We start from the raw sequence: 60814 nt of genomic DNA, 5'->3' as shown, positions 1-60814 counted from the left end.
AATACGTAATTACATATAAAGGTTACTATGAGTCTGGGGGCACTAGTGGTTTAATTTAGCGTTAAAGCGTGAAAGAGGAAAAAACACTGTACGTCGGTTATAACGTTCCGACAGTAAACCGCTAAAGCAGAAAAGGTCCGCAACAGTTAAGTACTGTATTTACAAATGTTATTCAAGAGGGAAAAAAAAACTAAGTAAGTCGATTTGAGACAACCATGCAACACACAAATGAGGCAGAAAATAGGTTTTACATGTCAAATCGAAAACATTATTTAACCTCCCCGCGGCAACTCGGGCTTTGATTAGCTTGCAGTTAGTTTCTATGGCAGTTGAGGGCAGCATTTTGTGATAAAAGTTTTGACCTTATGACCGTTTACTCTTTTAATGAGTTATCTTAAGTATTTAATACTGCGCTTGTATTGTTAAGAGCAACACTGGAGCAACGTTTTCTTACGGCGTATTATGGCGCAAACGCATTAGCAAATTGACGTGTCGAATGAACATGAAGACAATATAACCATAAAACGTTAATTCTTCGGTTAGCAAAAAATGCCAGCATTTCCACCTGCAGTACAACGCTCTCACGCTCGCTTCGTCATTTACTCTTCTTTATTTTACGCTGCTTGTTGCAAAAATGTTAACTTACCGGTATATGGTACACGGACGAATAGAACATGTTAACTGTTCGTTAATGCAAATAAAGTTGTGTTCAATCAATCTTCAGAAATCCCATTATCCTCGGGTTAAGTGGTTACATCACGATGTTCATTGCGCATGCGCACAGCAAACTGATGCCTGATGTAGACAGTTTTTGGATACCGAAAGGTACCAAAATACCTTTTGAAGAAAAAAAAACAACAACAACTTCACACTTAAAGAAGTACATTTATATTTAATAGTTCAATTAAATTAGCAAACCAGCGTGAAATTATTAATCATTAAACAGCATCCAATATATTACTCTTGCATACTCAGGGCAGAAAAAGGATTCAAAGCAAACAAACTAGTAATAACACAAATAGGAACAAAAAAACGGAGTGCATTACAATCATGCAAATATTCTAGTAAGTATAAACATAACAACATAAATATCTCATATATATTGACCATATGGCCAATGTGCTGTTTCAGTGTGTATAGGTTGCACTGCAGCTGATGAAGTTTTCGTGTAAATTAGTAGAACCTCTCCCGAACTCTCAGTATATTTCATCCTTGGAGTTGAATTAAAAACGGTATGTGTCCAGTTGTCCACCTTTGTTCCGACTCTCATTAAGTCTGATACATCTGTTTCCATCTAGGACCAATCCACTTGTCTCTTGGCCTCAGAGACAACATGGTGGGGGAAAGGAGGTGCGGCATGGAGCCTTCACCTAGTAAACACATAGCAAAGGGTGGCATGTTCAGACAGTGCTCCAATCCAATATCATTATAAAAGTGAAGATTTATTCATGCTTTTTTCTATTAGTCTATTTCATCGAGTCAATGAGACACAATCACATTCTAAAAAATAACTAGTTAAAATGCTAACACAGAAAGGCGTGTATTACAACACCTGATTTTTTTTTAAATCAATAAACATGGAGTTGATACAGTTGTAGGTTATACTTATCTGCCCGCCAGCTCTCTTTTCAGACAGGATCTAAAGGAAATGGCTCGCTCCATTGTTTTATAACCCTGAGAGCGGATCATGATATCAGGTCGTGAAAAAAGAGAAGGAAAATGCGGGGAGATTAATGAGTTGGGGAAGGATGGAAAGCATCAGACATTGTTAGCATTGTAGCAAGGATAAGAGTAGCATGTTGGATGGACAACAGAGAAATCAAGAATGCAAGCAAGCAAGAGTGGGAGAATAGAGAAAGAAAGACAAAGAAAGGAAGTGGTTAGCAATAAATCATTGTGATACCAAACTACTAGGACACAAATTATACAGTATAGCTGGAACTAATGTTAGTTAGGTTCATAGAGTTGAACAATGTTGATAGTCTACTGTGGTGACTTATCACATAACACCACGAGAGAGCAGTGTTTTATTTCTGGAAGCGCCTTAGTGCAGTGACACGAGGTGGTTTCCATTTGTCTGAGTTTTTCACCACTTCACGTAATTAGGTGATGTTGATAGCCTTTTTTCCCCCAAGCTGTCATAGATAGCAAAGCAAAGATCAAACATCCTGAAAAATCCCCAAAGCTTCCACTATATACAGTAACGTAGGAGCAGCAGTTCTTTTGACTGTACTGAATCACTAGAATCCGTTCATTCAAATGATTCATTCAAAAGATTTGTTGACCGAATCGTTCGGCACTTCGTCGTTCCCTTTCCTGATTCCGCCCTGAGGTTCACATTCACTCTCACACACGTTCACTTACTGGGGAACGGTGCGGTCACGGAAAGGAAAAAGATGAACACACAAATATTAAAATTATTTTTTACTCAACAGTATAACACTGTAGAAAAAATAAAAATAACACAGCGACCTGGTGTAGCAGATAGGAAAAACAGTATTGATATATTTTTTTTAAATTGTATTTATTTATTTCACCAAAATCCTTGGTTTGTTTTCGTTTTATATTGTTGTGGTGTAATTATTGAACGTTTGTGACGATCCAACATCAACATTGGTTGCTTCAGTACACATATAACCAGGGGTGCACATAAGTGCTGCGAAGGTGGACATGCACACTGAAAATATTAAATGCACACCCGATGCGTAGATGCGTACCACTACGGGGGATTACAGCGGTAGCCAGGGCTCAAGCGGTAGCCAGGGCTCAAGAAGTGTTGTCGTTTACAAATAACTTCAAATGAACCAATCTTTTGAATGAACGTACCAAATGGGATCACTTCATGAACTGATTTGTTGCTTTCTCAGTTGAGTTGACCTCAGCTGCGCGCATGTGGTGCACAATAAAGTTCCTAGCACAAGGCGCCACTCGCGGGTGGCAGCGGTGGCTGAGGGTGCACCCCGTGCCACGTGGCCGGCTACCACGGGACTTGGACGTCTGTCTGTGGCTGAACGGCAGCTACGACGATCCATCAAAATGCCTTTACGGGTCAAGAAAAAAAGTGCTCACCAAGCAACAATCTCTGGTGCTCATTTGAGAACCGCACCAAAACAGTTATGTGCACCCCGGCATATACAGTATGTAGTATAGTACGACACACTAGATTTAAAATGTCAGGTGGAGGAAGTATATGTTTAAAATGTGTTCAATCATGACAAAACAGGCTTAGATTCATGGCTGTGTCTTGAGAGGCCTATTTATGATAAATCAGGCAGGAGTACCCACGTTTGGAGAGATGCAAATTTGCTTCCACTGCACTGCTGATGTGCCATTGAGCAAAGCATCAAACAAGTAACTGTGCAGGGCAAGTAAATCATGAGCCCCCTCTCATTGACATCTTTTTATTGCTGCATGCCAATAGAATACTGTAGAGACTTCCTCACCCTGGCACCTCGGTGCAGCCTGTCCTTCATGATGCCAATGAACTCCTTGTAAGAGAGCTGGTCATCATGATCCACGTCAAAGATCTTGAAGATAGTGTTGACCAAGTGACGTGTCAGCTTCAGACCCGTGGCCACATAAACTGCCCTTGCAAACTCATCTGACAAGGGACAAAGACAAATATTGTGTGAGTTTCTCTGCACAGAGAGAAGGGTACCACATGTGCCTTTAACTCTACACTGTTAGACATTCCAATAAATTCTAGTTATTTACCACATACCATACAGCAAAATATGTATGTTTCTGGTCATTGTTTTCTTTGGCGTGGTTTTGCATGTCTTTGTATAAATTCGTGGTGTTGCCACTGTACCACTTGCTAATGTGTCATTTTCACCCTGAAAATATAACATGGCGCGTCTCTCCTGCTCAGTGCTGTGGATGGCACGCGCCGTGTGTGCGTGTGCGCGTTGTGTTAGTGGGTGGGCGGAGACAGCAGCTTGCTTGCGCGCACTGCTCGGTCACGTGACGGCACGAAACCCGAGAGGGGGGAAGAGGAGCGAAGAGCGCACACTCGAGCGCTCGCCACTCGCCGCTCGGCGCTGACTGCTGCTAAGTCATGTGACCGCACAACGTCGAAACACGAGCGCGGAGATGAGGAGCGAAGCTACTCGCTGAGACAGAAACGGCGAGTCTGGCATCGCCTGTTTGATCAAACCAAAGCAGTGCATGCAAGAGCGAAACTGAAATTACTGTGTCGATATTTTCAGGCTAGTATTGATCCGATCCAATACTGACTTGGTATCTATATTATCCATATTTTGGATCGATCCGCCCAACATTAGTGATTACTCAATTTGATGTACTTTTTCAAAATACCTCCCATTTACCTTGTGTGACTCAACAGGAAAACAATTAATAGAAACACTGATTTTAAAAAATACACGATCAGGATTTTTGGGGCCGATCACCGATCAGCGAGTTTAATAAACCGATCCGATCACAAGATGGAGGAATGTGTCTATTTAAATGACCTGTTCATTTACTGTATATACCTGTGCACTTAGTTGCTCTAAAAATTATATATACAATAAATAATGTATCTTTGTTCATCTATTTATGTCAGTGAGGCATAGTGACAGACAGAACAAATGATAAATGGTCTTCTCTTAGATGGCAGGAAGTAAATACAGTAATGTAACCACTTTTTGTGACAGTTTTGTTTGTTGGTGTGCCATGAGATTTTTCAATTGTAAAATATGTTCTTTGGCTCCATAAAGGTTGGAAATCACTGCTCTCGTCAGATCGTGTATTCTAATCAGTCAGGTCAAACCAACATTACATGACAGAAATAATGGGTGCTAACTTGCTGTAATTAAAACACTTTATTTTTTATTAAATTACTTCACCCACACGGAAATTTTAGAGCATGTTTCAACAGAACGGTGGCATGTTTACGTATAACCGTTAGTGCTAGCAAAAGCTTGCTAGGCTACATAACGTTTTTCTTGCCTGCTTGCGAGCCGTATCGTATTAAAAGTACGGGAACATACCTCAAGCAAGCCTTAAACGAACGTCCTCTCCTGTCCTGAGCACCGGTGACCACCAATACACATTTCCCCCCATTTTGTTCTTATAATACAAAGTCGGCGCGCGCCACTCTTGTTGTCGTCGCCACGGTAATGAGTGTATCCGGTTGCATTTGAGTTGACAAGATAAAGCCCAATGATCGTAAAAAAACGGGATGCAGTAGTATCGGAATACAAGATTTTATTGCAGTAGTCTGACATAGTGCAATCGTGAAAGATCAAATTTGTCTTGTAGTCTGATCCGGGCATTAGGTGTTGCCTGTCTCCGACGTGTTGTTTGTGCCAAACATTTTAAATGTTTTTTAAAAAAACATTTAAAATTTAAAATAACTTTATTGGCCGTCATATATTTCCTATACTACGTCAAAAGATGCGCGACAAGGCTAAGAATATACTAGCTTTTGGATTCAAATATACTGTGCACGATGGCGACGCGGAGTAAATGTCTTTTGCGAAGCCGATCAATGACGTCATTGGTCGGATCGGCGAATTATGACATTAAAGCCGATCAGACGATCAGCATAAAATGCTAAATATTGGCCGATATGATCAGCCCGATAAAATCAATGTAAAGTCTACTGATTATAGTGTGTGATGTCAACCAAAATCCCATGATGCAGTAGGAACTATATTTAATTAGTCACAGTAGCTTACAGTATTTTACTGCATGGTATGTGGTAAATAACTGTAGAATTTACAGCAATGTTTAAGTGTACTGTAATATATGTTCCCAGCATGCATAGTGAAATTCATGGCTCCACAGTGTTTAAACATTTCGGTGTAAATAACAAGACACGTGTATATAACAGGAGACACGTGCAAGAAAATACGATACTACAAAAAAGAGAATGATCATTAAAATCTGTGTAGAAATACTGAACAATAACAATGTGGCACCGTTGCAGAAAAGCATTGTTGTATATGCTTCTATTATATACATGTGCGTTTGGTAGTCACAGTATTTTTCCACGGGAGGAAGCTTATTGTAGAGGTCAAGAAACAGGAGCCAACTGCTGCTTTCACAGACTGTCACCTGATTCAGGTAAGCAAAACAAGTAGTATGTTCCTAACTAGTATTGAGCAAATACTGCTCAAAAGTTGGAATGATTGACAGCGGGTGAAGGATTATGATGTATCAAGTGGTGGATGACTCCAGAATCAAATTCAGACTACTCAGCTCCCACTTTTTTTTTCTTACTGGCAACACTGCTGCCAAGTACAAATTGAAGTTTAAAACCCTTAAAAACCTATAAAATGTCTAACAGTGTAGCTTTTACAGCTCTGTCCCAACCTTGTCCGATGGAGCGAGATGCAAAATTGTACATCTGCATGGCAATGGCAAAGTCCTCAAGGTTGTTGAGAAACTGGAAGAAGGAGCGGAACTCATCGAAGGTGATTCCCTGTAACACCAAAATAAACAAACATGCATTTAATACTCTTTGAGGCACATCAACTCAGTGATTTCTATTACAAACAAAGCAAAACAAAAGCTTAAGCAGCTGCTCATACCAATACTGTAATGTAAAAATCTATTTACCAAGTGACTGGCTGTTTAAAGTTTTCACTCTGTGAATGGGAAACTATTGGGAAATTAATGATCATATGAACAAACTGATAGGGTAGGATTCTGTTTGAAACAAACATTTGATGAATTCCATTACTGTAAACATGAATAAATAACAATCAATAATTCAGTCATTGTCTGACATAAATAAAGAGACACATTCAGGTATACTAATAGATGAATACATTTGAAAAAAGCCTGACAGCATGTGTGCCTGCATGAATGTGTGTGTGTGGTCGAGGAAGTCAGTGGAGCGTTGAAGTGTGGCGAGCGACAACAGCCGCAGGCCGATAAAGTGGTGGGAAATTTCAGGTGCTATTCATGGCTAGGAGGCAGCAGCACTCACAGGGGAAGTAAATCAAACTGATGTGTGAGGAAACTGAAGAAGTGCTGCTGCTTGCAAAAGGTCAAATTGTATCCCAATACATTATCCCCAAATTTTTATTGTAAAAATCTGAAGTGAAGACTTGAAATTGAAAAGCGTTTTGGAAAATGGATGGATAAATCTGCAGTTATTAGTACTATACAATTGATTATTTTTACACAAAGTGACCAAGGTCCAGTTGACCTGTTTACTGGTGACCTAAACTTTCTGTAATTGTTCCACAAACAGTGATAATTAAAATCTTTCATAGCTTTTTAGCAATTTAAACATCACAAACATCAGCTTTACAGATGTCATGTCTGCTCCATATTGGGTATATGCTGTGGTATACTGTAGATGTCTCCTTCACCAAATTGTGTAAGGCACAAAATAAAAGAGAAGGTATTTATTTCAGGTGCAGCAGTTTTTTTGTTGTTGTTTAAAAGCACAGCACACCAGGAATTTATTGGGGTACAGCTTCTGTTAGAGCAGACATCACTGCTGGGGAAATACAGCATGCAATATACCTTTTCATCAGGTATGCTGTGTCTGACATTTTCCAGGTAGGCACCAATATTCTCCACATTGGTGAAGCGCAAGAGGATCTTGGCAAAGTCCTCTTCACTGATGGTGGCCATCCCTTTAGAGTAAGTCAGAAATTCAATCTCCAGTACCTCAGTCTGGAGGTTGTCCATGAACCTGAAAATATATTTTAAAAAAAAGGATAGGACAGATTTTATTTGAAATGCTGTAAAAAAAAAAAAAAAAAAAGAATACTATAATAATAAAAACGTCACTTGATAATTGGTGGTGTGAATAAGTGCATTCTGTCATTACAGGCTTTGTGCAAGCTACAGAATAATACCTATAAAAGTCATCAAAAGTGAGCTCAGCCTTCCCTTTCCTCCCGAAGAAATGGACCAGCAGGGTGGTGTCAATAGTTAAAGTCTCATCTGCACGCTAAAAGTCAAAAGAAAGGGAGACAAAAGGGGAAACAGAGAAGATCTGTGAGAGATCCCTCAACAAAACTAACACTTGTTTTAGAAAACATTGTCTGTTTCTCAATACCAAAGAAGAGAGTCACTACAATGTACACAAAACCAAAGTTACACTATCTTGCCAAAAGTATTCGCTCACCTGACTCGCATATGATCTGAAGAGACATCCCCTTCTTAATCAATAGCATTTACAATAATATAATATTGGTCCACCTTTTACAGCTATAACAGCTTTAACTCTTCTGAAAAGGCTTTCCACAAGGTTCAGGAGTGTGTGTAGGGAATTTATGACCATTCTTCCAGAAGCGCATTTGTGAGGTCACACAGTGATGTTGGACGAGAAGGCCTGCCTCTCATTCTGCACTCTAATTCACCCCAAAGGTGTTCTCGTGGGTTGGTATCAGGATTCTGTGCAGTCCAGTCAAGTTCATCCACACCAAACTCTCTCATCCATGTCTTTATGGACCTTGTTTTGTGCATTGCTCATCAAACACCTGTTTGGAACATCCCACAGGTGAACAGGCTAATTGGGAACAGGTGGGTGCCATGATTGGGTATAAAAGGAGCTTCCCTAAATTGCTCAGTCATTCACAAGCAAAGATGGGGTGAGGTTCACCTCTTTGTCAACAAGTGCGTGAGAAAATAGTCGAACAGTTTCAGGACAATGTTCCTCAAGGTACAATTGCAAGGAATTTAGGGATTTTCATCATCTACGAGTTTCCGCCGCAGGGTGTTCGGGCTCTCCTTTAGAGATAGGGTGAGAAGCTTGGTCATCCAGGAGGATCTCACAGTAGAGCCGCTGCTCCTCCACATCGAATCAGAATCAGAATCATCTTTATTTGCCAAGTATGTCCAAAAAACACACAAGGAATTTGTCTCCGGTAGTTGGAGCCGCTCTAGTACGACAACAGACAGTCAATTGTCAGGGAACACTTTTGAGACATAAAGACATTGACAAAAAACAGTCACTGAGCAATAAAGGGTTGCTTTATCGAGAGGAGCCAAATGAGGTGGCTTGGGCATCTGATTCGGATGCCTCCCGGACGCCTCCCCGGTGAGGTGTTCCGGGCATGTCCCACCGGGAGGAGACCCCGGGGACGACCCAGGACACACTGGAGAGACTACGTCTCTCGGCTGGCCTGGGAAGGCCTCGGGATCCCCTCGGAAGAGCTGGAGGAAGTGGCTGGCGAGAGGGAAGTCTGGGCGTCCCTGCTAAAGCTACTGCCCCCACGACCCGACCTCGGATAAGCGGTACAAAATGGATGGATAGATGGATGGATGAAATGCGCTATATAAATAAATTTGCTTTGCTTTGCTTAAGTTCATATATGTACAGTATGTGAGTCAAGGCAGGTGAGCGAATACGTTTGGCAAAATAGTGTATCTTGGTGCTCAGTGTACCCTAAGATAGCTAACGGACTGACACCTTTTGAGGATTTTGACTGTTCTTGACAAGATATAGAATTTGAACAGAACTTGGTTCCATATTTCTCACAGGTTTACAAAAACACAAATCGACAACAATGTGTATTGACAAACAGCAAATGTGGAGGACGAGAACACACAGTCAAGCCAGTTCTTGTGTGCAGATCATATCAACCAAGAAGCATAAACAAACAAAAGTCAGCAGCCATCATGACATCAATGCACCAGTCCTGGTCGCATTCAAGTTTTAAGTCAAGTTATCCTATCCATCAATGAATTAACATTTTCTACGATCCTTGGTGAAAACTTTTTTTTAGGCAGTTTGTGCATTATTTGAGGACAATAAACATCGGATGGAAAACAAGTGATGATCAAATATGTACACTTGAAGATGTCCTCTGAGCATTCAAACAATTATTTCTTGACAAAAGAGCTCAATATGACAATTATAATAATTGTATTCATTTAGCCCAGACCCGTGACCTTTGTTGTTACAGCAGGAAACAGAAAACGGAACATTGCAAACAAATAGGACTTACATTAAAGCACATAACTGATAGTTAAAACTGTGATGCTCTTTGTCACCAAACATTCTGGAGGTAGAATCAGAATATAGGAAGGAGGATGAAAAAGAAGGAGAGACAGAAGAAAGACTGAGGTTGACACAGATTAAGTGGCTGGTAAAAAGATGCAATTAAGCTACCACATCACATGCAATGTGCTGCAAATGCCAAACAAACTGAAAGTCAAACCATTACCAGCAGCCTCTGACAAACGTTACCAAGAGCACACGAGCATGTGAGATGATTCCCCCTTTTTTCTTTCATGTTATCCTCTTGTATTTGTTTCCATCCAGCTGGGCAAGTAGATCTATATTCAGTTATTGATTTTATTAGAGCCATTTAATAGATTTGTGCTATTTGTTCTCTTTGTCCATTTTGTACTCTCTCTCACAGTTTTAAACCCTTTCAAAACTCTATAAGGAAGAGAAAAAGATGATTGGAATTTGTGTAGGGTTATTTTGGCATTGACTAAATGTGGGGATATTTCAGGATTGGCATGACTCTTAGATACATGAAAAGAAAATCCTCCCCGGAAATGGGAGATTGGGCTTTGGATCAGTTCCAATAAAAAGGCCATCCCTCATCAAGGCAGAAGTAAATAACAATTCTCAATCACAGCCATGCCTATCACTGCCAAACCTTGCTTTTGATGGCCATGCGACTTTATGCAGAGATCCCACTGGGTCATCACAATCATTTGCACCAAAACGTTTAATGGGGTTGTACCTCAAGATTAAAATCCTAAAACCCAAATCAGGACAAAGAGAAAAAGTCAAGAAGGGCCAATATGTTTTCCTCTATGGGGACACATTAATTATAATACAAACAGTTATGATTACATATTGCATGACTTAGATTGTTTCAGACGCAGGAATATTTAACACATCTGCCTCACAGTTCTAAGGATCGAGGTTCAAATCCCGCCCTCGCCTGTTTGGAGTTTGTAAGTTCTCCCCGTGCCTGTGTGGGTTTTCTCCGGGCACTCCGATTTCCTCCCACATCCCAGAAACATGCGTGGTAGGTTGATTATTGCCCGTAGGTGTGAATGTGAATGCAAATCGTTGTTTGTTTATATGTTGTAGCCCATCTCCCGGATGTGTCTGAATGTTGTGGTTTTTGAAGCTGTGACTCCCGCCTCATTCCACTCTTTCTGGATCGTTGCTAGATTCTTGAATCTTCTCTGTTTGATAACACTGGGGAACAATTTGAAAAAAAAAATCTGTTGAATTAGATTTTTATGCTGATTAAAACTAAAATTGGCAAGCTGATTCCAAAATTGCAGTGAGTTTTTTTTCTAGCACGTCAAGTTTTTTTCTCCGCAGCTTACCCTCCAGATAAGCAAAATTCCACTGATTAGCTGTAGTAAGACTTGCTGATTAAGATTGGACTCATCTACAGCTACGTGGCAATTTATTTGTGCAGTCACAATTGAGACAGTATGGTGAGAGTTGTGTGCACCTCCCAATAGGTCAGTACTATCAATATCTGCAAACAGAAAGCTAGCATAGTAGGAATTAAGAGGATATGTGCTGGCTTTTCTCTTAACCTTGTAACCTTGGGCATACCGTTGTAAGTTCTATTTCGTTTTATGCTGTTTTTTTAGTTTTCGAAGCTTGTAACTATTACATCTTAGTGTTTTATTTACATAGGTATATATTTCCTTTGTTACACTTTCTTCTCACTTTGCTCAAAAACTTGATGTGATAGAGAAAAACTGAGATCAGTTTTGGATTCTGCACCCAAAAATTCAAGTCTACAGTCTTACCCATATTGAGACAATTGAACAAAACTGAAGCAATTTAATGACACCTAGGAAAACCTGTGCAGGTGCTTCGAGTTTAGTAGATGATTAGTATGTGACACTCAGTTTAAAACGTTTATGGCCTGCACAATTTGGGCTGATTTCTTCACAGTATTCAAATTTTTCTTCTATTTTCACTCCCTATAATGGCCAAGTGTCCTAATACGTTTGTCTATGTAATGTAGTTTGGAACATAATGACTCAAACTGCATTGGAGGAAATTAGCGTTTAGTTTTAAAAAACACCCCATCAGTTTTAGTCTTTAGTCCTTGTGACAGTGAGTCCGGGCTTTAAGCCTTTTTCTTCATGTTAATTACTGACACAGGCACAATTGCAGACAAAAGCCATTCATTTTCTGTGCCACTTATCCCCACTAGGGTCGTGGGTGAGCTGGAAACTATTCCAGCTGGCTTTAGGCTAGAAGCAGGGTACACAAAGCCTTGAACTGGTCACCAGCCAAGTGCAGAGCTAATATAGACAAACAACCATTCACACTCACATTCGATCACACCTACGGACAATTTATATCTTCCTTATTTAACCGGAGAAAGCTCTTTTGGGAACGTGGGAGGAAGCTGGAGTACCCACAGAAAACCCACAAAAGCACTGGGAAAACATGCAAAACTCAACACAGCAAGATTTGAACAGCCTAACTCAGAACTATGAGTCAGACGTGCAAACCACTCTTGTACAGTGCCGCTCATATCGTATAGAATAAGTAAACATTTTGACAGAGTTGGTGGAGGGCTAAAAAAGCTAAAAAAATAAATTAAAAAAACAGGGATGCAGGGTAATTTCCCTTTCCAGTAATCCAAACAATGGAAAATGTTCAAAAATTTCACATTATAGTGAATTGTTTTCTTTGACGTCCATCCATCCTTCCATTTTCTGTACCGCTTCTCCTCACTATATATATCCTCCCCCCAGCAATCTTCAGGCAAGAGGCGGAGTACACCCTGAACTGGTCGTCAGCCAATCGCAGGGCACATATAAACAAACAACTATTCGCACTCACATTCACACCTACGGGCAATTTAGAGTCCCGTTCACAAAACACACTGAAAGGAGTTGATGAACAGTAGTGCAAAATGTTCATTGGAGGGTATCGTCTAAATTATTGCTTTAAGTACTGACCCCTTAACTAAACCTGCAACAATAATGTTAAGAGCTATAGACGTAATGCCAAAGTGATCATAACCGTGTGATCATTTCTGGAAGTGTGGCGGCACCATTGTGAGGTCATAACTACCGTGACAACAAAATATTATAGTGCCCACAGGGCACAAGTGTGTGGATGTGTGTGCGTGTGTGTGCATTTGTGTGTTAAAACAGACTTTGATCATTGAGTCAAAAGTCAAAACAGTAATTACTGATGTAAACTCTAATCAGTCTTCTTCGTCCTCCAAATCCATGACTAATCCCAATGAGGAGCAGCTCAGTCAATCTTTAGTCAGTTGCTTCGACTGTCAGTCAGTAAAAACTTCCAGGGACACCGGCTACCCCACCTTTTCCTTCCTATGACCTAATCTTCTCTACCTTGTCTCCCCTATTCTATCGTTCCTTTTCCCCCCTCCGCAGTCATTTATTTTGCTCTCATGCTGCAAGTTCTCAGTTTACCCTTATTTCCTTTCTCCTCCTAGTACCCATCATTGCCTCCTCCTCTAGCTGTCAGTCAGAGCCACTTTTGCCAGACAAAAGGAAGGCGCTTGACTAATCTGTTGAGTAAACACATTCTTTTTTTAATAGAACCTGCTTCTTTCTTTTGTCCTAAAAGTGCTTCCTGAGCCTCACCCACTTTGTAGCGCAACATTTGTCCTCTGCTGACCTCTGGCCGCCAATCTAGCCTCCCCTCACCTAGTTGATTTTTATCTCTTCCTCTTTTCCTCTATTTATCTGATAAAATACTTGTTATCTCAAGTGTATTCTATCATTTCATTGTATTCCTGTTTCCTCAATTGAGTTTACCTTTTGCGTAAGTTTGCATAATTTATTTATGTTCTACTGCCAAACAATTTGAATTTGGCAAATGGTTTCATTTTAGTTTATTCAGTTTTGGTTTTTTTTGTCCCTTTGTCTGATCCTGTGTGTGCTCTGTCCATCTGACATCCCGGCAGATGAAAGGCTCCTGAGAGTAAATACACAGTCAGACCCATTACACTCCACTGTCATTACATTCACCTCAGCTTCCGCTGCCACAGCAGCACAAAGCCTGTCATTAGACAGCTAGCCGCTTGCTATGTGTTAGCTGTTTTTAATCATTAGGAATACCTCCAAGGTGTTTTTCTGGCAATGTTGTGCAACCTTCCTCCTCTTCCTGAACTCGAAGTAAGATAATGTTCAGACCACTTTAATAGCACCAATTGCACATATTACTGCTGTACAAAACATTTGACGTAGTTTTACGACTGACCGTGTGCTCAGTGATTTTCATATCTATAAATGTTAGTGATTAGAATTTAACAGAATTATGATAAGTCACCAATTCAGTGTCATCTGTGTCTGTAGCCCTTTATAGGGCATGGAGACATATTTGGTTGACGTAAACATGATTGCCAGTTGTGATTTCTTCCAGCCAAATAGCTAAAAAAGGTAGGAATAATTATGCAAACTATAGTACATTCTAATTAAATAATGTACGATGAAAGATAAATGCATCACATTTTTAATTATGACAATACAGTACTTAACAGTTCTAAAAAGAATAGTCTCCTAATGTGCAAACATTTATGAGGTTAGCATTTTGAATTCCCAAGTATTTCATTGAGTGCTCTATATACTGTAGGGTTAAACATGGTGTAAATGGTGAATGGTTTGACACAAACATATAGATGTAAAAAAAAGAGAGAGAGAGAAGAGAGTGGTTTTAACACTAGCTTATACTGTATTATCGACAAACCCCAATTCCAGTGAAGTTAGGACATTGTAGAAAACACACATAAAAACAAAATACAATGAGTTGCAAATCCTTTTCAACCTATATTCAATTGAATACACTACAGAGAAAATATATTGGGTGCTCTAACTGCTAAACTTTATTGCTTTAGTTTTTATTTTTATTTTTTTTAAATATTGTCTAATTTTGAATTTGATGCCTGCAACACATTCCCATTAATACCTGCATGGAACATTCCACAGGTGAACACAGGTTAATTCGAAACAGGTGAGTGTCATTATTGGGTATTAAAGGAGCATCTCCGAAAGGCTCAGTTGTTCAACAGCAAGGTTGGGGCGAGATTTACTACTTTGTGAACAACTGCGTGAGCAAATAGTTTTAGAACAATGTTTCTCAACAAAAATTTGCAAAGAATTTAGAGATTTCATCATATATGCTCCATAATGTCATCAAAGGATTCAAGGCCGAAAACCAACATTGAATGCCCGTGACCTTCAATCCCTCAGGCGGCACTGCATTAAAACCCGGTATCAGTGTGTAAAGGCTATTGCCATGTGGGCTCAGGAATAAAACCATTGTCAGTTAACACAGTCTGGTTTGATGAGCCCACATTTAAAAAAATTTTTGGAAATCATGTATGTGTCCTCCTGGCCAAAGTGGAAAAGGACCATCCAGATTGATATCAGCACAAAGTTCAAAAGGCAGCATGTGTGTTGGCATGGTATGTGTGTCTTAGTGCCCACGGCATGGGTAACTTGCACATCTGACAATGCACCATTAATGCTGAAAAGTACGTACAGGTTTTGGAGCAACATGCCATACAAGCAACATCTTTTTCATGGACGCCCCTGCTTATTTCAGCAAGACAATGCCAAGCCACATTCTGCACGTGTTACAACAGGGTCCATAAAATTCTAAGTTAATGATTATTTGCTAAAAACAATAACGTTTATCAAACAAGAATGGGAAAGAATTCCACCTACAAAGCTTCAACAATTAGTGTCCTCAGTTCCCAAACGTTTGTTGAATGTTGTTAAAAGAAAAGGTGATGTAACACAGTGGTAAACATGACCCTGTCCCAGCTTTTTTGGAACGTGTTGCAGCCATAAAATTCCAAGTTAAGGATTATTTGCTAAAAACAATAAAGTTGATCAGTTTGAACATTAAATATATTGTCTTTGTAGTGTATTCAATTAAATGTAGGTTGAACATGATTTGCAAATCATTGTATTCTGTTTTTATTTATATTTAACACAACGTTCCAACTTCATTGGAATTGGGGTTGTACATCAAGCAAGAATGGGAAAGAATTCCACCTACAAAGCTTCAACAATTATTGTCCTCAGTTCCCAAACGCTCCTAAGATTTTTTGGAACAAATTCAAAATGGGTGAATACTTGCAGTAAAAAACAAAGTATCAGTTTGGACATTAAATATCTTGTCTTTGTAGTGTATTCAATTGAATATAGGTAAACGATTGTATTCTGCTTTTATTTAAGTTTTGCAAACCATTCCAACTTCATTGGAATTGGGGTTTGTAATATTGTTGGACAATCATGCCACTCCAGCACAGTACAGATTTACAAATGAGAAGAATGAACAGACACATCAAGAATAAATGTGTTGTATCCATATGAACTGTTTAAAGTATGATACAAATAAATAACAGTAATTTAGGTGAATAAAAGGAATACAAGTAAAAATGTATTTACTGTAATGAGTGCATGACCTTTAAAGAAAACGTATGACGGGTAATGTAATGAATATGGTAAGGAGATAAAAAAAAAAAAAAAAGATACGACTGGGAAAGATACGGTGGTACATCTTAACTGATGTTAAGTAGACAAATGAATAAAAACATTTGAGACACATCTGTCTTGAGTTAAAGCAACATAAAAAGGGCTTGCAGTTTGATAATGCAACTTGACAAATACTTAATCTGTATGCTTTTTTTTGTTTTAGAGAAATTCATTGTGGAAATAGCCTCAGTTTTAGGTCTTATTCTGGTAAGCATCATGAGAACAGACATTGACATACAGTGATGATTAGAGAATTAAACACAGATAAATGATAAATACTGGAGGAATGACAGAATAGAGGACAGTTCGGTCTGTGTACCTCCGCCAGGTCAGAAAAGAGGATTTGGCTGGCGCCTCGCCTGAGAACGTCCCAGTAACTCCGTGCCACAAACTCCTGATTGTCTTTTTTTAGCACCTGTAGGGGTGGTCAAGCAGGGCCAGGGTCAGTTCACTTCCAACACCACCACTACAGGAAGTAGCTTATCCATTTTGCCCATTAACTCTGTTTAGTAGTATATAATATCAAGTCACGATGTGCCGTGGGACCACTTGATCCTTAACAAACTACCCAACACACTAATATTTATCAAGCGGTTTACAGTCTCGAGGAAGTGGACTATTAAAAACCCTTATGCTAATTAGATACTGTGTATATAAAAATCTGACAATAAACATTTATTTTAAAGATTAAGAACATACATTCCCACATTAGAGGGACACAGGAATGAAACTCATCAGTGGCAAGCACAACAGAAACTAGGTCAGATCAGAATATCAACAGAATTTGTGTTTTCGCCATAAATTCAGATACTAGGGACTTGTGAGTTTATGCTAATATATACAAGAAAGATTATATCACCATGTATCACCATTTTTTGTGTTTATACTACCACATACAGAAGCAAATTGTGTGTATGTGTGTGTGTGTGTGGGGGGGGGGGGGGGGGGGGGATTATCTCTTCAAAATGGAAATGTTCTGCCTTAAAGCATGACTTCTGTCCTTGACCATGATGAAATGCTGGTTGTACTAAAGCGTGCTGCCTCTAAAAAGTGCAGCTCATGAGTTCTGACCATCTAACTCTAATTTTCTTCAGGGAGAACACTATTGACACCTTTTTAACATGGCTGTGCCCGGCTGTTAAGAGGCATTGTGACAAACCTTCTTTCCACCACAGCACTTCACACAGCTCTGACTACCTAGGATGAGCAATCCTCAATCAGCAATGTTTGGTCAGAGACAAAATGTTGCATTTCATTCCTGGTTCAATTTGGAAAGTGTTGGATGTGTATTAATTACAGTATATCTTAACAGTGCCCCACCTCATGTATTTCTCCTCTTCATGAAATACCACACATGTATTACGCCTCCTTAGTTAGCCCTTTCTATTCATGCAGAAATTAATCACAGAGTCGATGGTGAAAAAAAAAAAAAAATAAAAAAAAAACATCCAGCCTTGGCTACATTCTGTCTGACACTTCCTTCCTTCATACCTTCACAAATACATACAATACTGCTACATGTAAACTCTATAACTAACATTAAAATATCACGAATAGAGCAGTATTCATTGTTAGTTCATACTCTAACATTGCATAATCCACATGTTAAGACGTCTAATATGGTTGACATTGCAAATGAGAATCTGTTCTCAACTGCCTTGCCTGGATAAATAAAGGTTGAATAAATATGAGGCCACCAACAAGTACTGTTTTAGTGTGACTTATTTAATTTGGGAACACTTATTTTTCCATTTACCCTTTAATCACGTTCTTAAACTGTCTAAGGCTAGCAAAAAGAATACTACGGGGGTATGTTTTTGGATACATACGCTGTTCATGGGGGCAACCTGATATCCATACAGCTGCATACTCTACCACACAGAAAAGAGACATGAGGGAGAGAGAGAACACCAAAGCATGCAGTCAAAGAGAAAGGAGGAGAGAAGATAAAAGACATGTTAGTACATGCAAGGAGAGAGGTGGTGGATACACTCTGCATAGGGACATGTCATTTCCAATGCATCTATGATTATATCTTAGCGCAACACACATTTTGTAAAACATCAACATATTTTAAAATGTGTGTCGAAAGATAATGGATCTGTATATAAAATGCAAAGTATATAATATACAAAAAGTGTCACAAAAAATCTTATATGTAATATACATTTTTCTCAATCAGACATTTAAAATGTGTGCATTAACAATATAAAAAAAAATCCGTATTGACTAAACAGTCTGATAAGATCTGTAGAATCTCAGAGATTTTCCATGGGCCAGAAGTTCACTAACATTTTCTGCTTAACATGGGTGAAGACATTGTCCAAACTACTCTATAACAATTACTCATGTCAGCATATGCATAATTAAAAAATGGCTATGAATACAATAAAATGTCGTTCCTAAACCTTAATCACAGAAGCATGGAATAAGACAAATTATACTAGAGTATATCCATTTGATCCAGTACACAGTAGGGATGTCACTGTCATGGTACAACAGAGAAAAGAAACTTTTAAGGCAGCATGCACTCACTCATGGTTACATGACGGGTTATTATCCTAATACCTCCAAAGATAACAATTAATTTGTTATTTCATGATTACGGTAATCATTTTAAATGCATCCACATGCACAGTTTGGCACAGCGGTTCAATAAGCTCAAATGCACAACACCACAGCAACTGTTGCACCACAATACCTTTGTGGATGTATTAAAATTATTTGATACATTGTTTACTATTTGGATTACAATTATTAGTCTCAATAATACAATGGCTCAGTGGCATCAGGTTGAAGTCTACATGGACAATCCATAACTGTCACAGAGTTGGTTATATTCAGGACAATTGGGAAAATGTGTTGTTTTTACATTTATGCTATTATAAGTATCCTGGATCCCACATTTCTGATGACCAACTCACTTACCAACTGTGCTGATTTCTCAGCATCCCCTTTCCTCCCTTTCTTCTCATTTTTCTTCCGGAAAATCTCCTGAAGCTAGAAAGAGTTCAAGAATAAAGATCTCTATGACATGATTAAAGTCATGTTTTTTTAATTCACTGTAATCAACTATAAACCTTACAGTACTGGCACTCATGTCCCCTTAATTTATGCAAGTCAAGTGAATAACCTAAAATTCATTTATTTTCCGCTTATTACAGTAGATTAAAACACAACCTACGAAATAGCCATGAGAAAGGGAACATCACTAATATCAGAAAGAAAACTGACAATAGAATGTAAATGTCATGGATGAACGGTTTTCCCTTCCTATTAGCTACTTACCACCAAGAACTCCCTCTTGTCCACCATCTGGTTGCCGTCTGCATCAAACATATTGAAAGCAATCTTAAAGCCAGCATGGGGCTCTGCAGCAGAAGAGAACACACATGGTGAGAGATATTAACAGTGTGGTAAAGGCAATTTTAACTCCCCAAATAATACAGTCATGAGGGGATACGGTCAGATAAAGTACAAATATGCAGTAAATGAGCATGACCTTCAATTCAATTCATTTCTTCAATTCAAATTTAAATGTGTCTTTGCCTATGGCATAGCGGTTGAACAGCTTCCCAAAATGAATTGTTTTTGGACCTCAGAAATTCCCCTGGATTAACCATTTTAATGGCCACTAGTTTTGCTGCGATTCAACCAGCGTCGCAACGTCACAGATGTAACAGCCAATAGGAAATGTCATGTCATAGCACCTTTGGAAATCTATTTAATGAGAAAAATGGTGACGTGTTAAATACTTTTTTCAGTTGCTGTATATGTCTCTATTTTAGAATTTTATAGCTGCAACACGTTCCAAAAAAGCTGGGACAGGTGGCAAAAAAGAGGAATGCTCATGAAACACCTGTTTGAAGAAGAAAGTGTATTGCATGGAGTTTTATTTAAAATTCGATATGGGCGCCAGCATTAGCCACCAGTTTCTCAAGCCGCCTGGGAACCGCATTAACTGATTTCACAAGAAACTCTTGTGGGATGGAAGATATAACTTCTCGTATTCGCCCTTCAAGTTCTTCCAAAGTCATTGGTTTGGTAGAATAGACTTGCTCCTTCAATCATGGAACATACACAAAAAAATGTAGAAAAATATTACAACATATGAATAAATTAAAAGTATTTTAAAATAGGGAGTTACTTTTCAATCACCCTGTATATATATATATATATATATATATATATATATATATATATATAAATACACACATACACACATATATATATATATATATATATATATATATATATATATATATGTAACCCTGTCATAATGGAATGGAAGTGTCGGCTACACCCTTTTTCACAACCTCCTGGTGGCGGTGGCATATTGGAATTAAAGTGTACAGCTTTTTCTTAACCTCTAGATGGCGGCATACATTTATAAGATGTGGAAGTTTTGTTTCATTTCCCCCTCTACCTATGTATAATGCGCACTATTGACTTTTGACAATTTTCTGAGGAAAAAAATGTGCGTTGTACACGAAAAACTTTGGTCTCTCAAATAAGAATAGTGCAGAGACAGCAAGATAGAGAATATAGGGACTCACTTGTCAGGATGCAGAGCAGGAACAGGTATTCCGTATATGAGATGATACCTAGCAACAAGAGCATGAGGGAGTTAGCTAGAGCATGGCCTCTTACACACACAGACGCAATGACACACGATTCTACAGTAGTACCTTTCGATGTATCTCCTTGAAGTAAACCAATAGTCCATTTGGCCACACACTATTTCCTTCTACATACACCCTTGGTGTCAAGTTAGGATCTGAGTGTGTATGTATGTGTGTGTGTGTGTGTTTGTGTGAGTGGGAGGGTGTGTGTGTGTGTGTGTGTTTTAAATCCTTTCTTGCTTCTGACCCATTAACACTCTTCTTCGATTTCTGTCTGATTATCCAGATAGTTCAGGGTGACTTGCTTGAGTGTTACGGGACAATGCTTTCTCGTGGATGTGGATGTATACGTGTGTGCGTGTCTGTTTGGATGTGTGTTGGTGAACGTGATACCAGGTAGAACCAGTTACAGGCTTGTGTTTCCTAATGCGCAACTACTTTGTGTAAAGGAATTAATTTAGACCAGAAGACCCTCCGGCCCCTTGTAGCTTGAACAACACAATAATCAAATCATGCACTCAAACTACTAAGGGCCCTCTACGAGATAGATATAAAATAGTGCCGCTGGTAATTCTTAATGCCTTTCTGCAATATCATTATTTTATTAATATCTGTTCCTAACCTTACTACATTTTTAAACAACATCAAACTGTATTTTTTATATAGTATGATTATAATAAAACTACAAAGGAATCTTATTATCAAACATGAAACACACACAGCATTCCATTTAGTTTTGTCATTCTCAGAAACCTGTAGCCATTCCAAGGAATTTAGCTGTTCCAACGCAGCATGGGAATACGTGTCTTGACAAACACAGTTTGTATTGCATACATATCAGGACATTAACTGACATATTGCAACATTAAAAGGCGTAATGCCCACAGGTATACATCCCCTTTTAGACAGGGGGGTTGCTATAATATGCTATCTCTTTGGTATTGTATACTTATATGAGGAAAGGAGAGGAGGAAGGAAAGGAGAGAAGAGGTGGTTTATTTTTAGTTTGGTCAGCAGGTTGTTTGGCTGTCAGGAGGGACAGCATGCCTCCAACCCCGGATTAGAGACACCTACTGTGACTAACACGAACACACACATTGGCAGGTAAGCCCTGAAACTAAGTAAAATATAGTGTTTGAGCTGTGAGCCTCACAGATTGATAAATGTAATCTTCACCAAGTGAAGTAAATAATGTGGAAAATAAAACACTAACACCAAAATCACAATTCAGTCTGTTATGATCGTTCGACAATTATTTAACCATTTCACTTACTCAGATAACAGTTACAAATAATAGTTTAAGTGCGCAAGGTGGCTTTTCGATTTGTAGCATGTGTGCAGTGTGTGTGCAGTTATGCATATACAGTATACATTCATGTGTGTGTGTGTGCATACCTCGTTCTCTCAGGTTACGGAATAGTTTGGAGGATCCTCTCCATACAGGGGGAGTATCTGATAAGATTTTCTCCAGCTCCTGAAAAAATATGAATTAAGGTCACTTGTAAAGATTCCCATAGATATTGGTAAATAGGTTTCATTCACAATGTCTACATGCAGCTACTGTCCTATCCAAAAACATAAAAAGATCATTTTGAGAGAGAAAAAAAAATGGGTCTCTTTATGCACAAAACACATGCTGAAAATGTACTGAACAGTGGCCCAAAAACGGAGGTACAGACCATACCGTTGGTTACCTATAACATCCCAACCATACTTAGTGTATATACAGCATTTTATGTTTTTCTACATATTAGGGATGTGCATATAATACAGGAAGACAAATTGAACATGTATTAGGACTTTTTCAAGACCATTTCGATCATCCATCCATCCATCCATTTTCTGAGCCACTTCTCCTCACTAGGGTCGCGGGCATGCTGGAGCCTATCCCAGCTATCATCGGGCAGGATGTGGGGTACACCCTGAACTGGTTGGCAGCCAATCGCAGGACACATAAAAACAACCATTCGCACTCACATTCACACCTTTTTAAGTTGAATTTAAATTAAGGATTTAATTTCTGAAAATCAAATTTGTAAGAGAGAGTCCACTGTGCTAGAGGACATTCTTAATGTCACACTGTTAAAGACATTCTTGTAAGTTCTACAGTTGTTTAGCACATACCATACAGAAAATATTTCAACGTGATTATACATTAATTAACTAGTTTCCACTGCATCATGAGATTTTGGTTGATGTCACACAAAGTTACTGTATTTTGCGGCAGAAGCCGTGTGGCTCCCAGCACCTTGAAATGTTGAACTGTTGCTGTAATAAAGACATTAATCCTTAATGTTCATGAATGATCATGATTAACGTAACATGAATAATGTGTGTTAAGTTACCCGTAGCTCGCTGAATGTGTGTCTTATTTAACTTTCGTGTTACATTTACGGTACGTGGCACTTTGTTATCATGAAACCCTGATTGTGGGTTGTGTGCGATAGTGACATCCCGGTAAGTTTAGCTGTATGCTAACAGACGCTAAGCAAACAGTTACCTGGTGACTTGTCAGTTGCATAAGATACAGTACAAGTGTGAGCTTCTTTACAATTGCTCAATGTGGACCAATTCTTCCCAAGTCAAAAGAGCTCCTGTTTTCCATGTGTGACTCATCAGCACCACAATGCAAAAAAAACATTGATTTTTAAAAAAAAGCATATAATCACTGTAGTGACTCTGACCCAGTTGCCAGAACCCCCCCAATCTTGATAAACTGCATTCTTCCCAGCGGCCCTGCTGTGAGACTGCCTCAAGAAGATGCCTAGTGGACCCTAAACTAATTAACATCTACCCTCAAAGTCTGAACTGCCAAGCATCAAAGGCCCCCAGATGTTTCCACCGGACCACCTGTCTTTGAATAGGAACAATTGCTGGGACAAGGGGACACCCACTGGCGTAGAGAGGAACTGCAAAGTCGAACCGGGGGACTCTCATTTGATGTTTCACCAAGGGATAAATGTCTGATATTTCACGAACTCTGCAGAAATATTCCAAATGTATGCCTTGATGTCTTTGTCAATGTGTCAACTTTACAAGCGCAATTGCGAGATTTTGAGAATTGTTTGTCTTGATTTGACTCAAAGCAGCATGAAATGTGATTTGAACCATAAGCAGTTGATCTGCCAAAACCAAAGTTTAACCAGTCAGTCCGATACGCTTGACCTCTGAGTAAAGAGAGTACAAAGTTGAGGTTGATTTTTAAACCCATTTTATGGGTCAAAAATGAGACAAGATTCAAGCTGATGGGTGTGATCTTCCCGAGGCTTCTCCGTCCCTCTTGCACATGCCCCCCCTCCAGGGTATTTAACTCTTAACTCCCGCCTTCTGGATGCTCTGGTGTTTTTGGCACGTGTGTTTTTCTCTCTTTTGTCTTCCTCTCTTCGTGTTCTGGCTGGCATCTAGCCAGCCACGGCCTGGCCTCAACCACCCCTCACCCCTCCCCTTTCTTTTGTTCGGGCACACGGCTCAGTAACCGCGAAGGCCGGGATGAGAACAGACTCGGCTTCCCAGCCTATCCATGAGCCAACGCTAGGCGATCAGAGCAGCTGCTACTAAGGTACCAGGTATGCTTCCAGCCAAGCATGATCGCTCTAAAACAGCTAGCGAGCCCCTGAAAAGGCAGGAAGAGAAACGGTCATATTCTCCCAACGAGGCGTGACGAACAACAATTTTTCTTCTTCCGCCTCGTTTGTTTTTGTTCCATTTTTGTGTATCTTTTTCTTCTGCAACCAACCCTGTCTCCGTGCTTCTGAGACGCGCCCAGAGAGACTACTCCCAGAGACCATCTGATGTACTTCGTGAGGAGACACTGCAAGTGTTTGCCAGACTGTACAATATTAGTGCCTAATAATATCAGGGAAATTACTAGCTCCAGATAAAATCTCAACTTTGTCCTCCCACTGTTTCCCGTCCGGAATGAATGCGTTAAACGCTCGTGTTTTCAACTTTAATCCAACACACAATGTTCTATTTCCCTTTTCGTACACCTATTTTCCTTCTCTTTATCATTCTTAGTGTTATTTTATTTCTTTAGTTAGACCCCTTTGTGTGTTTCCCTCTAGATCCGTTGTAGATGTCCTTAAATATTCTATACAATTCCACTCTTGGTTGTATTTTGTGTGTGTTCGGAGTTTAAGTAAGCCTCTGTCATCGAGAACTAAAAATTTCACAACGTGTAGCAACCTTCAGATTACGAGACTGATAAAAAGGTTTCTCGTCACTTTCCCTACATTTTATACATATAAAAAGTGATGCGGTGCCCCTTTACGAGACAGATTAGTTTGATTTTAACGATTACATTTAAAATTACGCTAAACCAGAAGTAACGCAGGCGTCGCTTCCAGCTTATTCTTTTCTTGTAAATTTATTACGTTTTCATCCATCCATTTTCTGAGCTGCTTCTCCTCACTAGGGTCGCGGGTGTGCTGGAACCTAACCCAGCTATCAACGGGCAGGAGGCGGGGTACACCCTGAACTGGTTGCCAGCCAATCGCAGGGCACATAGAAACAAACAACCATTCGCACTCACATTCACACCTACGGGCAATTTAGAGTTGTCAATTAACCTACCATGCATGTTTTTGGGATGTGGGAGGAAACCGGAGTGCCCGGAGAAAACGCACCCAGGCACGGGGAGAACATGCAAACTCCACACAGCCGGGGCCGGGGATTGAACCCCGGTCCACAGAACTGTGAGGCAGACGCTCTAACCAGTCGTCCACCGTGTCACCATTACGTTTTCATTTCAACCCATATACGCTACATAACGCTCTGTTTATAGTGTGTAATATCAACCAAAATCCCATGTATTTTACTGCATGGTATGTGGTAAATAACGAGAATTTACAGCGAAGTCTAAGTGTACTGTAATATTCTGTATGTTCCCAGCATGCATTGTGATATTCATGGCTCCACAATGTTTAAGCATAAGCAATAAGCAATAAGCAATAAGACACGCGTATATAACAAGAGACACATGCAACAAAATACGATAATATACGCAAGAGAATGATCATAAAAATCGGTTGTATAGCAATACTGAACACTAACAATACGGCACCATTGCAGAAAAGCATCGATTTATATACTTCTATTATATACAGACCCTTTCCAAAAAAAAATTATATCATGGAAAAGTTTATTTTCATAATTCCATTCAAAAAGTTGAACTATCATAGATTATAGATTCAGGGTCCACAATGTAAACAATTTTAAGTATTTATTTGTTTATTTTTACATAATTTGGGCTTCAAGTTCATAAAACCCACAAAATCGGGAATTTAAAAAATGTTAATACTGTGAAGAAATGAGCCCAGATTTTGCAGGCCATAAATGTTTTAAACTGAGTGTCACACACAAATCATCTACTAAACTCAAAGCACCTGCACAGGTTTCCCCAGGTGTCATCAAATTGCTTCAGTAAGGTTAAATTGTCTCAGTTGGGTTCAACATGGAGAAGACTGCAGACTTGACAACTGGCCAGAAGACCATCATTGATACCCTCCATAAGACGAGTAAGCCACAAAAGTTCATAGCTAAGGAGGCTGGCTGTTCACAGAGTGCTGTATCTAAGGATATCAACGGAAAGTCTAGTGGAAGGACAAAATGTGGCAGGAGAAGATGCACCAGCAAAAGAGATGACCGTGGTTTCAGCAGATTATCAAACACAGAAGATTCAAGAATCTAGCAGAGATCCAGAAAGAGTGGAATGAGGCGGGAGTCACAGCTTCAAAAACCACCACATTCAGACGCATCCGGGAGATGGGCTACAACTGTTGGATTCCTCGGGTCAAGCCACTTCTGAGCCTGAGCCAACGTAGGAAGCGTCTCAACTGGGCTAAGGAGAAGAAGGACTGGACTGTTGTCCAGTGGTCCAAGGTCCTCTTTTCTGATGAAAGTAAAGCGTGCCTTTCATTTGGGAATCAAGGTCCAAGGGTTTGGAGAAAGATGGGTGAAGAACAGAACCCAAGCTGCTTGAGGTCCAGTGTGAAATATCCACAGTCAGTCATGATTTGGGGTGCAATGTCCAGTGCAGGTGTCGGGAAACTCTGCTTTCTTAAATTCAAGGTCACTGCAACTGTCATGAGCGGCAATGCTGTAAGGGCAGATACCAAAAAATAGACTCCAGGTAAGAGGTCCGAACAATTTTAATTAAATGGCAGAGCATGTGATGTCGAGACATACAAAACTAAAGGAACTCACAACCAGAGAGAATCAAAAACAGATAACGCAGGGAGACACGACAAACGGTCCGTGTGGTATAATCGTATTGAGCCTAAATTTGGACAGCGGTCAAAACGGCGGCAAACACGGGGCAAAAACGAGTGAATATTCCGACGCCCACACACTGTCACGGTGCCCCCTAAAAAGGCTGATGATTACAATGCATGACAGGTGCGTCACCGATGTCAACGCCCACCTTTGCTCACCCAGACACTGCAACACAAAGAAAAACAACTTGAAACATGGGGCCATGACAGCAACAGTCTACCAGAATGTTTTAGAGGACTTCATGATTCCTTCTGCTGAGGATCTGTATGCAGATACAGATTTCATCTTCCAGCAGGACCTGGCCCCTGCCCATGCCGCCAGAAGCACCAAAACCTGGTTTGAAGCCCATGTCATCACAGTGCTTGACTGGCTAGCCAACAAGCCAGATCTAAACCCCATTGAGAACCCAGGGGTATTATCAAGAGGAAAATGAGGGGCACCAGACCCAAAAACAAAGAAGAACTGACAGGAAGCATCAAGGAAATCTGGGCTTCCATAACTCCCAGGCAAAGCCACAGGCTCATTGCCTCAATGCCACAGCACATCGAGGCAGTGATTAAAGCAAAGGGATTTCAAACCAAGTATTGATTAACATATCGTTTTGAAAGTACCATATTTTAATTGATTTAATGAGACCCTAATTTCTTTATTTTTTTCTACAAAAATTGAGAATTGTGATTTCTTCACAGTATTCTAATTTTTTGAATTCCTAATTTCGTGGGTTTTATGAGCTGGAAGCCTAAATAATGTAAAAATAAACAAATAAATACTTGAAATTGTTTAAATTGTGGACCCTGAAGCTATAATCTATGAAAGTTTAACTTTTTCAATGGAATTATGGAAATAAATAAACTGTTCCATGCTAATCAAATTTTTTGGAAAGGGTCTATACATATGGATTAAGTAGTCACAGTATGTGTTCATGGGAGGAAGCTCAATGCAGGGGTCAAGAGACAGGAGCCAATTGCTGCTCTTGCAGTGTCACCTGATTCAGGTAAACTAATCTACTAGTATTGCGCAAATAGTGCACAGTACTTTGAACGATTTGCAGCTTGTGTATGATTACAATGTATCAAGTGGTGCCTGACTCCAGAATCCAATTCAGACTATTCCCCTCCCTCTTTTTTAAGTTTTTTTAATTATTTATATATATATATATATAAGTAACTTACTGGCGACACTGATGCCAGTAAGTCATTGTAAAAACCATATAAAACCTCTAACAGTGCAGAATTGGGTGGATTGAGTGAAATTGATTGTAAATTGATTATATTTTGAGGTAACTGAGTTCAAACGGAGTGCAGTTTTGGCTGCAACCAGCAGAGGCGCTGTTGATTCATTCTCAACTCGTTTCTAAAAAAAGAACACCACAGCATCAACTATTGGAAGCTGAGCAACTTCCACTCAGGCCGTCCCTATGGCACAAACGCTCCAGGCATGATTATTGGTCAATGCAGGAGTAGTTCAGAACAATAAGACAGGTAGTCAGGTTCCAATAAAATTAACAGATTAAAAAAAACTGTTGATTAATTGACTGTTGATTTTCCTCATATTGATCAAACAAATGTAGTAAAATGATAATCAGTACTACTGTATATCTCACTATGAACATGATATGAAACTAACATCATCATATACCTTATATGGGAGTTAATTAGGAAGTCTCATAAACAAATTTGAGATTTAAACAGACAACCACATCATGGAGGTAGAAAGAAGCTTTTAGAGTGTGTCTCCCACCTGTTTGGTCAGGGACCTCCAAGTCCTCTTGTCTGCCAGGGAGCCATACAAAAGCGAGAAAAAGAAGAGAAAAGAGAAGGTTTGGGTGGGCTCTGTCAGATACCATCTGTATTATCTACAAATGGGTCTTAATGTGCACGCTACAGTCACAACAACACACGCACGCATTCCCGTACACACACAGACACACACACATACACACACACAAACACAGAGTCACTGTACTATATACAACTGTGATCATCACAGGCCCATCTAAAGTGCCCTGTGTTCGTCTCTGTCGTAGGTGGAATGTCCCAGTAAAAGCACATACTACTTTTGTTCTGTTTTATACAACAAAGTTCATCTTAATTCAACTTCAAAGAGGGCATTAGAGGATGTCGGCTGCTGAGAAGGTATGTGTGGCAGTATCATATGTCAGGACCAGCACAAATGTAAACACCCATACAGGTGCATAGTTTGCATGCAACAACTGCCCACTTAAGCATAGAATTTTAAAAATATATTGTGTGAGGAAAACTGATGAAAAGGGTAGAATCCAAGTAAGTTCCAGAAGTTTGGATGCTATTAGATCTAATAAAGCAAAAATGGGAACAAATGGAATGTTGACTAAAGGGAGGTCTGTGTATGTCAGTGTTAATGTGGTTATGTGTCTGAGTAACATTAACCTCAGACTAAACAAAAGCTGTAAGCCCATCTCTCCTTTGAGGTTGGCCCGGCAAATTTTTTTTGTTTTTTAAACCTGTCCTGTCCAAGCCATGGCCTTGCAGAATGGTGGATCTGTATGCCTTGTGCTAGAACAGTTTTGCTGTGCAACAGGGGAGTTTGAAATACTCCCTCTGCTTATTTATATATATATATATTATTCTGTGTTTATTGAAAATGCAGTCGGACAGAAAGGGGTTTTAGGGGACAGACAAAGGGATAGAGTGGACAAGGGGACTAAGGGTGAGAACCACAGCAGAACAATAGTGAAACAGTTTCGATATTTGAAAACAAGTAACATTACAACAGTCATTTGTAGATTGGGAGTGGCGACACACCCCCGGTAAGGACATGCAATAACTAACAAGATAAGAGAGGACCAAAAAGGGCAGGGCAGGATGTGGGGAAATGAGCAACGCAGTGCTACTGACGAGTGGTGCGGTGGGATTCTTTTTGAGTCTCTAAACACCTGTAAGAACCTGTGAATTGATATGTTAGTATAACCTGTGTTGTTATTAGTTGTCCCAGCACAAGCTATTAAAGCCTATAGCATGTCGATCGAACTTATAAGTGAATGAACACCGTATCACATGCATGTTAGTCAACTGGTGTACGGAGTTGCTGAGCCGGCACATCGAGGAAGGGTGAGCCCCCCCAGACCCATAAGGAGGGGGGGCAAGTCAGCGAGCCCGTCCAGCAGAGGACCCAACCAGGGGGACGCCACCTACCCCCAGGACCCAGGGAGGTCCCGAGCCTGACCGAAGCACCTGTCCCAAAGTGAAGGGCACGGCCACCGGACCACCACCCCCCATGCGCCCCCACACAGCGAGCCCCCCTGCCGCCGCAGGCCCCACCACCCCCGGAGAGCATGGGTGCCCCACCACCAACAGGGCCCAACGCTCGAGCCAGCAGCCACCCAAAAACGGTCATAGCCCGCCAAAGCGAGCCCATGCTAAGCGCCCGTCGTAAGCAAGGATGGGTGAGGGCACGAAGAGAGAGGAGAGGAAGGCGGGGCCCAAAAGAGAGGGGGCGGACCCCCACCACCTCTGCAGCCCGACAAACAAAAGGTGGGTGGGGGGGTGCAGGCCTCAGGAGTCAACCCAAAGAAAAATGTGAAAACCCACCACCCACCCTATTACTATGGTTAACAGGTCCCCCGACTGGCAACCATTATCTCTGTACCCTGATTGTGTGTGGCGGGGTGTAGTGCATTAAAATTGCAGAAACCGGTGGGGGTGAGGCTAGACGGCAATGCTGACCCGCAACCGTCACCACTCACCTCCGCCCCCTCCCTCAGGCCAACCAGCATGTATGTAGTGCATTAAAAACCCGCCGGAGAAAGGCATGGCGGGCCAGGGAGCAGGCCGGAGTGTCCCCGACCCGACCCCGCCACCCCCCCCCCCACAGAAGGGTGTATGATGCATTAAAACTGGAGGACCGGCAGAGCAATGAAGGGGGGGGGGGGACAACCAGACCGGAAACCACCACAGATGTGCATGCACACGGCCCGGCGCCCGCCCCACCTGGTGCCAGTCCCCCAGGGGACCCTGAATGAGATATGAGTGTGCCCAATGTGCAGAGTATGTACAGTGTGAGTACTAAAAATTAGCATAGCGTGTGACGTAAGTGTCATGGGTGTGTGTTATGGTTGTCTTCCCCCTGTCTCGTACACACCTGTTCCTGAGAAAGATGCCATAACATGGACCCAGCAGACTCAGACCCGGTGCGCAAAGCCCTTCAAGCGCAGGGTCAACGCATCTCGAAGCAGGATGAGCAGCTTGCTGCCCTCCACCTTCATCTAAAGGGACTGTCAGAGCATCAGGACACTATGATGAGACAGGTGGCCTCACAGTTTGAAGTTCTAATGAATATGGTTCAGAAGAAGGAACCAGCTGGCACAGCACCCGATGCCGCCACTGTACCACCGTTTCCATGTGAAGCAGCCACCATGCAGCCACCTGCCACATCCGCTGCTGTCTGCCCACAGCTCTCTCGAGCGGAGAGGTTCTCTGGAGATTTTGGGAATATTAAACCGTTCATCACGCAGTGCGAACTCCACTCTGAGCTGCAGGCAGCTGCCTTCCCCATCGAGCGGGCAAAGATAGCTTTTGTTATTTCCCACCTGACTGGTCATGCGTGGGCTACTGCTGAATGGAGCCGCAATTCTGCCGCGTGTCATTCTTGGGCATCTTTTGTATAGACAAGTTTTTCAGTATTCCACACCAGATCGTGAGGCAGCTCGCTCCCTTGTTACCTTACAACAAGGCAAGCGCAGGGTGTCAGATTACGCGATTGAGTTTTGCATTCTAGCAGCTGAGAGTCAGTGGAACAACAGGGCACTACTCGATGCATTTTTTCGAGGACTATCCCCTGCCGTCAAGGATCGTTTGGTCCCACTAGACCTGCCGACCGACTTGGACACTCTCATTGCTCTCGCCATAAAGATCGACAAAAGGCTTTTGGATCGCGAGCTGGACGGAGATCGGCGGAAGGATGCGTCACCGCGCACTTGGAGGACGAGCCTCGGTGACCAGCCAAACGAAGGCAGATCCCCTGTTGCCAGTCTCAATCCACTGGCTAGCGTCACCACGGATGTACCCATGCAACTGGGCAGGTTCCGTCTCTCCCCTGAGGAATGTCAACACCGGCTGAGGGAAGGGCGGTGCTTCTACTGCGGGCAGTTGGCTCATTCCGTGACCAACTGTCACCTCAAAGTTGCCGGTGGCACAAGGGCACGGGAGCGGTGAGTCTAAATATCTTTAATGAAGACCCTACCCAGGTTCTTCCTAAAGTAACACTATGCTCTCCAGATCAAGAGATTCATACATCTTTATTTATTGACTGTGGTTCTGACGCAAATTTACTCAACTCTCTCCTCGTTAGACGTATGCACCTTAGAACCTTTCAAGTAAGACGCCACCGCAATGCTTATGCTGCAGACGGCTGTTTTATGGGCAAGATCACTCACCGCACCCAAACACTCACATGAACATTTCCTGATTCTCACTCAGAATGCATTAGTTTTTCATGTTTTTGACGCTATGAATTATGACCTTATTTTAGAAAACCCTTGGTTAAAATTACATAACCCTCACATTGACTGGTCCTCTGGGCATGTTATGTCATGGGGCAGCAACTGCGCCCAGAACTGTTTCAAGCCTCCATGTAATGTTCAGGTTTATGTTTCCACAGACCCCATCTGAGGATCCTGACTTGTCTCAAGTGCCCACCTGTTACCATGACATTAAAGAAGTTTTTTCCAAGTCCAAAGCCAAATCCCTTCCACCCCACAGACCTTATGCCTGTGCAGTCGACTTGCTGCCTGGAACCACACCTCCACGGGGGAGGTTGTTCTCTCTTTCAGGGCCGGAACACATGGCCATGAAGGAGTATGTGGAAGAATCACTGCCAGCCGGGATCATTCGCCCACCTTCATCCCTTGTGGGAGCAAGATTTTTCGTTGTGGACAAGAAGGACAAGACCCTGCGACCCTGTATCGATTACCGGGGTCTCAATGAAATAATTGTGAAAAACAGGTACCCTCTTCCTCTCATCTCCACCGCCTTTGAGTTCCTGGAGGGAGCCAAGGTTTTCACCAAACTAGACTTGAGAAATGCATATCATCTAGTCAGGATAAGGGAGGGGGAATGAATGGAAAACAGCATTCAACACACCAACAGGATATTATGAGTATTTGGTAATGCCTTTTGGACTAACTAACGCTCCAGCAGTTTTCCAAAACTTTGTCAATGATGTCTTGCGTGACATGTTGAATGTATACGTTTTTGCATATTTGGACGATATTTTTATATTCTCCCCGGATGAGGAGACTCACATCATTCATTTCCGCTCTGTGTTGTAGCAGTTACTGCAGAATGAACTATATGTCATAGGGTTCGCAAATTTCTACAGAAAGTTCATTAGAAATTTCAGTTCAATAGCCTCGCCTTTGCATGATCTGACCTCGCCACACAGACCCTTTGTGTGGAACCCGCTTTGTCAGTCAGCTTTTCAGAAGCTAAAATTGTTGTTTTGTGTTTAGAACTGACCTGGTTCTAAAAATGGTAAGACAGATGCTTTATCGCGTATTTTCCGCGTAGAGAATTCTTTGGCCGACCCTAAAACCATTTTGTCCAAGTCATGTTTCATTTCTGCTTTTGTTTGGGACATTGAAACTGCAGTAAAAGAGGTTCTGAAGAACACTCTTAGCCCTGAAGATTGCCCTGAAAACAGGCTTTATGTGGTCCCGACCTTAAGGGGAAGAGTTTTCCACTGGACTCACACTAACAGGACTGTATGTCACCCAGGCATTGCCAAAACGAAATCTGTGGTCGAACAGCGCTTTTGGTGGCCTAATGTTTGACGAAATATTATCCATTACGTCAATGCTTGCCAGGTATGTGCTGCTAACAAGCCCTCTCATTAACGTCCTTCTGGGGAATTGCGACCCCTGCCAATACCACAACGTCCTTGGTCAGACATTTCCGTAGAGTTTGTGACAGGATTACTGGCCTCTAAAGGAAATACCACCATTCTCACAGTTGTTGACAGGTTCTCTAAGATGGCACACTTCATTGCACTGCCGAAACTCCTGTCAGCTAAAGAAACTGCCGAGCTGATGATAAACCAGGTATTCAAGTTTCATGGTTTTCCAAAGAATGTGGTATCGGATAGGGGCCCCCAATTTGTTTCACAATTTTGGAAGGAATTTTGCAAATTAATAGGTTCAACCGTCAGTCTGTCTTCTGGGTTTCAACCTGAAACCAACGGACAAACTGAGAGGCTGAACCAAGACCTGGAGACTGGGCTCCGATGTCTCACATCACAATTCTCTCCCCTCTGCATCCACTGGTCTATCGCCTTTTCACATTGTGCATGGTTACCAACCATCTCTATTTCCTGCCATAGCCCCAGAATCCACGGTTCCATCTGCATTGGAACCTCGGTGAGACGCTGCAGGAGGACCTGGGAGCGAGCCCGCCAAATGCTGCAACGCCAAGGATGGTCCTACAAGACCACAGCTGACCGTAGGAGGACACCGGCCCCAAACTACAAAGTTGTTCAGCGAGTTTGGCACTCCACCAAGCATCTTCCACTCCGGGTGGAGTCCCGGAAGATCGCTCCCAGGTTCGTTGGGCCCTGAATGGAATTTAATTGAATTGGAGTCGTGCATTTTGGGTCCTGTCCTTTGTTCCTTTAATGACAGTAAGAGGCTAGACTCCTGCGGGTCTGACCCGACCGCCCAGCTACATTATAAATATGATGCCAAAAATTAGGCATCAATTGAGGTCTGGCTTTTATTTTTTCAATTGGATGATGTACCTAGTGATTAATTGACTTAGGGCACTATTAGAGCAGAGGTCACCATTTTAGAGAATACAGTCGATGGAATTTTGTGTTCATGTCTCAATATAAGTTCATTTGATTTATATTTCAAAACAAAAGTGCCCATAAGAATTTATACAAAAACATGCTTTCTTTTACTCATGGAAACATGTGCTGATGTCTACACCATTAGTAACAATTAAAAAGGCCTCAACAGATTAAGCCCCTCCTTCTTTGTGTTTCATGTGTAGAAAACAATGCTATACATACTCCTTGGTTCACTCATGGTGACCTGACTCAATGAAGTTCTGAGGAGTCATGTAGAGCTGCCCTTCATACTCCACAGAGCTGAACATACGGAAACGATGCTCGTGGGACGACATGTGCACGTCTCCTTCCTCAAAGTCCATCGGATGTGCCTGTAGAACAAAACAAAGAAAAAAAATAATACACTTAAATATACATCAGGGTAGATGATTACAATAACAGTATAGGCTCCAGATGGCCAGACCAAAGCTGTATGATTATTATTTGTCACTGTACTACTGCCATTACTCTGTCATAGCAGCCATACCTACAGCCAGGGACTTCTCCTCTTATTTACATATGCCCAAAATATAGAAATAAAATGATTAAACAGCTATTATATATACAGGATATTATCCATTGTTTATTGATGTAGAGAACACAGCCCCACGTACACAAAGCAAGACTAAAACATATTTTGCTGGATCTCAAACATTTTTATTTATTTTTTGTTGTTGTTTTTTGCACACAGCTTCTTTAAATTATAAATAGAGTTAGACCCTTTAGTGCAGTATATCAAGCTTCATTGCAAGGGCACACATTTTTTCAGTATACTTTCAACATGATTAGAACCTCAGAGCAACCAGCCCATCAACTTGATTAGCTGCAGTGCTACGCCACCAGTTTGTGCCGCATGAAGTTATGTAATTAGAAGATAGCTTTCCAAATTTAAACCTGCTTGGCCACAGGGCTCAGTGCAGCAAGGTTTATGCACAGCTCAGCTAACATGCTAATGAGCGTGCCGATCCATTCATGAAGCTTTGATGCTGCCTTCACTGAGGGAGCATAAATATGAGATGAGCGCTCTGCCTCCTTGCAAAAGACAAGCGTGAGAAGGCTGTGGTTTTGACTCTCACTAAGGAATAAAGTTTAAAAAGTGTTGTAAGGCAGTTCACTTCTAAGGCGAAGCTGCAAGGGATAAATACCAATGCAGGAAGGGATGAATACCAATGTAAACTCCCTGTTTTTTGTAAAGTGATGTATTATGCCTGTGTATAGCCACAAACAGCCTTCCTAATACCTAGTTTTCTTCTCTGACCACACAGCAGATGACCCAGGTGTTCTTCCTTTAGGCTACATAATTATCACTGTTCCTTCCAAACATTCAGCTCAAAGCAGATAAAAATCAGATGTAGTTATACAGTACAAGAACAAATGTAGAATACCACTAGGCCATTACACCTACATAAACCGACAATGGAGGCAAATGGCTATAAAAGCTTTCATTCTTCTGGCAAGACTTTCAACATGTCTTAAGCCCCTTTACACTTCCTATCAAAGCCTATGTTTTCCTCTTCCGCTGTTCTGTGAGACAGGCACCGACACGGAATGAAGGGGATAAAGGAGACTCTGCAATATCCCAGTTTCTGAGGGAGTCAGAGGTTAAGAAAAAAGGGGCTAGCAGAACACCAGGAGCCGGGTGTGGAATATAATACCCAAAACTCACTTCTGCAGCTGTATTATGTTGACATCGATTGTTTCTGTCCCACAATAATCTGAATGCGGGAGTCATCACATCCATCCATTCATCCATACATCCAACCATCCTTTCTGTTCAGATTGGGAAGGAGATGGCGCCCATCCCAGCTGACATCAAGGCGAAAGACAGAGTACACCCTGGACTGGTTGCCTGTCAATCACAGAGACAGACAACCATGTAGACTGTCACTGTGAGGCAAGTGAACCACTACAGTGTCAGTCGTCCCCTTAATTATCCCACAAGGGGAAATTCAATTACAGTGCATGGAAAGCACTTTCTCACAAAAGCTCATATTTCAGCTTAAAGATCAACAGGCAATCGCAGAGCTGAGGCATAGTTGTTATTTATTTGCTTTCGTTTAATTATTAAACAGACATGCAAACACCAAAGGCATGAAAAAGGTGACAAAAAAATAAATATTGTAGGGAGGGATCCCCCGGGACCCCGCAGAGAATCTTTATTATTTTAACATAAATTAAGCAATCTGGTAGACTCTGAAGAGTACAATTAGGCAAAATAAACAAATTGTCTTCACGCAGAAAAAGATTTATTTACACCGCTCAAGTACATATTGATGTACAAATTTAGGATTAAAACTAAATTTGCCTCATTTCCTAGCTTTTTTTGTTCTGGCCTCCAAACATGAGCCAGGTCCATCTCCACCTGCACATAATGCCTGCTTCAAGCTGTGCCACATGATTAGCATGCTCCTCTTTAATCACTCTCATTCTGGAAAAGAATTGACTAAAATCATTGTCTGTTTCAATTCATTTTTCACTATTACCAACTTGGCGGCACGGTGGACCTGTGTGGAGTTTGCATGTTCTCCTGCGTGGGTTTTCTCCAGGCCCTCCGGTTTGCCTTCCACATCCCAAAAACATGTGTGGTAGGTTGTTTGAAGACTCTAAATTGTCCGTGGGTGTGAATGTGAGTGCAAATGGTTGTTTGTTTATATGTGCCCTGGCACCCTGTTCAGGGTGTACCCCGCCTTCTGCCTGATGATAGCTGGGATAGGCTCCAGCACTCCCGCGACCCTTGTGAGGATAGGCGGCTCAGAAAATGGACGGATGGATGGATATTACCAACTTCAATGGCTCATCCCAAATGCATCGTCCAGGAAAATATTAAGAACAGTATTTTTCACTTTTTATTGGCCATTTCTGAATTTGAAGTTAGTTCATTCTGTGTTGGGACATAATCCCTAACATCGCTCCGTCGCTTAATACATTTAACGTTAACATCTGTAAACTAATTAGATAATTGTAGCTGCATTTCCTAATTAATACAAGATGTACTTGCGGATCAGCTCTTGTCACCAATGTTACGTGAGCTTCGTGGTTCCGCTGGGACTACAACCAGGGCTATGGCCCGCAGCATCCATCCATCAATTTTTTTTACCACTTATCCTCACTAGGGTCGTGGGCTGCTGGAGCCTATCCCAGCTATCTTTGGGCGGGAGGCGGGGTACACCCTGAACCGGTCGCCAGCCAATTGCATCTCAAGCAAAAATACAAAAGACCAGTGCAACAAATACGACACTGGCTGATCTGATGAGCAAAAATGTTGCTTAAACGTAAGAGTAGCAATAGAGGATGTCCGCTCCAGAGGTCGGTAGAGTAGCCAAATATTGTAATCAAGTAAGAGTACTGCTACTTGACAATAATGTAACTCAAGTAAAAGTAAAAAGTAGTCCTCCTATAAATTACTTGAGTAAGAGTAGAAATTACATAGTGAAATAATTATAAAGTAGTATTAAAAATAGTAACTAGCACTAACAATAAAAAAAACTATAAATAAATAAACAACAAAAACATCTGCGATTTACTACACGGTGTTTTCTCAAGTTATAAGTGTGCTGAAATATCCACGCTTGGGCATACAGTGCCAGACAAATACTACAATACATGAAAGTTGCTGTCTTTGTTCGTCTAAATGTAAACACGAGTCGCACGCCGTGGCCTTCATGGTAACGACGACCTTCCCAACATGGCCACCACGTAAGCACGACCATCAGCCGGGCTGGCTTATCAAGTGTTAATACCTATGCCCAGGATGCCCAATGGAAGACATTGTGTGAGGTCATGTGACTTTCTTGTGTCGTTTGATTGGTGAACTAGACTTAAACATCAGCAGCGCTTAAATTGGATTGGCGCAAACAGTGCCCAATACGGAAGTCGAAGTCGTAGTCTGGTGCACGAAATAGTTGATAAATAAGCAATAAAGCAGCAAATTGATAAATAAAAGTAGCGAGTGACATTTAGATCACTGTAACGGAGTAAAGGTATCGTTACTTCTTAGCAGCAGAAGCTGCTGAAGGGTTTTTTCTGGTCTCGTCAACTCCTGTGACTTATACAAAGCAGGTCCCGAGCGCACAGGCGGAACCTCAGGCCAATGTGCTTGCATATTAGTCTGCTGCGGAGTAATATTCAGAAATTACATCTGTGTGTGGATGGTGGCTGTGTGGAATGGATCTAGCTGCCAGCGTTCAAGGAGTACGAAACCTATGACATCAGCAATTAAACGGTGAATTTTCCCGAAAGACGACTGATTTGCATGTATGATTAAAAAAATTTCAAATAAACAACAATAATCGGTTAATAAACAGTAATCGGAAAATAACATTTTAAAACAGATGGTGCTATAAACTTTATTGCAAAATACATTTTTATCCAATTATTCGATTCATCGATGTAATGAGTGATAGAATAATTGATTCTCAAAAATTCTATAGTGACAGCCCTTCACATTTCACCTAATTGGTTCAAAAATATTTTTTTGATTACCAATAAAATATAGTTCTACACAGCGGTCATCGAATCAGTCCTGTGTTCTTCCATCACAGTCTGGTTTGGTGCTGCTACAAAAAAGCACAAACTCCGACTGCAACGGACAATCAAAACTGCTGAAAGGATTGTCGGTACCCCCCTACCCACCATTGAGGACTTGCACGCTGCCAGAACTAAGACAAGGGCGTGCAAAATCCTCTCGGACCCTCCACACCCCGGTCACCAGCTCTTCCAGTTCCTTCCCTCAGGTAGGCGCTACCGATCAATGCAAACTAGAACTAGTAGACATTCCAACAGCTTCTTCCCTCTTGCGATCAACTTCTTAAACACCTAACCTATAATTCCATTACAACAAGCTCACAATTTTTTTTTGACTGGAGTTCGTTGTCACATTTCTGTGGGGCCAATTATGTACTACTCGTGCACTCACTGTCGTTGTCTCGCCATGCTGCACTATTTGCATATACTGGCCACTCATGCCAGAGTAGCATCTACTCCATTTGCACACTGATTGAGGAGTATCTGCAACATTTGCACAACCGACATTGTCCCAGATTATCGCACTACTCGTCACTTTAAACCGCATATACTCCTTGAAGTCTCAGCACCCCTTGCACAATGGTCATTGCACCGGTCTATTGCAATATTAGTTATTCGAACTGCTCTAAGTGCTAGAGGACTCTGCATCTTTTTGCACAATTGTTTTTTGTCAATGTCTCTGTCTCCAAAGTGTTCTGTAAATTGACTGTCTGTTGTACTAGAGCGGCTCCAACTACCGGAGACAAATTCCTTGTGTGTTTTGGACATACTTGGCAAATAAAGACGATTATGATTCTGATTCTGATATGTGCTGCTCTAGCTATGCCTGTGGCGTTATGGTGACAGGAAAAACAATTCAATGCTCGTCCACTAGATGGCAGAAGGTGCAATAATTAACCTGTGTATCCACTTTTTGAGACATTTTTGTTTGGTGATGTGCCCTGAGATTTTTTTCTAATATAAAATATGTTGCCAATAAAGGCTGGAAAAACTGATTTCAAGTGTTGAATGAACCAAATAATCCTAATATTAATATTTTTGGAATGTTGGTGGAAGAGAAAAGCCACGCAAGCGCGGAAAGAACATGTAAACCCCAAGAATGTCGGAGCCAAGACTCAAAACCCCGAAAGTCAGAACTGCGAGTCAGACGTTCTAACCACTGGTTCACCGTGCTATCGCTGTACTCCTGCATCTCAAATTTCAATTCAGTGCTCTTGTTGCCACTTCAGCACCAGCTCGCTCGGAGAGCGCCATTGCTGCATGTGCGCCCCAGATAGCGAGCAAAGCGTTTGGGAACAGACGGCAGTACATATTGTATACGGCTAACAGGAAACATTTGTGAGGTGCGATGTGACAATAGTCGAGGCTTTCTTTCACAAAGGATGGAGAAAGAAAAAAAAACAAAAACAAAAACGAGGCCCTCCTGGTGACGTAAAGTAAAGATGTGTTATGAAGCCACACAGCCGTCATGTTACCTTGAACAAACAGTAGCGTACCGGTCAGCCACCCACCTTCTCTTTGGCTTCAACGGCTGGGATGGATGGCAGCAAACGGTGGATGCTGCGAGTCCCCATCGTCCTCCTCCAGCCCCTGTCCTCGTAGAAATAAAGCGCCACGGCACCTCCCGTCGCCAGACAAAGGCCGAAGGTGCGACACTTCCGCGCCCTTGCGGCAGTCTGACGCCCGGCCAGCTCGTTTCTTGACACAGAGCACAGGTTGAGCTTCAATGCCAGCGCTGCAACTCTGCGGAAAGCGGCCATTGTTGCTGTTAGTGATGCCGCTAAACTGTTGTAGTTCGGAACTTGGCGGACAGCTTGGAGCTGTCGCGTGACTTGGACTCTATCGCGAGATGTGCCTCATGCGGAAGCTGGTGTCGCGATGAACAGAATTTGTGAAAAATGCTGATTTAAGACCAACCCAGAAACACAAGTCAAGGAATCAGAGTTTATGCTGTAATCATATTTTGCCAGATTCATTAATTAACATGTTGAGGCCACTGGCCATCACATCATAGTGAGTCAGTGGTGAGCGGGCAACACTATCAGAAGCCCTGACCTTCATTTACAACCTAAATTCTAATACGGTATTAGTTCAATGAAATTGTATTACTTTATTCCCAACAGTCTATTCTCTTCTTTTTGGAGCATTTCTCTTTGCTGCACTACTTCCAGTTCATGTTGTACATGATGTTAGATTATTGTTTTGTCCAATCAGATTTCAGCCAGAAGTGCTGGCCAATGTAACAAACTATATTAGCAATGGAATGTTCCTTATTTTTTATATTTTATAGATGTTTCTGTCCTGTTCGGCGGTTAAGTTAAACAGAAAGGATGATCTCTATCCCCTTTATGCTGGTTTTACTGTCCCGCAGTAGAGTTTTTAAGATGCCACTGTGTTTCTTTTTATTCTGATGGATTTTTATTCAAAATTTCAGTCGAACAGAACAAAGTTTTAAAGGACGGAAAAAACAAAAGGGGAGAGACAGTGAAAAGATAACTAAATAATATAGGAAGTGAAGACAACAAAAGACAGGACATTATCTGTAATAAAGATGAGGAAAGTAAATCATTATATGCCTAGTAGGTAGTGGACCCGCCTGTACAACTGAAGTGGGAGTGGCTCTGTAAATTCTAAACATCTTTAGAAGTAGAGTGCAAGTGAGGGGATACCTAGGAAGTTCACATAGTTATGAGTTATTTATCGCAATGAGTGAGTGGCCCCACACCAAGCGAATAAGTCCAAGAGGTGAGTATCTGCGGACACATGCAAGTGATTTGACACCGTCTCGCATGCATAATAATAAGTGACTTGTAATTGATGCGCCTGGACCACGGGGGCTGAGGACCCCACCCCACCCCGCCGAGAGCCGGGGTCGGGCCCAGGAGCCAGCCCGAGAGCAGCCCAGTGGATGGGCCACCACCCACACCAAGGGACCCAGGGTGGTTCACCGGCTCCACCGAGGCGCCCCAAAACCGGCCACCCGAATGAGGCCGCAGCGGCCCAAATTACCCCCAGCCGGGCAGGGCGGAGGAGGAAAGCGCCTAGACCGGGAACCAGCACTGATGTACTGAATCCCAGTCCGACGTCCGCATCCCCCTGACCCTGCACCAGCCCCCCAAGATGTGATTAGTGAAAAAAATACTTTCAGTGAAAGGTGTGAGAGTGTGCTAAGTGAGTGATTAAAATGCATGGCTCCTGCAGGCCACCTCCACCGTACCCCACCAGCAGTCGGAACGAGGAACCAACGTGGACGCCAGTTGGCACCACCCTAGCACCTGCGGAACATGAGCGAATCGGCCACCATCACACATTGGGAGACCGGTACAGTTACCCCCGCCCCCCTCAAAGGCCGGAAGGAGTAAAGGAAATCCTGCCCTCACAGATGCCAGCACCACAAGCACAGGGTCAAGAAGAGAAAATCCCCAATCTGTGCATGTGTTCTTTCACTGTGGAAATCAGTCTAAAGTGTGGGAAAGAGAAAAAGTAAATAAATAAGGAGAAAATAAAACAATTACTACAGTATCAACAACAACAACAAATACAGAAGACTATTACATTTACAATATAATATTGTTATTGTCAGATGACATTCTACCCAGGCAGAGGAATCAAAGATCAAGGTTCAGCATGTTGAAGGGTGACCAGCTATCTCGGTAATTATGGAATTGATTTATTTATTTCTGCAGAGATTTTTTACTAATGCAATATATTCTATGATGAGATTTAACCAGAGATTAATATTGATAGATTGTTTATATTTATTAATATGTGATTATGTCTTTATGAGATTGAAGACGGCTTGATGAGATGACTTGGGTATTTGTAAAGAAGAATGTCATCTGCATTCAAATTGATTTTGTATTCTGCCATTGGCGTGGTTCGATGAATATTGCAAATAGCATTGGTGAAAGTGGGCAGGCACCCTTGTCTGATTCCTCTTTGTAGAGTAAAACTTCAGTTCGTGGTGATTGTCGCTTTTGGCGAGTTGTATTATGCTGCTATCCGATGTATAAATGAGTCTCCAAAGCCAAATTTGCGAAGTACTGGAAACAGGAAAGACCAGTTAACTTTATCGAAAGCTTTCCCTGCGTCAAGTGATATCATGATCGCTTTTAGATTTTTACGCTGCGACCTGCTTATTAAATTTATTCGACGTCTGACATTATTTGTGGAACTTCGACCTTTAATGAAACCTGAAACCTCACAGTTCTGAGGGCCCGGGTTCAAATCCGGCCTCGCCTGTGTGGAGTTTGCATGTTCTCCCCGTGCCTACATGTGTTTTTTTCGGTTACTCCGGTTTCCACCCAGATCCCAAAAACATGCATGGTAGGTTAATTGAAGACTCTAAATTGCCCGTAGGTGTGGATGTGAGTGCCAATGGTTGTTTGTTTATATGTGCCCTGCGATTGGCTGGTGACCAGTCCAGGGTATAACCCCCCTCTCGCCCGAAGATAGCTGGGATAGGCTCCAGTACGCCCGCGACTCTAGTGAGGATAAGCGGTAAGGAAGATGAATCAATGAATGACTTTGATATAATTTCTTTTTCATACACTATAGTTCTGCCAGACCAATCTGACAACAATTTACAACATTAACCTTTAGGCTATTTAGTTATACCCTTATGCAGCCATTCAATCAGTAATTTCTTTGTGTAGGTGGGTACAGGTTGGGCGGGGGGTGGTACCCTCGGGGCCTCCTCCATGCACCTCCTACATACAGAAATAATTCTTACATGGTTGGATTCACTCTGCCCTATGCTATTAAGGAAGCAGTAAACCGAGTAATCGTCTAGGATAGTCATGTGACCATGGGAACGCTTCACTTTGCACCTCATGTGGAATTGTGTCATTGTAGTTGATGTCTTCATTGTGACCAGATCAATAGCTAATATATCAGGATCTGATCAGCCTGGAGGCGATGCTGATCGATCCTTTGGGGGTGAAAGTTATTTTCTGGTCATAAATACTAATGAATCAGGGGAAAGCTAGAGTAAGGATGCACTCCATACACTCAAAGCTTCTGTATCTGGTGTTTTAGATTTAAACACATGCAAACACACACATATACAGCCTAAATAAAATAACAATTCTGTTCCACAATGCCTCTGCCCTTTTGTCGTTTTGGATAAATAGACATGAGTACAAAATTATCTGCTTAGTGATCACATATGGACTCAAAACCATACACATACACATACACACAAAGCACACACTAACTCACTGTCAAGTCATTTATCAAAGCAACTCCCCAGGGAGGGGGGCAGCTGTGTGTGCACATGTGTGTATGGCCACCAAAATCAATACAACATAAAGCTGGAACTTGGGCTCCTCTTTGAGACAAAACTACTTCCTGAAAACAAAGAAAGAGTGTGCATGAACTAAAGATGCAAACTTGGTGTTAAAAATGGCATTTAACCATTCATCGTACCCATGGCTAATTTATAGTCTGTATACGTATGCATGCCCTAGAAAAAAATCACAGCAATTCACTGAGATGTTGACAGGAATACTTTGCTGTACTGTAGTTGATGCTATCATAGGAGCACTTTAACAATGGAATAGTCAGTGCATGGTATTCTGCTCTGCCTCCAAAATAAACTACATTTTCTCAGAAAACAAGTGGTACTCTGCATTTAGGTGAGCTCAAGAAGGACTAAAAAGACATAACGAGCCAAGCTACTCTCAAATACTGAAAACGCCAAAGTTGTATGGAGTTAGCATTGCATATACACTTACTTATTGTATGTATTATTTGTGTAAAACATTCTGATGAACATTCTTTGAAAGTATTAAATAATACATTTAAAACATGCATATTTGCAATACTCCATCCACTTTTACACCTAATCTGCTCATTCAGAAACAACCATAAATACATTTGCAGCCTTTAGTTATGATAATCAAAGTTTGAAGTGATGTAGAATTGCACTGCATCTTATTGAGTGTTATTACGGTTACTTCAGTTAGCTACCAATAGTTGAAATGTGAGAGGCATCTTGCAGGATGAATCATTGTTTTATTCCACCACAAACTATGACGAATAAAAATCAATCAAAATCAAGCATTATTATCTTTGTAAAGGCATAAATGTTGGTACAGCTCCTGTACTGTATGTGCAAGTGATAAGACCAAATTCCTGTGGCAGGTCTAAGTTCCCTATAGACTAACTGAATTTGGTAGAAGCACTTTCAGTTTTTCTGCTGCATCTTCCTGGAAGACCCTATAACAGACCCTAGGGATGGCAATACAAAAAAAATAAAAATAAATTTCGAACCAGTTATTTGTAATGTTGATTAAAAGAGCTGATATCCTTGCAGGAATTATAAATTTAGGACACTCTGTCTCAGTGTTTAAAGTTGTGGTATCAGTTGGTCTAAAAACCCAACTATTTCATTTTCTCTGGACCAATAAGAGTGGAACTGGACAATATCCTTAGGCACTCTGAGATCTTGTAAGGTATGCAAAAACTGCATTAAGTCTTTGGTCTCTTGACATACTTTGAGAAGTAAGTCCCCTACTTAAAAATTTTTTTTTATAAGGATGCATAACAGATTATGAGTATATTAGTGGATATACTGTATCTTCTGTCCAGAGTTAAAGACATGAAAGAGTTGATGCAATGACACCTATTTCTATTATTCCACTCCCTCACCCAATGAGAAGCAATAACAAATCTGATTGATAAGCAGTATCAATAATGGACTCAGAATCATTAAATTCTTATTCAATATTATGATCAAGGACTATTTGCTTTTGAATGAAACTGTTAAATACTGTTTGTTCTGTTGTTGTTTTGTTTCTATCCTACTTCCTCAGTATGTAACATTGAAAATGAGGGCTTGCACTCAATGATCTCTCAAGATTTAGATAAAGGTTTGACTGTATGGTTGTTGAATCTCTGCTTTATAGTGTTGTGCAATTGTTCCTTGTTTCATACAAATATGATGTATTCAGTCCCTTCCTGGTATGTACTTAGACTATTTTAAAATTGGTCAATGTACAGCGTTGAGAACAGAGGCGTCGGAACCAAGGGAGCACTGGGGGCACGCACCCCCCAATTTTTGGCCTGCTTTTGATGTGCCCCTTTGCCTCTTTTATCACGTACAGTATGTTTTCACACCCCTTATCTATTGCACTGGGTACTGCCTACCTGAGCATATGTTGCGTATGAGTAGCATAATTACATGTAGCAACTCATCAAAGAGTAACATGAACATCAGTACGCATTTGAGCATTGTTGGCCTCTAGGTTGGAACTGCCCCCTGAGCACTGTGCCCCCCACTCCACAAGTTGTTCTGCTGCCCCTGTTTTGAGAGGTACATTTGACCACTTTTTATTTAAGTAGTGTAGAAATACTGCATATGTAACATACTGTATATCGTTTATCAACATATACCATTTTGACACTGTTAAACATTTCACTGGGTTTTTAAAGTAACTTACTGACAACACAGTTGCCAGTAAGTAATTATAAAAAAAAAAAATATTATTATATATTTTTTAAATTACAAAAGCAGGAGCGTAATCTGGTCTTTAAACCTTTGCTGCTACAACTGCACACTGATCAGCGTTTTGTGTTAGCTCACTGAACCCAAGAAGATGATGACCTGCGCATGTAGCAATTGGTATTAGTTTCTGACTTTCCACAAGATGATTCATAAATTCTGTACCTCTACAATGAGATTCCTTCCACAGAAGTAAGTTATGAACACCACATCTATATATTAGAAGCATATACAACAATGCTTTTCTGTAAGGGTGCCATTTTGTTTGTGTTCAGTATTTCTACAGACTAGATTTTGATGATCATTGCGTGTGTGTGTCCTAGTTTCCTGTAAGCAGCAGCATAGAAATATACCTTATAGTTTTTTATGTATAATCTTATTTTCTTGCATGTGTCTCTTGTTATACACATTTGTCTGGTTATTTACATATGCTTAAACACTGTTGAGACAAGAATATTACAATGCATGCTGGGAATAATGGGCATGCATCACAGCACGTTTATCTTCTATCCCAGGAGTTAAAAGATACTTAATGCCCTCGTATGGTCAAGGATGACACAGTCACTGATGCACTTCAGTTGCTTTATTATATACCAACTCGCGGTAACAGAATGCACATATACAAGAGCTGCTATCAGCTAAAACTCATGCCCAAGCACTCCACTCATGGACTCCCTAACTTGAGCCAACGTTCAAGCTTAAAAGCCTGTTTGCATTTTCATTTGAAATGTTCCTTTCTCCCTTTAGACTTTCACCCTTGATGACATCACAAATGCCTATCACCAGGCCCGCCCTTAACAGCCCACACTCAGAGCCAAAGACGTTACAATACAATGTATGATATCCAAATATTCTTTGCTAAGTTCTCACATTAGATCCTACCATGTAAACCTTGATCCAACCCCAATTCCAATGAAGTTGGGACATTGTGTTAAACATAAATAAAAACAGAATACAATGATTTGCAAATCATGTTCAACCTATATTTAACTGACTACACTACAAAGACAAGATATTTAATGTTCAAACTGATCAACTTCAGTGTTTTTAGCAAATAATCATTAACTTACAATTTTATGGCTGAAACACGTTCCAAAAAAGCTGGGACAGGTGGCAAAAAAGACTGAGAAAGTTGAGGAATGCTCATCAAACACCTGTTTGGAACATCCCACAGGTGAACAGGCTAATTGGGAACAGGTGGGTGCCATGATTGGGTATAAAAGGAGCTTCCCTGAATTGCTCAGTTATTCACAAGCAAAGATGGGGCGAGGTTCACCTCTTTGTGAACAAGTGCGTGAGAAAATAGTCAAAACAGTTTAAGGACAATGTTCCTCAACGTACAATTGTAAGGAATTTAGGGATTTCATCATCTATGGGCCATAATATCATCAAAAGATTCAGAGAATCTCGAGAAATCACTGCATGTAAGCGGCAAGGCCGAAAAGCAACATTGAATGCCCGTGACCTTCGATCCCTCAGGCGGCACTGCTTCAACAACCGACATCAATGTGTAAAGGATATCACCACATGGGCTCAGGAGCACTTCAGAAAGCCAATGTCAGTAAAAACAGTTCGGCACTACAGCCGTAAGTGCAACTTGAAACTCGACTATGCAAAGCAAAAGCCATTTATCAACAACACCCAGAAACGCCGCCGGCTTCTCTGGGCCCAAGCTCATCTAAGATGGACTGATGAAAAGTGGAAAAGTGATCTGTGGTCCGACGAGTCCACATTTCAAATTGCTTTTGGAAATTGTGGACGTCGTGTCCTCCAAGCCAAAGAGGAAAAGAACCATCCGGACTGCTATGGACGCAAAGTTTAAAAGCCAGCATCTGTGATGGTATGGGGCTGTGTTAGTGCCAATGGCATGGGTAACTTACACATCTGTGAAGGCACCATTAATGCTGAAAGGTAAATACAGGTTTTGGAGAAAGATATGCTGCCATCCAAGCAACGTCTTTTTCATGGACGCCCCTGCTTAAGCTAGACAATGCCAAACCACATTCTGCATGTGTTACAACAGCGTGGCTTCGTAGTAAAAGAGTGCGGGTACTAGACTGGCCTGCCTACAGTCCAGACCTGTCTCCCAGACCTGTGGCGCATTATGAAGCGTAAAATACGACAACGGAGACCCCGGACTGTTGAACAGCTGAAGCTGTACATCAAGCAAGAATGGGAAAGAATTCCACCTACAAAGCTTCAACAATTAGTGTCCTCAGTTCCCAAACCTTTATTGAGTGTTGTTAAAAGAAAATGTGATGTAACACAGTGGTAAACATGACCCTGTCCCATCTTTTTTGGAATGTGTTGCAGCCATAAAATTCCAAGTTAAGGATTCTTTGTTAAAAACAATAAAGTTGATCAGTTTGAACATTAAATATCTTGTCTTTGTAGTGTATTCAATTAAGTATAGGTTGAACATGATTTGCAAATAATTGTATTCTGTTTTTATTTATGTATAATACGTCTGCGATTGGCTGGCAACCAGTTCAGGGTATAACCCGCCTCATGCCCGAAGATAGCTGGGATAGGCTCCAGCACTCCCGCGACCCTAGTGAGGATAAGCGGTTCAGAAAATGGATGGATGGATAATACAACGTCCCAACTTCATTGGAATTGGGGTTGTACATCGGCGCTAAATTGGCCACAGCATTTTACTGTATGGTATGTGGTAAGTAACTGTAGAATTTGCAGAAAATGTCTAACAGTGTGCGAACAGTTATCGTGGAGTTCAATAATCGCTGCTTTAGATCTATCAGAGCCCCTATTTCTGACAGCGCAGTATAAAAAGAGTCATGCATTACAAAGCCAAGTTTCATGTGTCCGGGTATTTTGGAGGTCTGCAGTTCAAACAGGTATTTCCCCACTCCGGGTTGTTTTTGCCTGATCCTCTTACGAGATCCTCTCCACTTTGAAGCGTCTGCGTCTTTGATTCGCCCTTTAAGACCACAAGTAAGGATGTATGAGCTCCTGTACTGTTCAAAGATCCCTGAAAAGATCAATGAAGGGATTGACAGTCAAGTGGATGTCGTTTGCACAGGTGTGTACGGGCCCTGTAAATGTGCTCCTGGCTTACATAAAACGCGGCAGCAATAAATCAACAGCCGTCTGCGAAAATTACGCAAACGGGGGCTTTCCTTCTGCTTGTCGCTGCACCTAAGCCGGGCGTGCATGAGGCTATAAAGCGTTTAGGGTAATGGCACGATCACTTTTCTGCTGTTTGTCATACGCACACTTTCGCAGTGTTTATTCTTCACACCAAAGTGGCGCACTCGTGAATGTACACAATAGCTTGATTGGTGTAAAAGGGATCCCCTGCAGTGCCCATGAGCTTGAAACGATTTTTTTGTTCTCATTAAAAAATAAATAAATAAATACTTTTTTATCTCAAATCATTGCAAGCATTGAGACCGTGAAAGTGCGCGTCACTGAGTCAGGGATTGCGGGGGTTGTCTGAGGGGCAGTGCCGAAATGCGCCATAAAGGAGGAGATCGAGGCTCGTTTGCATAAAAAGACTCGGTCGGGGTGAGCGTCTGCCCTCGGTCCTAAACTGCTGCCTCTGGCGCTTTCCATTCTGAGACCGCGCATAAATACAAAAGTAAGAAGTGAATGAAGGAGCAGGAGAAAGAGAGTGAGAGGAAACCCTCTAGTGTGCATCGGAGCAAAGAGGAGTATCCCAAAGGGAGGCAGCGCACTGGCGAGATGATGATGATGATGATGATGATGCGCTGATAAACTGCAGCGCATAGGAGGAGACGGGACACAGTTGTACAAAGCGGGATGTCCGCATACAGTGCTGATTAACGGCGCTGCAACTTTTACTTTTGGCTCCGAGAGGCTCTCCGGATCTCCACTTTGGGTCTCGTAAACCTGATCGCTTCGTTCTCACTGTGATGGGGGCAGCAGCTGAGGTTGGGATCTTCAACGGATTTCTGGACAGCTTCGGCTCCGCGGGTGGCGCTCATTTCCTTCACACCCCGGCGGGCGCGGTGGAATACAGCACGGTGAGCGGACTCGTGCAGCAACAGCAGCGGGAGCACCTGATGTCGTCGGAACGCCTGTCCCGGAGTTTAGCGGACCTCAGCCACCTGAAGGGAATTCTGAGGAGGCGACAGCTCTACTGCAGGACTGGCTTCCACCTGGAGATCCACCCCGATGGGACCGTGCGGGGCACCAGGGCGGACCACAGCAGATTCGGTGCGGAAGGCATTATTGTCATTATTATAATTGATCACACTGATTAAGTCCCTCAAGAGGAAAATGAACTTTCACTGTGTTGTATTGTGTTACTCACCACACACATAGAACCAAAGCACTGACATGCAGGCATGCAAGGAGAGATGTCAGAGTGAAAGGGTGCTGGGGGGGGGGGGGGGGGGGGCTGGGGATTGTGCGTGGCTCAAGGGCACATCAACAATAGCCAGGAAACAGATTAGCATCTCTACAACATCTTCGATTGTGTATTTTGTCCGCAGCAATACTTGAACCTTCACCCTCTGGTTCTAAAGCCCAAGTCCCTATACATCTTACAGCTCTTTATGAGCCGCCCCAAAGTATCACCATTAGTTTGGCATTAGGGTAACACATACATGAACACTATACCACTATTGATGTGAATAGTTGATTAGAGCATTGTTTATAATGCATCACTTCCAAATGTAGATAACCATGATATCAATATCTATTGATATTATTGAGTAACGTAACACTATTCAATTTTGAATAACACACAGACTTACCAATTTATCAATATATTTGTGTTGGTTTTGGTGTAGAACTGCACTGCATCATGGTCTGATAGTTTCAGACATTTTAGAAACAGTTCTTAGTGTGATGCAGTGCAGTTCTACAATAATGCAACCATCCATACTGCTTTTCCTCAATAAGGTCGCGAGAGCGCTGAGCCAGGTTACAGCCTGGACCAGTCACTAGCCAATTGCAGGGCACATAAAAATTCATTCATGCTCAAATTTACACCTATGGACAATTTAGAGTCTTCAATGAGTCTGGAGTAACCGGAGAAGACTCACATAAGGATGGAGAGAACATGCAAAACTCCACACAAGAACTGTGAGGCAGAGTTGCTAACAACTCATCCACCTTGCTGCCCAATAATAACAATATTAAATTAATAGCTCTCTAGCAGTGTCACTCAAAATAGCATTGTTATATTTGAAAAGCCAGAATTTTGATCCAGTTCTTGTATTGAATCTTTTTGGATTCTGCAAGTGTTCATCATGTTGTGGCCGGTCAGGCTTTTACCGATACATATGACATCCATGGCACCCCTTGCATATTGAAGTACTAATAATAGGCCGAAATGTCGCATTTTAGCACTGTGACGACAGCTGCTGCAATATATTGAGCTGCACTGTCAGTAATGGGGTCCCATAAGAGTCCATTTGTATCACATGAGGCTGACCGTTTGACTACGGCAAAAGACATGTTTTTCAAGCTGTAAAAGCCAAGTGTCAACTGTACAAAATGTAGTTTATATTCTGAGAATGTACACGGGGGGTGTATTGTTTGCGCATACTGTAGACTGAAAGCTTTTCATTATGTCCTTGGTTATAAAGATGATCAAAAGCTCTATCATACACATCAAAGTAGGCCGCTTAAAGATTTATTTTGCAACTCTGAGGTAGTAACTCTTCTAGCACTGGCTTCATTCCTCATGAAATCCAAATGTGACTTCATGCCAAAGGCCATTCCAGATATCTAACCTCGCTTCTCATAGCCATATTCAAGTTTCTATAACTTAACTTGGAGAGGTTCACTTTGCTTTAGCGAACAATTTGTTGGGAAATTAGTTGAGTACAGATTGGCAATGTGGAGCATGAGATGATGTTATTATGTTTGTTACTGTTGAAGATATCAATGTTTTTGAATATGCTGTAATGTGCGCACAGGTATTTTGGAGTTTATCAGTCTGGCAGTGGGGCTCGTGAGCATCAGAGGTGTGGACAGTGGCCTTTACCTCTCCATGAACAGCAAAGGAGAACTGTATGGATCAGTGAGTATAATCTAAATTCAGATTAGTTTTACAATAACTGAATCTTGAGAGTTAACTCATTGCCAACTGGTGTCATATTCTAGACTGTTGACATTATTTTTTCTTTGCTTTTGCAGCAGAAGCTATCAGCAGAAAGTGTTTTTCGGGAGCAATTTGAAGAGAACTGGTACAATACCTACTCATCGAACATCTACAGGCATGGAGAAAAAGGAGCATTTTACTTTGTGGCTCTGAACAAAGACGGTACGCCGCGGGATGGAACAAGATCGAGGCGACATCAGAGATTCACACACTTCCTACCAAGGCCTGTAGACCCAGACAGAGTACCAGAACTGTACAAGGATATACTTGGCCAGAGCTGAGGCCTAACCAACGTGGGCCAGAAACCAAACTCAAAAGTGTTCAATGTGCATCTAATACTGCCCTCATTTTGAGGGAGATGGATGATTCAAAAGGGATGGCAAGAAATGCACCAGATCCAGATTCCTGGAATGCTGGAAGGATAGCGACCATCTCAGAACCACTTTGGAAGGGAGTTCAACAGAAAAGCATCAGGGAACATCTGGGATGATCCAACAGAAACAGAACCCCCATATATTATCTCGTTATTGGCATATGCAATGGTGTGAGCAGCCAAGATGGATAGCTCTTAATTCTCCATGCTACCTGCTTGTCCAAATCTGCATGTTTAAGTGAACGAAGGCGAGTAGAGATTAACAAGTAGCTGCTATAAGTTTTATTTTTCTTTCTGCTGTGGCTGCAAAGTCTTTTCTGTCTTATTGCAGGATCTTTTCTTTCATGCTATACCAGTTGTTCTTATCTTGGATTCCATCAAACCCCAGGGGTTCAGTGAGTCAGTCTCAGGGGTTCAGCGGTGGTCAAGACGCACACACTGTGTGTCCGTTCACCCCACGCTGAGTCGTGACAACTCTTCAGACCAACAGCGCTGTTAGCCTTTTGACGTCACCGAATGGAGAAAGCCTTTGAGATACTCATACTGTTTATTATAAATATTGTTTGATACAACGTATATTTGCAAACAATCTTAATTGCGGATGATGAACATAAAAACAAAGAAAAGGAACAGACTTTGTTGCGAAAATATGAGAGTGCCACTTGCAAGGGTGAAGCTGAGCATTGCTGAATTTAGCTCTATCAGGAAACATTGATTGGCAGTAAATATCCATTTAGTTAGGTTTTTGATTGAAATTCATGATTTGTTGTTTTTATTCTTTTAACACACTGTATTTATGTGCAACTGAGCGTGGTTCATTTTGTGCGATGATATATGGACCTATGTTTTGAATTTAAAAAAAATTTAATTTTTCCAATTACAAAGGGTTTGATGAATGCACGTATGAAACTTACAGGGTTCAGTACCTCCAATGAGGTTAAGAACGATTGTATACACTACTGAGGCTGCTAAACAAACCAATTCCTAAAATGTATAACCCACTACACAGTATGGCTGGCTTACAGAAAAGGCTAGTTTTATGCACTGGAAAAGCAGCCTTGTTTGCTCTATGAAACGGAGTTGGAGCTATCAGAGGGGTCCTGATTACTGATGTGTAGAAAATGCGCATAAGGAATAACAGAGAAGGCAATTTGTATGGACTTTGTCTGCGGTGGCTGTGTTCTGCTCCGAACTGTCGTACTACGACCCAGTGAAGGAACTGTACCATTTTCTCACTACTTGCAGTCAAAACAACGAGCACAGATTGGACTCCAGGAGTTTAAGGACCTCTAGACAGATTTTATTCTTATTTATTAGGCTCAAAATCCTGGGGAAAACAGTATATTTATTTCCTATATTTATTTATTTTGAGAATATATTTTTACAGGTATGACAAAATAAAAAAAAAAAGAGTACATCTTTGTCTGCTGTTTTAATGTGTCATTTCTGCATATTCACATACATAAATGCCTAGAGGCAGGTGTCAATTTATGTTCACAAGGACCGAGGACCAACACTATCGTCGCCTTGATAAAGGTCACTTGGAAAAGGAGGTTCAATAAAACAGAGCAATAGATTCCATGTTGTGCTATTCTTTTTTATTATTTGGTTGCACAGTACACAACTGGAGAATATCTGGTAACAAAAAACTAACATGCCGCACACATTTAAACAGCAACCATGTTTTTTTTATTGAAAAGGAAATAAACTGAAAGGGATTCAGTGTGAAGAGACAACTTGCACTTCCATTGACATTCACCACAATTAACAAGTGACTGGTAGGCCGGATGCTGTGCAGCAGTCTTTCATCCTTTCCTTCATCATCTCTCTATCTCTCTCTTCACCTGCCTACCTACAGGTGAGTCATCTCCTTTTCTTGGAACAACCCACAATGAGTGCACAACTCTGGCAGAGTGAGGGCAGACATACAAAAGAGTGATTGTGTCAGTAAATTATGTGCCAAAGCCAATCAAAGGTTTGCACCTGAACATGTGTGGAATTTATTGCCGTGTTATTCGTTCATGTCAGAGTTCACTTGACAAATCCTTTAACCTGTTGTGCATGCCACAAATTTATTTTGAGAATTATTTAACTACTATTCAAGTTTGGAATTAAGGAATTGACATATTTTTGCATTGCATTGGAGGTTAGGAATGATCAATGGACATTGAAAATTAATAATTTGAACATTCCCTGGAAAAAAACATTTCAAAATTGTAAATAAATGATGTTGAGGTGAGGATTTGAATTTTGGCATTTTTTAACAAAACTGTCACACAAGAATAAAATTACACCAACTACTATCCATCCAGTCATCCATCCATCTTCTATACTACTTGCCCTCATTGGGATCGCAGGTGAGCTGCAGCCGAGAGGCAGGATACAGCCTTGACTGGTCTTCAGTCAATCATGGGTCACAAATAGTTATTTATGCTCACATTCACACCTGTATGGACAATTTAGAGCGTTAAATCAACCTAACATGCGTGTTTTTGAACGTGGGAGGAAGCTGGAAAACCCACGCAAGTATGGGGAGAACATGCAAACTCCACACAGGAAGGCCTAAGCAGAGATTTAAACTCCGAATCTCAGAACTAGGATGGCAGACGTGCTAACCACAAGGGACCATGCTACTCCACTTTATTTTATAATTCTGGTAAAATGCATCATGAGTATATGTATCTATCAATTTGAATTTTGACCTTCACCTTCTTGGTTAACCATGAGTCTGATACTATTTAAAATGAGCAAGGGTCTTGCTTTGATAGAGGATAGTAATCCGCAAAGGGTTGCCGAAGATAGGTGCCAACAAAGAATATTTACCGACTGACTCATTTCACCTTTGACATCAGCTACCCACCTAGTTATCCTGAACCTGATATCCTCACAACACCAAGAGAATGTGAAAACATGAAATGTTGAAAATCATGACATAGTGTGCTCTAATTTGATCTTTGACCTCATAGGCCTTTTATATCTGATTTTATTTAAAAGGAATAAAGGACCACCTTTGATGTAAAAGGAAGATTGATAAGCAAGGAGAACATTATGTCTTGGAAAAGTGTTAGAGTGGATGAATCCTCTGATAGGGGTACGCAGGGTGCGGTGAGAGGACCTCAGAAGGAAGGTTGAGTACCAGCATGTGTGTGTGCGTGCATGCGTGTGTTACTGTTCAAACCAGGACAGAGTGAGGAAGGAATGGCTTGAAGGTTTGTAAGAAACAAGTGGCTTTGTGAGAGAAGGAATTACCAACAGTAACACTGCATGTGGGTTCGAAGTGTTGCAGCCTGTCATGCTGCAATCTTCCTTTGAAGTGTGTGCGTGCTGTTGGGATGGGGGAGGCATGTTTATTTGAGTCAAAGTGACTGCACAGATTCATGTCAGCACAACTTCTGTGTATGTGAGAGAGCAAAAGAGAGAGACAGCATGCGCGCATGTGTGTGTATGTGTGTGTGTGCGTGTGTGCACGTGCATGCATGCGGCGGAGTGTGTGATCTATGAATCTGTGTGAAGGTGAGCCAGGGGTTCTCCTGACCAGAGGCATGTCTGACTGATGTGTGAGGGCTTGTGAGCGTGTGTGTGCGCACATGTGTGTGAGTGTGTGCAGTGCCACACCTCCTCCCCCTCATTTTTTTCTGTGGCGCAGCCATTTGTGGGGTTTTCCATCAAATGTTTAGATCGCCCATACTGGATCCAGCAGGCAAGCAGTCACGAAGGGACAGCAAGAGGAGGGAAAAAATCCTTTTAAAAAAAGGAAGATTCAGATTGATCATGGGAGTTGGTGCTTGGCATGGTTGAGGTGACAGGGTAATTCTTTCTAATATGCACAAACGTATTTTAGACAAAGTGATTCATTTGCAAATTCATTGATTGTTTTAGTTTTTTACAGTGGGAATGCCCTTGTCTGTGGGAAAGGAAAGCCACAGGCGTCAATTGATTTTTCAGCCATTTCTTTAAGAATGCCAAAAGAACAGTAAAACAAATAAACATGCTGACTGCCATAGCTTGAGCTAACCAGCCAACCTCCTTCCACCTCACCTTCGCCTGCCACCCCACCAGCCTCCACCTTTTAAAGGCACATACAGTATTGAACACATAAATACTATAAAATATTGCAGTATTTTCTATACATTTTATGCTTGCAAATTTTCAAATATATTTTTCAAATATGCCCCTCCTTGAACTGTCACCTTATCGTGGTGGAACGGTTTGTGTGTTCCAATGATCCTAGGAGCAAAGTTATCTGGGGCTTCACGCCGCTGGTAAGGTCACCCATGGCAAACATGTCCTACGTGAGGGACCAGACAAAGCACAGCTCCAAAAACCCCTATGACGAAAAAAATAAATGGATATAGGTTTCCCTTGCCCGGATGCGGGTCACCGGGGCCCCCCTCTGGAGCGAGGCCTGGAGGTGGGGCTTGAAGGCGAGTGCCTGGTGGCCAGGCCTGCACCCATGGGGCCTGGCCGCGCACAGCACGAAAGGGTAATCTGGGTCCCCCTTTCCTTGGGCTCACCACCTGTGGGAAGGGCCATAGGGGTCGGGTCCAGTGTGAGCTGGGCGGTGGCCAAAGGCGGGGACCTTGGTGATCCGATCCACGGCAACAAAAACTGGCTCTAGTGGCATGGAATGTCACCTCTCTGGCAGAGAAGGAGCCCGAGCTGGTGTGTGAGGTCGAGGAGTTCCGACGAGATATAGTTAGGCTCGCCTCCACGCACGGCTTGGGCGCTGGTACCAGTCCTCTTGAGAGGGGTTGGACTCTCTTCCACTCTGAAGTTGCCCATGGTGAGAGGTGCTGAGCAGGTGTGGGTATACCCCCCGGGTTGGCGCCTGCACATTGGGGTTCACCCCGGTGAACGAGAGGGTAGCCTCCCTCCGCCGGGTGGGGGCAGGGTCCTGACTCTTGTTTGTGCATATGCACCAAACAGCGGTTCAAAGTTCCCATCCTTTTTGGAGTCCTTGGAGGGGGTGCTGGAGAGCGCTCCCGCTGGGGACTCCATCGTTCTGCTGGAGAACTTCAATGCTCACGTGAGCAATGACAGTAAGACCTGGAAGGGCGTGATTGGGAGGAACCCCCCCGATCAGAATCTAAGTGGTGTTCTGTTATTGGACTTCTGTGCTCACCACTGATTGTACGTAACGACACCATGTTCAAGCATAAGGGTGTCCACACATGCACCTAAGTTGCAGTGCGATAATCGACTTTGCGATCGTGTCATCGGACTTGCGGTCGCATGTCTTGGACACTCGGGTGAAGAGGGGGGCGGAGCTGTCAACTGATCACCACCTGGCGGTGAGTTGGCTCCAATTGTGGAGGAAGATGCTGGTCTGACCTGGCAGGCCCAAATGTATTGTGAGGGTCTGCTGGGAACGTATGGCAGAATCCCTTGTCAGAAGGAGTTTCAACTCCCACCTCCGGCAGAACTTCACCGACGTCTCAGGGGAGGTGGGGGACATTGAGTCCAAGTGGACCATGTTCCACGCCTCCCTTGCCGAGGCGGCTGACCGGAGCGGTGGCCGTAACCGAGTCGGTGCCTGTCGTGGCGGCAATCCCCGAACCCGTTGGTCGACACCAGCGCTGAGGGATGCCGTCAAGCTGAAGAAGTAGTCCTATCAGGCCTTTGTGGCCTGTAGGACTCTTGAGGCAGCTGATGGGTATCGGCTGGCCAAGCGGGATTCAGCTTTTGTGGTCGCTGAGGCAAAAACTCAGACATGGGAGGAGTTCGGTGAGGTAATGGAGAACGACTTCGAGGAAATTCTGGTCCACCATCCGACGTCTCAAGAGGGGGAAGCAGTGCACCATTAACACTGTGTATAGTGGGGGTGGGGCACTGCTGACCTCAACTCGGGACGTTGTGAGCCGGTGGGGAGAATACTTCGAAGACCTCCTCCATTCCACCGACATCCCTTCCCATGAGGAAGCAGTCTGCGGTCGCTGAGGCAGGCTCTCCTATCTCTGGGGTTGAGGTCACCGAGGTGGTTAAAAAGCTCCTCGTGGAAAGGCCCCAGGGGTGGATGAGATTCGCCCGGAGTTCCTAAAGGCTCTGGATGTTGTGGGGCTGTCCTGGTTGACACGCCTCTGCAACATCAGGTGGACATAGGGGACAGTGCCTCCGGATTGGCAGACTGGGGTGGTGGTCCCCCCTTTTGTTCCAACTACAGGGGGATCACACTCCTCAGCCTCCCTGGTAAGGTCTATTCAGGGGTGCTGGATAGGAGGGTCCGTCGGGAAGTTGCATCTCAGATTCAGGAGGAGCAGTGTGGTTTTCTTCCTGGCCGTGGAACAGTGGACAAGCTCTACACCCTCGGCAGAACAGTCACAGAGTTGTTCTGAAGCCACTCCTTCGTTATTTTAGCTGTGTCCTTAGGGTCATTGTCTTATTGGAAGGTGAACCTTTGGCCCAGTCTGTGGTCCTGAACACTCTGGAGAAGGTTTTCGTCCAGGATATCCCTGTAATTGGCCGTATTCATCTTTCCTTCGATTGCAACCAGTCGTCCTGTCCCTGCAGCTGAAAAAACACCCCCACAGCTTGATGCTGCCACCACCATGCTTCACTGTTGGGTCTGTATTGGACAGGTGATGAGCAGTGTCAGGTTTTCTCTACACATACCGCTTAGAATTAAGGCCAAAAAGTTATATCCTGGTCTCATCAGACCAGAGAATCTTATTTCTCACCATCTTGGAGTCCTTCAGGTGTTTTTTTTTAGCAAACTCCATGTGGGCTTTCATGTATCTTGCACTGAGGAGAGGCTTCCGTCCGGCCACTCTGCCAGAAAGGCCCGACTGGCAGAGGGCTGAAGTGGTGGTTGACTTTGTAGAACTTTCTCCCATCGCTCGACTGCATCTCTGGAGCTCAGCCACAGTGATCTTTGGGTTCTTCCTTATCTCTCTCACCAAGGCTCTTCTCCCCCGATTGCTCAGTTTGGCAGGACGGCCAGCTCTAGGAAGGGTTCTGGTCGCCCCAAACATCTTCCATTTAAGGATTATGGAGGCCACTGTGCTCTTAGGAACCTTAAGTGCAGCAAAAAAAAATTCTGTAAACGTGGCCAGATCTTATCCTGGCCACAATTCTGTCTCTGAGCTCTTCAGGCAGTTCCTTTGAGCTCATGATTCTCATTTGCGCTGACATGCACG

The 60814-nt window shown here is 42.1% G+C and overlaps 3 protein-coding genes across 3 annotated transcripts; 2 read left to right on the top strand and 1 right to left on the bottom strand.

Moving 5' to 3' along the window:
• Positions 1–872: 872 nt before the first annotated feature.
• LOC133476249 (calcium uptake protein 3, mitochondrial-like) lies at positions 873–41560 on the bottom strand. The gene is given in 15 exon segments (XM_061769384.1): positions 873–1674; positions 3444–3601; positions 6319–6427; positions 7483–7654; positions 7821–7915; positions 16754–16849; positions 18264–18305; positions 19363–19434; positions 19723–19805; positions 20991–21038; positions 22452–22530; positions 29070–29101; positions 35370–35391; positions 35393–35518; positions 41222–41560. Coding segments are annotated over 15 exon segments (1452 nt in total). The 5' UTR covers positions 41471–41560; the 3' UTR covers positions 873–1605.
• Positions 32494–35056, top strand: LOC133476250 (uncharacterized). Its single transcript, XM_061769385.1, has 2 exons — positions 32494–33310; positions 34683–35056. The coding sequence occupies exons 1-2, from the start codon at positions 32889–32891 to the stop codon at positions 34915–34917; spliced, it is 657 nt and encodes a 218-aa protein (XP_061625369.1). The 5' UTR covers positions 32494–32888; the 3' UTR covers positions 34918–35056.
• A 9185-nt stretch (positions 41561–50745) lies between the features above and the next one.
• LOC133477318 (fibroblast growth factor 20-like) lies at positions 50746–54544 on the top strand. Its single transcript, XM_061771944.1, has 3 exons — positions 50746–51411; positions 53124–53227; positions 53344–54544. Exons 1-3 carry the CDS (start codon positions 51108–51110, stop codon positions 53587–53589), a joined length of 654 nt encoding a protein of 217 aa, XP_061627928.1. The 5' UTR covers positions 50746–51107; the 3' UTR covers positions 53590–54544.
• Positions 54545–60814: the final 6270 nt, after the last annotated feature.

Source organism: Phyllopteryx taeniolatus, chromosome 4, assembly GCF_024500385.1.
Source record: "Phyllopteryx taeniolatus isolate TA_2022b chromosome 4, UOR_Ptae_1.2, whole genome shotgun sequence".
NCBI lineage: Eukaryota > Metazoa > Chordata > Actinopteri > Syngnathiformes > Syngnathidae > Phyllopteryx > Phyllopteryx taeniolatus.
The sequence above is the reverse complement of the archived record's forward strand: the minus strand, read 5'-3'. Positions and strand labels throughout refer to the sequence as shown.

Coding starts and splice junctions, on each gene's coding strand:
- LOC133476250 (XM_061769385.1), top strand. CDS start 32,889: ATGTTATGTCATGGGGCAGCAACTGCGCCCAGAACTGTTTCAAGCCTC. Junction 33,311..34,682: donor GAAATAATTGTGAAAAACAG/GTACCCTCTTCC, acceptor TTCCTGCCATAG/CCCCAGAATCCACGGTTCCA.
- LOC133477318 (XM_061771944.1), top strand. CDS start 51,108: ATGGGGGCAGCAGCTGAGGTTGGGATCTTCAACGGATTTCTGGACAGC. Junction 51,412..53,123: donor GGCGGACCACAGCAGATTCG/GTGCGGAAGGCA, acceptor ATGTGCGCACAG/GTATTTTGGAGTTTATCAGT. Junction 53,228..53,343: donor AAGGAGAACTGTATGGATCA/GTGAGTATAATC, acceptor TTGCTTTTGCAG/CAGAAGCTATCAGCAGAAAG.